The 72089-nt window shown below is 38.2% G+C and overlaps 1 protein-coding gene across 1 annotated transcript; it reads right to left on the bottom strand.

Moving 5' to 3' along the window:
• Window positions 1-16563: 16563 nt before the first annotated feature.
• tmem161b (transmembrane protein 161B) lies at window positions 16564-49588 on the bottom strand. The gene is made up of 12 exons (XM_079816277.1): window positions 49356-49588; window positions 36344-36447; window positions 34622-34708; window positions 30106-30203; window positions 29841-29997; window positions 26117-26268; window positions 23794-23854; window positions 23508-23648; window positions 22857-22970; window positions 19587-19761; window positions 18875-18971; window positions 16564-18803 (listed from the first exon to the last, which is right to left on the bottom strand). The coding sequence occupies exons 1-12, from the start codon at window positions 49356-49358 to the stop codon at window positions 18538-18540; spliced, it is 1455 nt and encodes a 484-aa protein (XP_079672403.1). The 5' UTR covers window positions 49359-49588; the 3' UTR covers window positions 16564-18537.
• Between the last annotated feature and the right edge of the window lie 22501 nt (window positions 49589-72089).

Here is a 72089-nt window from a genome sequence, read left to right as displayed (position 1 = left end):
GACATGGTGCAACCTCAGTGACTAGTGTGGAAATTAAAATGAAAACGCAGCAGTGCATTTATTAATACAATATTTATTATTTTATTGGATTTGAAAAAAAAAGTCCTTTTGTATATTTATTGTAATTCATTTATTTTCACTGGGTTTTCTTAATATGAATTCAACATTTACAATTTACTGCACATTGCTTAATCAGGGGACTGTTAATGTGAAGCAGCGGAAACATTCCATATATAACTAAAATTGCTAAGCTCCATTCAATGATAAATTCATTTATTAATAGCTATGTTATATTTATAACCAATACAAAATACCAATATTGTGAATATAATATGTTTATATTATTTATCTGTTGCAATAATATTGTTTATATTATGCAACACATAAATAATAATAGCAAAAATCCAGATCTTTTTGGTGTAATTTTTCTCCTCAATCTTAATTCTGACCACATTTATTTCAAAGGAATAGTGCACCTAAAAGTGAAAATTCATTTACTCACCCTCATACTGTTCCAGTGACTTCCAGTGTTTACACCATGCAATAAGTCTTGCAAGGTCACACAATAGCTTTGTGTGTCGGAGACCAAAATTTGAGTCATTATTCTCTGAAATTCTTCTTTTCCTCTGTAGCTCTCAAATCTCATTTGTATATTCAAATATTTCATTCATATTCAAATGTGGTGCAGACAGCCCCTGGTCCCCTCCACATGATCATTCATCTTTAACAGCTCCTCTTGTGTTTTACAAGAAAGAAATACAGATTTGGAACACCATCCTTTAATAACCTGAGGTAAAGAAAACCATGCAATGCAATACCATGCACACTTCTCTGAGATTTCACAGCATAATAAGTTAATCTAATATTTAGTTATAGACAACAGCTCAGTGTAATTTACCTTTTTTATACTGATGATCTGATTGACAAACCCGTAGAGAAGAATGGATGGGCAATGTCAGTTGCTACCAGAGGGGTGAGGGGTGAGGTTGGCACACCCCACAACCCTGTGGTCACCTCCAGGCATGATATCACACACTGACAGGCAGGCGTGATGCCACGGCACTTCACACAAACATAGCCACATTGACAGCCGACTGACCCAGGCTGACAGCACCAGGAAGAAGAAGTGGGGGAAGGCAGAAGTTCTCCCTTTGTCCGTCACGGTGTGAGCGTGTTGCGGAGTCAACAACGTTTTTCTTACAGTAGCCCCGAAACCTTCCGCATAAGAACACATTCACATACCCAAACATCCGTGACCTTACCGGACACGGGTCACTGTACATTAGCACTCGAGATGGCTGCAGTGGTTTTGATAGGCTAAATAGAGTATGTCTGTGTCATTACTGAAGGGTTGAGCTGAAAGACTTGTGGACCGAGGATAGGCTCTAACTTGATTTAGTTAAGTTAATATAGCTTGACTTGAATGGATGTGGCTTTGAGCCATCTGAGCATCTTTTTTAGTAATTAAGTATTATAGATGCATTGGCTCTATGTCAAAGGTTTAGTCACAAAAGCTTGGGCTGAACCAGAGCCTGGTATGCGTTTTATCTGCCTTCATTATAATAACATTCTGTAATGGGCTTTGCTATTAACAGTTAGTTAATGAGTTCAGCAGTCAATAGAGGCTTTCAATTATGCTAAGATAGTACCGGACCATGCCATACCATGCTCTGTACTGCCTATGCCTCTTTTATCAAAGAAAGTCTTTTGAAGTCATTCTATAGAAAGACTGCAAAGGTAAAAATGTGCAGGGACTCATGAGCCTACAATTGCAATGAAATGACATCACTGATCAGAGGTCTTTCATTTCAATTTGAGACAGCAAGACCATCATCTGTTTTCATCCTGCATTTATGTGGGAAGGGAAGCGGAGAAACCGCATTGTCTTTATGTTTACGAGCGAGAGAGGTATACTCTATGATTCCCCTTGAAGTTTCGAGAGATGCCAGTGAAGATGCAGGCCTCTGAAGTTGATAACCCCAGCATCATGTGACAAGGAGATGAGAATGACTGAAGCATTTAGAGCCCTATTGAGATCCCTCCTTTTTAAAGAGCAACCTCTCAGCTCTTCTGTAAGGAGTTGACCTCCATGGTGTATGATTCCCCACTATAAGGCTCAATATCCTCTTGCTTGTTATATTCATTTAAAGAAGGGTGGAGAGAAAGAGACATCAGAGCGAGGGTGAAGACAAAACAGTGTAGATAGAGTCACACAGAACATAAAAAAGAAGTTGGAGTGTCATAGCTTTGTACACCTCCAGATGTCCTCTATGTTGGTGTCTTTTTGGTCTTTTATGTCCATTCTCCATGGCTTGGTCTTCAGCAGCAGGTGGTTCCAATTCCATGTACACTACAAAGTTCTTAGTTTCTGGTAAGAATTATCAAAGGACTGATAGTTTATCCCCTTCATGCTGAGATGACGACAATACTAGCCCTGTGCTGGAACCAAGAGTAGCCAGGTAGAGCCTCATCTTGTGTAGGCACCAGATTGAGCCTCTTCAGGTTCCTCAAGCCCATTGAAGCAGGTTGTTGACTGTCTGTAGGTGATGAGAGGTTGTTGAGGGCATGGAGCCTTGCTGACAGGCATGAAAGGGCCAAGGATCACCTGTCACCCGCCTCATCACATCAAAGTCCCAAGTAGAAACTCCTTCTGTGAGGAATCTGCTCATGAATATACCGGGCAATCTGATCCCTCTTATTAATGAGATAGGGTTTTTTGGATGTTTTGTGTTGAGCACGGATGGCACATGATAAAGTACCACACCTCTTGAAGTATGGTATTTTATAGGTCTTTTTAATGGTATCATCATCTTCTTTATTCGTGGTAAGACCCCTGAGTGCCAAAGTGAAAGGGGCTTGTGGTGTCCCCCCTTTTTACCCCTTTAATCCGCTGGCTAATAAGTTCATAGCCAGTCCATATGCTCTGGTGCTGTTCAGGAGGGGGAGGTGTTGCCCCATGCTACTTACACCGAGCGGACCCATTTCTCAGGTACCTCTCCTGCTGACCGACCTTTTGTTCTATCGGATCAGTCCACTCCATGGCTAGAATAGTCTGAATTGATTAGCCCTGCACCGTATAATTGCCAGCAAATCCCACTGAATCGTTTCCCATCCATTTGAAAAGGACAATGTTCGTTCTTTTTCTCCCTAGCTTTTCTCGGCGCCCCTCCCCCATTACCCTCCTTTTCATGCCACTTGCTTCGTCTCCTGCCCCACACCCCAAGCCACCTCCTCGAGGTAAGGCGAGAAGGGGGGAGGGGCCGGAGGAGAAAGCGTTCCTATTCCGGACGAGCCCCCTACCCGAGCACTGGCAAAGGATGAAAGCGGGCGGCAGGAGGACGTGTTCTAATCCGTCACCCTGGAGTGTGAGTGGCGGGCTGATCGGAGTCCTTACCTGCCGGTGCACAGTCAGGGTTGTGAGGACAGTGGGAAGAATCCAGGGAAGGGGGAAGAGCTGGGGTATAGTGTGAAAAGAAACTACGGGGATATGCACAGGATTATTCAGAGGCCCAGGCGCCAGCGTCAACTGCTCCTGCAGCTCTACTTATTCAGTTGAGAGGCCCAAAATCTCGGGTCGGTGCAAAAGTCCATTAGTCTTACTGAGAATATTGTTATATTCGAGTAGACCTGGAGGGCCAGTCAAGTGTGCCATGTGTGGAGCAAAGGCTATTTTAACATATTTTACTTGGACATGGTCCTTTCTGCACCCCAACACACAGCTACAATTCAGGTCTCTCTCTACAATGTTTGTGACCGTTCCACACTGTAATTTAATAGTACACAATTCATTTTAATATCACACATCATAAGTTCTGCATCAGCCATTAGCCCAGAAAACGTTAGCCCAGAAATGATTGTGAACCACCTTCACAAGACTGACAACACACAGGATTTTACAGTTATCCTTGAGCATGGCAGGATGTCTTTTATGAGTTTTGAGATGTACAGACTTTGTTTATTAGGTCATCATTAATAAGATGCATTCTAATAAAGTCAAATGTCTAATTAACCTGCTTTATCCTCTTCATGCATCATGTACCTCACCTTGAGGATTGATCACCCTTCATGAGAATGATCTAAAGCTTTGCATAATTGTATGCCAAACTGGGGTAAATTGAAAAGGTTTGGTAAAAAAAAGATAATTGATTTCATATTTGAATACCTTATATGATACAGAAATGCCATCATTCTCTCCTTGTTCTGCATATTCTCTGTTTCATTCGACTTTAAATGACCTTGTTCTTTGGACATTGGGGCAGGTCCTTTGGGAAAAGGTCATAGGTTTTGGGTGTTAAGGGCTGTGACCCTTTCCATTTTTGACCAGGCCCGTGTTTAAGCTCAAACAAGCTCCTAGATAGAAGGCCCTCATGGGGTTTTAAGAAACACATGTTCTATTGTCTGCTCTGAGAGCTGACCACAAACAAATTGTGTATGTTCCTACAAAATGACCCTGGTGGCCATGAGTAATAAGATGGTCACTGAATCACACCACTGGGAGAGTGAGGACGCTAGAGATTGAAAAACCCTTTCACCAGTTTTACTGTGGAAAATGTTTATTTTTTACAACAATTATAACAATAATAATAATTTAAGAGTTAGGATATCGTAACCCTGGAAATATAGTGTAGCCTACAATATCAAACTGGGACTACAAAGGGGTGGGTGGGTGTTATTGTATTTGGTTTTAACATACTCAACTATAAGAAAGCTATAATGATTGGTAGTATTAGAGTATCAAGATCAATGAGCTGATAATTGTTTTTCCTCTGTGGCATTCTCTTCTGTCCAAGTTCACCCATATGGTGGTGGGTCATGTCCTTCCCGAGGGGATTCTGTGACATTGACAAGATCTCTGGTTAAAGGTCATATTGGTAGTGACCACTGAAGTGGTTGATGATGAACCAGTCAAGCCCCTCATTTTCAATGCCCCTCCCTTTCCACCCAAAATGAGCCATTTTACCAGCTTATCTATTGACTCAGGTTCTTGTGGAAGGCAGGGCAAGGAGAATGGCTGACATCCCTTAGGTCAAAGGTTAAATGACAAGGACTGTTTACAGGGAAAAAGTTCAATTCATGATCATCATAAAAGCTGGCTTAGATCCTTAAGATGGTGGTTGGCCTAAAAACAAAAAATGTGTTCAATTAACTTTGTGAAATAAATGTACAAATCACAGTTGATTTGTAATCAACCCTTCATCTAATAAGCCTGATCAATTCTGAAACAGTAAACACTGATTAATAATATACGTATATGTTTAAATACATATTTAACCTCTGTTTAGCCAGTCTCTGCTGCCCATCTCAGAGGGGGGTCTCCTGGGACACTTCCCTGCTTCGCTGGGTCACTGCTCTGCTTCATGCCAGATAGTCATCAGTCATTTTTCCCATGTTCCCTATTGTCCCTCAAAGAGAGGCTCTTCTAGTGTTTGACCCAGTGAGGGTTGGTGCTGGGTGGATGACAGACCTGGGGTGTGAGCCTGTATTGCTGCTTAAGTTCTTGAATGGCTCCCTGGGAAACTGCGTAACTAGGAGTGGTGGAGTTGCCCAGGACAGCATGTGGTTATTTTCCAGCTTGCTGCCCCTTTAAAGGCTTTCAGTGCACAGGGTCTGTAATCAGTGCATTGAGGAGGGGTGTCTCTTTGACTGTGCATGAAAAAGCATGAAGGGAGAAAAAGCATTGCCTGATGGGAAAGTAGGGTAGAGAAGTTGGAGAAGCAAGATGATATCACTGCTGTGGTGATGTCAATGCTGCATGGTTGGATAGCATTGGCCCATATGTGTTCTGGACAACCAAAAATGAAGGGACAGTGGCACACTTATTTAACTACTGGAAACATCTGGAATAATGTGACTGGTCAGATAAATAAAAGAACAAATATATCCCCTGGTTTAGCAGACAAGGCTTAAGCTAGTCCCAGACTAAAATGCATGTTTGAGCTGTTTTAAGTGAAAGCAACTTGCACTGACATATCTTAAAATTTCAGTGCCATTGTTGTCTAAAAAAGCGACTTAAATGCCCTAATTGCACTAAGCCCTAATCCTGGTTTAGTCTAAGCCCTGTCTGTGAAACTGGACCTGTATGATTAAAAGTTAGTCTATCAAAGATACATTTCCCTTCAGTATCAGTGCAATTTACAGCAAACATACTCAAAGTAAATATTAAACTTCGCACATAAATCTAAGGCAACAGAAAACAGCTTAATAATGTTAATTGGTTATTTATTTGCTTTTCTCTCAGTTAAACAGTTCATCACTCAAGATGTTGGTTGTTTGTATCATTTCAGGTAAAAGGGAATTTTTATTTGAAAAATAAGTTTAAACATAATTATGTGTATCTGCCCTGTATAAATTCATACTGCTCTGCATCTGTTTTGCTCATGAGTTCAGTTGCATCACAGCTTTCTCTGTCCAGTAATTGATTCCTTCACTGTCAGCCATTTTCTCACTCACGTCCTCCCCCCCTTCCCATTCTCCATTCCATCTTTAGCATGGGCAGCTAAAGCAGGCAGATTTATCTGCATCCCCCTGCCATGATGACAGAGTAAATATTCATCCAGACGGCCAAGGTTCTCACACCATTACTGGGGCATTCACTGCCCCGCTTGTACAATGCTTATTTTTCGAAAGAATGAATGGAGCCAAAGTACTGAAGGGCACAGAGTTGCCCAAACAAAAGTTTTAATGGTATTAGCCAAATGCAGAGTCTGTTCAATGGGATAAATAGAGAGAGAGAGAGAGAGAGAGAGAGAGAGAGAGAGAGAGAGAGAGAGAGAGAGAGAGAGAGAGAGAGAGAGAGAGAGAGAGAGAGAGAGAGAGAGAGAGAGAGAGAGAGAGAGAGAGAGAGAGAGAGAGAGAGAGAGAGAGAGAGAGAGAGAGAGAGAGATGGTTTTAGTGACAGTGATTTAAAGAGTAACACAAGAATCTAGTGCTGCAAGGTAGTTTAACATTGCTGTTTGCAATACGGCTATTGATCCATAATCGACATTACATATGGTCTTTGTGATGGCCCATCACCAATAATATTTGAAACACCCTCAAGATCAGGGCAAGATCCAGTCAGAGGCAGTAGTGATATATTTTCTAAATACATGTCATAGATCCTATTGTGAATGATTCGTCCATGTAGTATATGTTTAATTGAATGTATTATATTTTTAATCAAAATGTCATTACTGGATCTTCCAGTGGAAATTACAGACTTCTCTCTACTGATGTATACATGATTTCTCCAATCAATTAGTCCTACATTTGTTCTTTTTTGATTATCTGTTCAACTGATCATCAAAAAAAGATCCGTCGCCATGTCATCGCAACTTTAACGGTCCCTGTTAACAAGCGTACAAATAAATGATGGTGGTCTCGGGTGCACTGAAAGATCTAAAAGTTTGTGTGCTGAATCCATTTAGTTCTAAAGATATAGCTATACATTTAATTGGTGACCTGTGATATATTTATTTGTTTAGATGTCCTGAGGGGTTATCTACATGATGTTTGTGAGGTGAATCTGTGTGTAAGTGTGTGTGTGTGGGTTGTGCTATTGCTTTGTGTCACGCTGGGAGCTCCTCCTGTGAGGCACTGCAGAACACTGAGGTGGGTGCAGCTGCAATGGCTTTCATCTCCTCAGGCACTCGGTGGGGAATCACAGTATTTATGAGTGTATGTGTGTGTGAGAGAGAGAGAGAGAGAGAGAGAGAGAGAGAGAGAGAGAGAGAGAGCAATGAAGATGCAGTGTCTGTCATTTGAAGCTAATTAAGGGTGGCAAAAATATTGAATTTCTGTATCTCAGACCTCACATCTGGGATTGTAACACTGGTAATTCAATATATCGGTATCAGTTAGGAGAAAAGTGAAAACTCTTTCAGTGTATTTGTACTTTAATCAAAAGAAAGTCGGTTCAGTTGTTCACATGCCTTTTTGGAGAGCATGTCTGTAAGTTTCCATAGGAACAAAGCTATGAGAAATCATTCAATGGGACTGGATTCTGCTGACAGCGTCCACATTTGAAGGACATCTCCTCTCACTAAGAGTGTGCCGACTGAGAGTCGATCATCCACTGCAACTCCCTTCTGGGCTACGTGTGGGGGGAAAACGTGCGTGAACGCGGCCACACGTGAATCGCAGAGGTTGCCCACGGCTACAGCGCGGGAAGTTAATCCACAGTACACCTTTTGCTTGCTCAGATGCCGCTTACAGTTGGGCAGAACATTTTAGCCCCTGCAGTGTGCCGCAAGGCAAGACGTGATACCTGCAGTGAAGTGCGTTCGCTTCAGGTCTCTGGTTCTTTTCTTCTGCTTTGATTTCACTCATCCTTAAATGTGACGGGGCACTAAAGGCCTCATTGAGATTTACCTTAACATCTCTGTCAAAGTGCTCTGATCAGGTCTGGCGTGTAAAAATACAGTGCATCAGGAATACAGAATACAGGAAAGTATTCACAGCGCTTCACTCTGGCCCAGCCTGAGCCCAGACTTGAACCCGATTGAACATCTGAAAATGACTGTGCACCGATGCTCCCCATCCAACCTGATGGAGCTTGAGAGGTCCTGCAAAGAAGAATGGGAGAAACTGCCCAAAAATAGGCGTGCCAAGCTTGTAGCATCATACTCAAAAAGACTTGAGGCTGTAATTGGTGCCAAAGGTGCTTCAGCAAAGTATCGAGCAAAGGCTGTGGTGAATACTTATGTACATGTGATTTGTTATTTTTTCATAAATTTGCAAATATTTCAAATAAACTTCTTTCATGTTCTCATTATGGGGTATTGTTTGTAGAATTGAGAACAAAATTTATTAATTTAATCAATTTTGGAATAAGGATGTAACTTGGAAAAAGTGAAGCTTTCCGAAGGCACTATAGATTTAGTCTTGATCTGGGGTCTGTTATATCCAGTGTAGATCCAATTTATTTTGTTACTAAATCTTTCTCTCCATCAGGAAATATCAGATTTTGTCTGGTATTCAAAGTCAGTCAACTTGGTTGTCATCTTAACTCTTCTACCAGCCAAGAGGCAAATGCGGGGGGAGAGTGGAAGGCAGGAGACGAAGTGATGATAAGTATGAGATGATAACAAGCAGAGCTTATAGAATATATATTTGTGTCTTTGTCAAAGCTCAGTCTGAGTTTGTCTGGCCAGGAACAAATTCAACAAATGTTCTTAACGGTGTCTTATGACGACTTTAATTCAAGACAATTTGTCATCTCTAACTTAGCAATAGTTATTCTGGCAGTTAAAGAGTTCAATCTTGCACAAATTAAGGCTAAATATTATATTTTAGACAAGATTATACAACTATAATAAAACAAAGCAAAACCAATACAAGAAGAATATGTAATTAATATATACTGTATATACATTCACTACCGTTTTTAACATTTATAATGATACAAAATATTTATTTTTCAAATTAATGCTGAAAAAAAATTATTACGGTTTCCACAAAAATATTAAGCAGCCTAACTGTTTTCAACTGTTTGATTATAATAAGAAATGGTTAATGGTTTCATGTTTTATGGGGAATTTTCATAGACATAATGATATTTATACTGTACAAACTGTATATTATACCCCTAACCCTAAACCTGCCCATCACAGAACACTTTCAGCATTTTTACATTTTCGAAAAAACATTAATTTTCATCATGGGGACTAATAAATGTCCCCACAAGGACAAGAATTTTGGATATTGCCATGTTTGTGGGGACATTTTGTCCTCATAACGTTGGGTTTACCAGGACCCCACACACACGTTTTATGGGGACATTCCTTAGACATAATGGTTTTTATACTGTACAAACTATATATATTCTAACCCCCTACACTAACCCTATACAATTAACCCTATACCTGTCACAACTTTCAGAATATAAAATAAAATAATAATAATTTAGTAAGATTGTATTAGCTGTTTTCCTCATGGGGACCAAAAAATGTCCCCACACGGACAAGGATTTCGGATACTGCCATCTTTGTGGCGACATTTTGTCCTGATAACGTAGGGTTTACCAGGACCACACACACACACGTCTGGTTTAATATCTTTGTGGGGACTCTCCAGACGTAATGGTTAATATACAGTACAAACTGTATAATCTTTTCACTTACACTAACCCTACCCATAAACCTACCCATCACTCAAAACTTTCTTCTCTATAATTTATAAGCATATTTCCTCATGGGGACCTCAATTTAGGTCCCCATGGTGACAAGTCCTTATGAGTCAATGTGCAATCAGGTTGAAGTCCCCACCGGGATAGAAACACACACACACACACACACACACACACACACACACACACACACACACACACATACATACACACACACACACACACACACACACACACTGCACTTAGGAAACTCACGCCTTTAGATCCTACATGTCTGAACGAATATCTTAGAGTGGGATGAATCAAATCAACAAGTCAAAAGGAGAAGAGCAATAAGATATTTCCTGTCATTTACTGTTCCATTCTGGATCTGAGCAGAGGATTCAACAACTAAGGTTCTTTGAAAGCCATTGGTTTTCATGGCATTTGCTGTTGAGCATGCTCTAATCTGAGTTTGACTGGTTTGGAGGATAAAGGAGCTATTCTGTTTTTTAGAGTTGTCTGTAGATTTCACTGAATTCTTGCTCTGGCTCTGATAGCCCTTGTCATCTTTCTACAGTGAGAGTCCTTATTAGAGATGGCACCCCTCTCCCAGTATATTCAGAGACGTGAGGGCTGGCTTGATCATTAGTTACTGTGGTAAAAGGCCATATCAAAGTAGCTTCCAGTCATGCTTTGGTGCCTTATGGCCTGAACTTGGAAAAAATCTCAATCAACCTGCCTATTGTGAAAGCACTATTGCGGAATTTGATGAAAATCATTGGGTAAAGCATTTTTACACTATGAACATTTTTTTGAAGGTGAATGCAATGCATTCCTGGCTCACTATGGCAGCCTTTGTATTTTAATAATTTCTAGTCTTTCAAGGGGAAATAAGTCATTTGAGTTTTGAGCGAGATTTGAGGATAGATGATGACAATTTTAATGCAGCTCGACTGGACTGAACAGATTAAGATCGGAATGATTTCTGCCACAATACTTCACAGAAACACATTTTGAAATCGGTTTCCTTTTTTTTTTGGAAGTCAACATCAACTTCAAAAATCTGAAAAGGCTTTTGAAAGAATTATAGAAGCGAACGTCATCAAATAATTATAGACTTTGCTATTACCACTATTCCTAATGATAATAACAATAGATAAACTAAATAACCAACATGTAATATTGTAAAAGCACCTAGCGTGCTCTCTAATCCCTTTTAGCAGTATTTTAAACAAATTAACCATTAAAAGCGGAGCCCTTTTTCATTTGGCCAGCATACCACGAATATACAAACGTGGAGACACTTTCTACTTTTCCCTTTTCTAGAGAGCTTTTGTCCTCAAGTAAGGCATAAATGACAGTCCAATGTGTCTGTGGCACAAGGCAGTAATGATTGCATGAAATTACAGAGGCCTCAGCAGGCCTCCCCCTCCCTCTCTCTCAGGTAGCTGGCTCAGCTCTCACCCCTGCCTTCCTTTCTCTCTCTCTCTCTCTCTCTCTTCTTGCCTCTCACAAGCTATTCAAAGGGAATGTATAACTGAATATGAGATGGAGCGGGCGTCTTTCAAGGGCCAGAGCTAATGAGACGTTTTACCTTGAAATCAGAGCAAGACAGGAGGAGACCCTGTTGAGCTGAGCTTGCATAGGGGGATCACAATTGGGTCTGGATCCTTCAGCGAGAGAGAGCGAGCGAGAGAGAGAGAGAGAGAGAGAGAGAGAGAGAGAGAGAGAGAGGGTGTGATCCATTCCAGACAGGAATAATGCTCTCAAACCAGAGTGGATTATGACAGGAGGACATTTTCAAGCAACAAAGTAACCTCATAAATGACGCTGGCTTGTTCAACGCTAACGTTGACCCGCTTTCTTTTGTTGCTTTTGTCCTGGGCGACACCTGTACGTCAACGTTAAATCTGTAAGGCTTGGCTTTCAGGTGAAAGCAACAATTACTCTCACTTGGAGAGGCACAAACTGGAACGGGGTTGGATGGAGGTGATGAGAAGGAAGCAAACAGGTACTCTTGACAGTTAGCAGTGCCAGCATGGATCAGAGAGCCATGTTATATGAGGCCAGGGATGAAAGAGGACAGGAGATTTGTGTTCTGAGGGGTCCTCTTTTTAATCAGGGGCCCAAAGAGATTGTTGCAGAGCAGGCCACTAACCAGTGTCATGCTAATAAAAGAGAATAAAAGTGTGAATGGAGGGTGCAGCTAGTTATCTACACTCTAATTAACGCGGTACCGGGAGCGAGATGCTTATTTGCGTAGCATTGAGAAGAAGGGAGGTGGGAACGCTGAAGTGTGGGGGAAGGGTAAAAAGGAGCAGCCTAAGGCCGTCCATCTTTTGTGCAATTGTATATGTGCGAACAAAGCCGCACGTCCAATCTACATTGCGCGCATGCTAATAACCGCATTTGATAATGAAAGTCATTTTGTGCCATTGCATATTTTTGTTTGAAAGATGACGGCGAAGGTTATTTATTTTTCTTAAAATAGCACAGCAAGTAATGGCGGTAATTAGCAGCAGCCAAGCTGCTATGGTGATATCACATCGTTTTATTCAGGGACAAAACATGCATTTTCATGATTTCAATAATGGTACAGTTCACCAAGATCTCAATCATAGAACAAGGGAATTAAAAACACATCAGTACTCATACACCCAAAAATTACCTCTGCCCTTTTCAACAGTTTTGTTAGGAGCTCGACCCCGTGACCTTCGATGTCTGCCGTAGTCCCCGTCCCCGCTTTCCCACAGACAATCCTGCAAACGAACGCATGTCAAGAGGCTCAGCATATGGCCCAGGGCCGTGCTTATTGTCTGGAGTGGCGGGGCAGGATGGGCCACCATTATTGTCACCATTGTAAGATTGGCAATGTGTCTGGAGAAGCAGACACACGGCAGGGTGAACTGATCCCGACAACTGTTTGTGCCCTTTCTCACCAATCCACAATCACATATCAGGCATTGGCTTCACAAATGCCTGGTCATTGTTAATGCCAAGGCCCAAATTTTGGGGCAGAACTCCTAAAGTCATTATGTTAACAGAGACCCTGTCAAGTACTTTGATTCGCGTACTTTAACGCAGAACCTGATTGCACCAATTGCAACGTGTTCCTGGAGCAACATCTTTGTTGATCCTGTAACAACATACCAATCAACCAATCAGATTTGAGAGACAAGTTTATAGTTTATGCTTCTACACCTATTATTTCCCTCTGATTTTAGGGATAACTTATGGGTAGGTTCAGGGGTAGGGATATGGTTGAGATTACATTTTTGGACTGGAATGTTGTTCCGGGATCAATAAAATATGTTGACCCCGGAACGCATTTGAAACTCTGCAAAATCCGGACATGCTGCTTTGAATGGTTTGAGGTCTGCTAAATGTCTCTGTCAGCTGTATTGTATCAGAAATGACCAAACATTTCATATCGGAGTAGGTTAAATGTTTTGAACTTATTATAAGTCAATCTATTTCCTGCATAGTAGCTAAATGTTAAAAATATTTGTTTATTGGTACTGCAGAACACAGACATTATCCACAGTTCTTGTATCTGCTAGTGCCATCCTATAAACCACCTAAAACTACTCAGTGTGTTTTCCTAAACTGTAAAATGACAGAAAAATAAATGAATTACACACCACCGGCAGATGATGAGGTATCTAAAGCATTTGGTTAAAACGAGTTTCTGTCATTCCTGGAGCTTGATCTAAAATTCTCATTCATCACCTTTTTAGGACAGGAAGGTGCCGATGGCGGAACACATTCTTGTTTGATTTGTTGAAGCTGACATGCACTCTGTGAGTAATTTTGAACATAAAGACATTACAATTATGAAATCAATTTATTTTCGATATTGAAATCGTTTCCAGCGGCAGCCCCTTAACCCCCTCTACGGCAAAGCTTTGTTGAATCATATGGATGTACAGACACATTTTAAAGTCACAGAGAACTTGACTGTTAATAATAAAGAAGAAATGTACTACTTATTGTTAGTTAATGCTTTACTGTTAATTAATGAGACCTTACTGTAAATTGTTACCGCTTTATTGTATTGTTTTTTTGTAAATAATTAATAATATTAGATCATTTTTCCCCAGGCCTGTCTGTCGTTTTTCAAGCTCACTACTGCACTCTATTTACGCCTTATTTAATATTCTTATTGGAGCACACAAAAAAATCCTGCATTTAGAGAGAAAGCTTGCAAATGCCATGTTAATTAAATTGTTGCTAGGTAACAGAGGCGATCTGTTGGTAAATGGGCAGGGTTTCGCAAAGTGAGCAGAGGCCGTTTACACAATGGCGACACATCGCACTTGAAATACGTCCATTGCAAACTTACAGACTTACCCTTTATTTCCCCTGTCTTTCAGGCAAGCAAACAGAGGACACAATATGAGTTTCTCACCTCCAGTGGTGACTTATGGGGAGTCAGCTCCTATGGCCTTGTGGGATACTATAGGCGTAACATGCCTCCAGCCGCTGCCCAGCAACAATTCCCTAATGACAAATACTTCTGTATAGGATCATCACTATGGTCACACATATACCAAGACCAGCTGAGCACATATGCAGGGCAGGAAAGCTGTCACGTCTGCGATTGTGGAAATAAAAGACTGAAGCAACTTCCCGGGAAGGCAAACAAGTAAAGTTTTTCTTTTTCTGCATAGAGACATACTGTATTGATAACACGTGCAACTAAGCATATCCTGTGTTTGTAACAGTTCTTCATGCATTATTTCTCTCTCATTAACCTCCTTAATTTACAGACACTGTAACAGAAATAATGCTTACTTATCCTTAGCTAATTACCTTTTCCTTTTTAATACTAGGTTACTATTCTAGCAGAAGAAAAAGAAAGAGTCTCTTCAGCGACAGTGCTGGTATGCCGGAATCTAAATGCTGGTGTCCCTCGGGGGCTTCGGTTGACTGGCTGTTGACCTTTGCTGCTCTCGGACCACTAGCCACAGCTCAAACAAGAGGCACAAGGGACACATCAAGGGCAAATACGGGCTAAAGAGGATTATAGATCAGCAGACATATGCCCGACAAAGGCCGCTTGACTGAAACTTTGTAATAAATACAGTTAGTTTTTTGCAAGCAATGGTCATGTGTGAGATTTTTTTCATCCATTTTCTTCAAATAGATCAACAGACATAGAAAATAACATGTGTGTGCTTGCATAAAACAGAATGTTTGCTTTTTATGATCTACACGTTTTTTTCTGAATGCAATATTTAACTGACTATTATTATACATAACAACAAAATACTATTACTTTGACTTGCTGTATGTAAGGCTAAATCAACATTGCACACTCAAGATTTTAATGAAAAATTAACCTTTAAAAATACCTTAGATGTCATTTTGTCCTAGTCCAGCAGCTCTTTCTTTGTACTCCCATTTTCATTCGCTCTCAGTTTTGATGCACACGGTCCCTTCAAGACAGAATTAACCATTTTAATGAGATATAACAAATTAAAACATAAATTAATGACAAGGCATACAATAAAAACAAAGCCTTTCTAGAGATCCCATTCGTGTTAGGGCTGTCAGTACATGATGCTTTCACAAGGGGGCAGTCACTTCTGTTCAAATGCCCTCTTGTGAGCTTGTGAGAGTTCAATTCATTATATGCTGTGTGTACTTAATTGCATTTCAACTGGCACTACAAACGACGTCCAACCTTAAATATTCCATAATATATAAATAACATAGCTCACGTGGTATAGCTTGGTATAAAAACATGTAAAACAATTACACAAATGTATGCTCTGCAACTAATGAGTTCACGCATGTGCTGTATTTGCATTATGGGAAATCAAGTAGTCTTTGAATACTGCTCTCTGTGCAAAACCAAAGCGCCCATCGTTATCTTTCTCAAGCGTCATTCCTTTCAGTCTATTCATTTCTGGACAAAAAAGAACAAGGTTAGGTCACCCATTATTACAAGTTCTCATTATTTATTTTGCTGCACTCAACTGAGCTAACACAATAATGAAACTCTCATTATTTATCACAGACAGTGGATCGGTCATTAAAAAGATACCTTTCGAGAAGATTCGCTCGTTCGGGCACTGGGAACGACGACCCTCAAAAGGACCTCAGATAAAATGGTTTGTGTCAATGGAGTCTGCTTAGGAAAAGAAAAGAGCCTCTTCGGCTGTTTGTTTTGGAATTTGTCTCATTGATCCAAGAGCGGCAACTTAAATAGGAGGCCAGGATCGACAATAGCACTCAGGACATTACTCCAGCGTTACATGGACGAGCACCATTCACTGTGCAGTGTGCACATTCATTCAATTCATGATAACCCCGGATTTAAAAGATTAACAAAACTAAATTGTGGATTTCAGATTTTTTTCAAGAAGAAGAAGGAACAAAAAAAAAAAACCTATCATACGCCAACCAAATTTCTACTGAGGAAAATGATTAATCAGATTGCGTGGAAAAATAAAATCAGGAAAAAAGTACTTCAAGTCATGTCGTTTTCTTGACAATCATTTATTAAACAAAGTGAAAAGTAATAAATAAAGATAAGTACTTAAAATGCATTAAAGACCAACAGAGCCATTTAGGCTCAGATCCCAGATACTTCCCTACTGGAATACTGAGGGAGAAAAGAAAAAAAAAAGTGATTTGTCTCTTCAATTTAATCAGTTCTACCTCATACTGTTATTTGGCATTAGGGTTAGAAACGTTTAAAGACATGCTTATTGAAAACATCTTATAAAGGGGGTACGTTTTTAGTAACACATTTCTAATACATTTTGGTCACTTGTTTAGATTTTTAATGGGAGAAAATCAAAATAAGGCAAAGGACAAAACCCTATTTGTGAGGATAAGACTAAAATGGCTCTGCTTGATGAGAACCAAAGTTGTGAATGTTTTCAGTTAAAATAACTCCCTATAGCATCCATCAATCTTCACAGCTTGATAATCAACAGGGGGAAAAAAATAACAGCTCTCAAAATTTGAGTTCAACATTTTACTGCCACGTTATATTACAATTGTGCTGTTGATGATAACGGACGCACCTTTGTAATATAAATGCCCCTGGAAGTCCACAAACATACAAAATGTATATTTTGAATTTACCTGATATTTGTTGAAAGCCAAGATTATGCCATATTTGACTGTTTATTAGGGGCCAGAGGGTAGTAGATTTGTTCAAAAATAAAATTAATCATAACTACAATCAAAAATCAGGCAGGATAAGTACATTCATTGTCTGCGTACCCTCCAATAACTCAAAATGGAGGATGAGAGTAAGACTTTTACAGTAGGTTAACACTAAAAAAAGACTAACAAAAAAATAAAAATTATTTTTAAAAAAACACTTCAGATATGTCTATGTGCGGTTTTGTAACTGTAGTGCCAAAATGTCACAATATTAAAGTGGACATCTATAAACAGCATGTTTCTTTGTGATCAAGCCCCATTTGGCTCGTGCCTCTGCATGTGTGCTTTCCGATTTCCAGCAGGAAGTACTGTACACACTCATGGGGGAATACAAGCGTACTTGGCACCTTCACATGAAAGAAATCCTGTTATCCTGTTATTTGATGCATTACAGAAAATCAATAGGCTCCATACAGAAACATGGAGCATGCTTAAGGGATGTGCTTGATGTCAGTGGACCCGAAATTCAAAGTGAAACATCTGACTGGTTAAATGACGGGGAAGGGTATCAGAAGAGCGGAGGCCACTGCTTTTTGAGTTAGCTTTTATACTTGATCAAAATGCCCTTTTTAGATTTACCCACCAGCAGCAGGGGTCACTGGGAGCCTGCAGGCACTGATGTTAACACACGAACCGTCGCTCTCACACGCGCATGCACACTTAAATTATCTCTCAGTCTTCTACAGTCAAACAAGCTCTCCTCGTAAGAAGGCTGGCTTCAGTCCCTCTAAAATAAATACACCTTTAATACATAATTTTCTTTTTGATCAATCCCTTCACTATCCTCTCCAGGCTCGACTAAAACACTGTTTCCTCTTCATGTATCAGCAATGAAAACCTCAGTTTCTACTTTGGAGAAGTATAACATAAAAAAAAAAAAACACAATTAAAAACCGCTGTTCTTGTGAAATTGATCCATCATAATTTTCAACTAAACAATAAAATGTCAAAGACCATGAGTGATCCCTAGCTTTCAACCTTCTGTTGGCTCAAAGACGCCAGAAGGTTGCAGCCCCTTTAAAACCAGCACTGTTTTGAGGTCTCCTTCTGATGCCATCCTCCATTCATTGATGCTTCGAACCAGTCCGATGAATATAACAGTGACTGCATTATTACTACTGTCATTTTTGTATTTGTTAGGTTAAAACAATGTGTCCATGGAGGAAGCCCATCAGAGTAGAACCCGACTGATATGGTTGCAGGAAAAGGGGAATGTTCCAGGGTCTCGTCGTGCTGCACAGTTCAGTCGAAACAAGCCCTTCCCGATGCTATGCGGCCATCAGATACTGGTGGTAGAAGAGGCCGAAGAGAGAGGTGGAGAACAGGCAGGCGGCGATCCACCATGTGAAGAAGGACAGGAGCCCTCGAAATAGCAAGGGGGAGAAAACAGTCCTCAGCCCCCCGAGAGCGACCGATAGCTGGGCCACAGTTTGAGAGGCCTGCATCTCGCCTTGCCCCACCTCAGCGGGGCTCGAGTCCTCATTTGATAGACACGGCAAACTCTCTTCGGGGTAAATCACCCATGAGTATCCACCTGGGGGTAAAACGAGATTATGAAAAATTCAAGAAACCATTTCAATGAGAATGTGTCAAGAAGAACCTCACCTAATGTCTTTAGCAGCAAAGTAGTGTGTAACAGCATCACCAGAGGTGCAACGTACTGTAGTGCTATTACACACAAGTAGTAAAAGACTCGGGCGACCTGTGATAGGAAAAACACATTTGCAGTTAAAACATTTAGGCAAATTTCGTTCAAAACAAGCAGCTTGGCAAGAGAGGAGCTCATCAAACAGACTCGCTGAAGACTCACTGGGAGCTTAAGTACAGAGGGAGGCTGCGAGCATATGATTCTAGAGCAGATGTAAGACCAGACACCCCTGCGACTCTACAGCCATTTGCGAGTCTCACTTATGGCTTGGAACATCAAACGGGCTCTTTTCCTCAGCTCCAGCTGTGGAGTGCTGTGGGTTTTGATCCTTGCGCTCCACTAAACTCAAATAGCCTCCTCATTTTGGAGCTTTGAGGGCAACAATGCCGCGCCGTCCTTTTTCATACCGACATATTTCCACCTTTGAGGAATGTCGACACTGTAATGTAGGCCCCTAGAGTGGACGCCACAAGAGGGTCCCTGAGTGCATTTATTAACCAGTATCAGATCAAACATCACAACCTAGTGAAGATGGGATACTTGGGATGGATGGGATATCAGCCAAAATAAAAGGATGCATCACAATAACTTAATTGCCTATTATTATGCGACTATTTATTATCTCCGAAGTGTTTAATGTCAGTAAGAAGAGCAAAAAGTGATAAGTACCATCTTTTGGAGGTCCACGGTACTAATGCGCCCCGCTTCCTTCTTCATTTGCAAGACGCCCTTCTGGGCCAGGTTGAGGTAGGCCTGGAGATGAAGCCGCATCATAGCTAATCTCAGCACACACAGAAGCAGGATCACCCACAGACGCAACGTGTCGTAGGTCTTCTCAGACATTCTGGAAGCAGAAGAAGAGTCACCCCGAATCAGGGCGAGTACAAATGTGCCCGAACAGAGAAGATCTAACAAAGGTCTCACTGAAATAACATCTCCTTAAATCAATGTGATGATTAATGAGTAAAACAAATAAAGGGCAGGACTTGATAGATTTGATTGTGAAAATTGGGCATTCCACATGAGAATGGAAGCCGAATGAGAGTTTTAGTGTATTGCCCAAGGATTACTCCCCTCCTGAAATATACCATCAGCACAGACTTTTGTGGAAAATGTCTAACTGGGACCTCAAGAGATCAACTTATCACAATGGTAATGCTTTTTACCCAAATCTCAAATCTTCCCAAAACCCAACTTTCAAACCACCAATTAAATATGCATGCCAGCAATCAGTGTAATTGGAAAGAGTGTTACAATGTTTATAATTCTAAGCCAATCAAATACCTTATAGGAAATTAACAGCATGGTAAATAATAAAAAGGATTTATATACACATATATATATATATATATATATATATACGAAAATAAGTATTTGAACACCCTGCTAATTTGGAAGTTCGCCCACTTAGAAATCATGGAGGGGTCTGAAATTGTCATCGTAGGTGCATGTCCACTGTGAGAGACATAATCTAAAAAAAAAAAATCCAGAAATCACAATGTATGATTTTTTTAACTATTTATTTGTATGATACAGCTGCAAATAAGTATTTGAACACCTGAGAAAATCAATGTTAATATTTGGTACAGTAGCCTTTGTTTGCAATTACAGAGGTCAAACGTTTCCTGTAGTTTTTCACCAGGTTTGCACACACTGCAGGAGGGATTTTGGCCCACTCCTCCACACAGATCTTCTCTAGATCAGTCAGGTTTCTGGCCTGTCGCTGAGAAACACGGAGTTTGAGCTCTCTCCAAAGATTCTCTATTGGGTTTAGGTCTGGAGACTGGCTAGGCCACGCCAGGACCTTGATATGCTTCTTACAGAGCCACTCCTTGGTTATCCTGGCTGTGTGCTTCGGGTCATTGTCATGTTGGAAGACCCAGCCTCGACCCATCTTCAATGCTCTAACTGAGGGAAGGAGGTTGTTCCCCAAAATCTCGCAATACATGGCCCCGGTCATCCTCTCCTTAATACAGTGCAGTCGCCCTGTCACATGTGCAGAAAAACTCCCCCAAAGCATGATGCTACCACCCTCATGCTTCACAGTAGGGATGGTGTTCTCTGGATGGTACTCATCATTCTTCTTCCTCCAAACACGTTTAGTGGAATTATGACCAAAAAGTTATATTTTGGTCTCATCTGACCACATGACTTTCTCCCATGACTCCTCTGGATCATCCAAATGGTCATTGGCAAACTTAAGACGGGCCTGGACATGTGCTGGTTTAAGCAGGGGAACCTTCCATGCTATGCATGATTTCAAACCATGATGTCTTAGTGTATTACCAACAGTAACCTTGGAAACGGTGGTCCCAGCTCTTTTCAGGGCATTGACCAGCTCCTCCCGTGTAGTTCTGGGCTGATTTCTCACCTTTCTAAGGATCATTGAGACCCCACGAGGTGAGATATTGCATGGAGCCCCAGTCCGAGGGAGATTGACAGTCATGTTTAGCTTCTTCCATTTTCTAATGATTGCTCCAACAGTGGACCTTTTTTCACCAAGCTGCTTGGCAATTTCCCCTTAGCCCTTTCCAGCCTTGTGGAGGTGTACAATTTTGTCTCTAGTGTCTTTGGACAGCTCTTTGGTCTTGGCCATGTTAGTAGTTGGATTCTTACTGATTGTATGGGGTGGACAGGTGTCTTTATGCAGCTAACAACCTCAAACAGGTGCATCTAATTTAGGATAATAAATGGAGTGGAGGTGGACATTTTAAAGGCAGACTAACAGGTCTTTGAGGGTTAGAATTCTAGCTGATAGACAGGTGTTCAAATACTTATTTGCAGCTGTATCATACAAATAAATAGTTAAAAAAATCATACATTGTGATTTCTGGATTTATTTATTTTTTTTAAATTCTCACAGTGGACATGCACCTACGATGACAATTTCAGACCCCTCCATGATTTCTAAGTGGGAGAACTTGCAAAATAGCAGGGTGTTAAAATACTTATTTTCCTCACTGTATATAATGTGTGTGTGTGTGTGTGTGTGTGTGTGTGTTTGAGTGAGAGAAAACGGTAAAATAGGACAATTTGCGCTTGTAATTTCAAAGTGAAGGCTTCGAATAGACCCTATATTTAAAAGTGGTCCTTTTTCCCCCTTTTTGGACAACCAACCAATCACAGTCTTCAATAGACTGTGTCATACGTAGCAACGGGGTCAGCCCCGCCTCTTCACTAAGATAAAAGTTTTTGTATTTTCCTTGCTCAGAGTTGCTCTCAGATTGGTCACGAATAGCTCTTAAGCTAAGACTCCTACGTAAAAGTTTTTAAGCTAAATTAGGAGTTTTCTGAGAGGACTCTTAGAATCTTTATGAAAACGGGCCCTGAGCTTTAAACAGCTTTTTACAGCGGATGCCATTGAAAACACGGTAAGTTATATGGCTATTCGATCAGTTATTTGAGAAAACGTAACTATTTTACGAGTTAGCAATTTTGTATGAATACATACGATTTGATTTGCACTTTTTAGAAAAAAAAAAGCATGAAGGTCCACCCCTCAACCTAACCATCAGTGGCACGCAAGCAGACGAAAACGTACAAATGAGATCATACGACTTCAGCAAGATGTAAAATAGTTACTAAATGTCATGAGAGTGTGTGGGGCCATTTGTCAAAAACATTTCAGCTCTTCATTGCACCAAACTAAGCCATTTCAGAGACAGAACAACTTATTAAAAACAATACTTAAATTATAAATGACATACATTTTCTTTTTTGAATACTGTGTACTAATTAATCATGCACAATCAAACCAGGAAAGTGTATTAAGAAAATAATCACAGACTATTTAGATTGTTGATTTTAAAGTGAACATCCTCGAGTAAAAAAGGGCCTTGATGAACTTTAAAACAGGTTTTTAATCAGACAAGAACAATTCAACAAACTGGTAACGCAAAATGTAAAAGGAAGAGAGTTATTGTAAAATGAGGTACTCACAAAGGCACACTATCTTTCCCAAACGTGGGATTTGTTATGTAATCCTTTGTTATGGGCCTCACCCATAACAGTACCATAATTAAAGGGGCCAAGAAGTTGATATGCAGCAAAGTCCTGAAGGATGGACACATAAAAACAACCAATTAGACATGGCAACAAACAAGAGTATCAATATCAGTGGAGCAGTAAACATCAACTATCATGAAGTACCACTGCTTTAAATGTAGCATTTCACCAGCACAAGAAGCATGGAAGTAATCCAGGCCTTAAAGAGGTCTAACTGTAAGCTCCATAGTGTCATGAGAGCAGAAGAGGATTAGCTATGTGAGATGTGTAATGCCTAACTCCTCTTTTGTAACACAGTTACCCTAAAGCCCGCTGGCTGAAAATGGAGAACAGGTCCATCTGCAGTAATACTTGTCTGCTAACTTGCCGAGGATATAGTCAGACACTGATGTTCCACATGAATTAACATGGAAATATTGCTAGTGGCTACAATATTCCAATACAAACTATTCAAATTCATATATCCTTTCAAATGTAAGGTCAAAGAAATACCAATTATTCAAACCATCAAAGTGACTGGTTTCAACATAATAGTAATTATGAGGACGAGATGTAATAAATTGTATATTATTTTGAAACATTTACTGTGTGACTTTGCAGTTGTTTAGTGTGAGGGCATCGAGATGCATCTGGGCCAATCGCAGGCCAGGGAAGGTGAGGAAGGCGCCAATGAGAGCGCAGAGCAGTGCCAGGATCAGCTTAAAGGTCAGCTTGGATATGGGGCCCCTGCAGAGGGAGAGGAAGAGAGCAAGCCCTGTTCACCGCAGGAAAGCACAAACCATCACATACGCGGTTTAATCCCAACCCAGAGACATGGTATACTGTATACACACACTCCCTCTGTACTGACAAAGTGTGTGGGGGGACTCACTGGGACTCAAGGCCTTGGTTCTCCAGAAACTGCACGGCACTTTCGGAGAAATTTGCAAAGCCTATGAAAGGAGAAAGGAAACGATGTGTATTGAAAAAATAAATGTAAAAAAAAAAAAAAAGTAAATAGTCATAGTAGGGGTGTGCGGTATGCATCGCCTACGATAATATCCTCATTATTTTTGAATCGTGCGAGCTGAAATTAAATGTGAGAGTTTGACAATTTTAATGACGCATACATCTAATAAGGATAGAAAAAAATGGCCATTATATAGGCAAAACATAGTTTAAGAGGGGAAAAGTTGCCTCAGTGGAAAAGTTCAATTCTGTCAGTGCTGTGAACTAACCACAGCACAGAATATGAAGAATATGAAAACCTAAATCAGCCAAGGTACTAGCACAAAATATTGTCTAGTTATCATTATCCCAAAAAAAAAAAAAAAAAAAAAAAAAAAAAAAAAATCACAGAAAATATCGAGATTGTCAATAATGCACACCCCTAAGTGCAAGTGTTTATTCCGGGCCGTGATTATAGGATCTATGGTGAAAATGAAGATTATGGTGAGCAAGTAACGCATAGTTTAAATCATAATGCAAGAATGACATGAAGTGATGCGAGTGATCCAAATCAAAGGTATGAAAATAGTCTACAACGTAAAAGCATGGTGACTGTCATGCACTGTCAAAACACTTTTTACTTTGGTGAACATTTTTGTCAGAAATTTACTAGGAAGCCAAAAGCTTTTCTTTGATTGTCAACATGTGGCCACACATTCCTGCTGTTAAGCGACATCCCGAAATATGAAGAAGAAAAAAAAGAAAAAGAAATGTATATTATATTATATATAAAAAAAAATATATATACACACAGTGGCATGAAAAAGTATGTAAACCGCTTGCAGAATCTGTGAAAATGGGAATCATTTTAACTAGATAAGAGGGATCCCACAAAATGCATGTTATTTTTTATTTAGTACTGTCCTGAGTAAGATATTTTACATAACATTTTTTTACATATAGTCCACAAGACAAAAAAATAGCTAAATTTATTAAAATAACCCTGATAAAAAGTTTATGAACCATTGATTCTCAGTGCTGTGTGTCGTTCCCTAGATGATCCACGGCTGTTTTTTTGTTTTGTGAAGGTTGTTCATGAGTCCCTTGTTTGTCCTGAGCAGTTAAACTGCCCAATGTTCTTCAGAAAAATCCTCCAGGTCCTGCACATTCTTCAGTTGTCCAGCCTCTTTTTAATATTTGAACCCTCTCCAGCAATGACTGTATGATTTTATGATCCATCTTTTCACACTGAGGACAACTGAAGGACTCAAACATAACTACACAAAAAGGTTCAAACATTCACTGATGCTCCAGAAGGAAACACAATGCATTATGATCCCTCTTATTAAGTTAAAATTATTCCCATTTTCACAGGTTCTGCAAGTGGTTCACATACTTTTTTCATGCCACTATATATATATATAGTGGCAAGAAAAACTATAATTTACAGCATTATCTTTAAGAAACTTTTAGTTATAACTGAATTCATTTAAGACCAGACACAATTTTTTTTTTCATTAAACCACTGTTGAATGAAAATTAATAAAAAGCAATTTTGTAAAACTGCTGTACCGAATCCGTACCGAACCGTGACTTCAACCGTCAGTTTTGTGTACCATTACACCCCTACTGGAGAGGGTTCAAATATGCAAAAGATGCTGGAAAACTGAAGAATGTTCAGGACCTGGAGGATTTTTATGAAGAACATTAGGCAGTCTAACTGCTCGAGACAAACAAGGGACTCAAGAACAACCATCAAAAAAACAAAACAAAAAAACAGCCGTGGACACACGGTATTGAGAATTAATGGTTCATAAACTTTTGAACGGGGTTATTTTAATAATTTCTGCTTTTTTTGTCTTGTGGACTATATGTAAACATTTTTTATGTAAAATATCTAATTCAGGACAGTACTAAGTAAAAAATAACTTGCATTTTGTATGATCTCTTATTTAGTTAAAATTATTCACATTTTCGGAGATTCTGCAAGTTGTTCATATACTTTTTCTTGCCACTGTATATAATATATATATAATTTTTGTATTTAAATTTTTTTTAAGGTGCTTTCATTCTAGGACAGTGTATGATGAAAAAGCAATGGAAATGCAAGGGAAAATCAATGATATTTTTTTTAATGAAAAAATGTAATGTACAGTTTAATCACTGGCATGTTCATTTTAGAACAAAATGGTCTCACATTCAATGTTACTACATACTCTAAAATAGAAACAGATACACACAAAAACAACTTGACACTACTACTATACCTGTCTCAAGGCCAAATTCCAGGTAGTTCTCTGTGACAATAAGGATAGCCATGGCTTTCACAAAGAAGAAAAAGGCAAAGGTGATGCAGAGGGAACGCTCACCGCCCTCCTCTAGTCTGAAGTAGTGAGCCGTGAGGGAGAAAAGGATCTTCCTGAGAAAAACTGAAGCTAAGGAACATGGTCACAAAGGCACTTTTGTACACTATACCAAAAATTGCGCTCCAAAAACAGATAAAGGCTTGGATTAATTATTTGCCTGATTAAAGAAATATTCTGGGTTATAATCAATAATAGTGTGTTATAATAATTGCTGTTCATGTAAGAGTATAACGAATCACATTTTTCCTTCATTTTTCCAAACTGCTACATATGCGGTTGATAGAGCCCAAGTTGGATTTAGCAGACATTTCTTTTAAGTGCCATTACTCTCATGGATTCTACATACAAACTCTCTGTATCACCGAATATGGTCAGTTTCTAATCAGCTTTGTTCTAAAAAGCGCACCCTAAAGGCTGGAATACACGTGCCTTTTAAAATCAGAACAGATTTTAAAACACTAGGCACCATACAGTACACTTGAAGACTTTGTAAATGGGTTACAGAGAAAACCTTAGCATCATAGACTAAACAACTGAGGATCATACACTAACAGACTTTTCAAGTCATTTTCAAGCTGAAAACCAAACCTCACACAGAAAAATGAGAACAATATACATTAGGGCTGTGCGATTTTGAAGAAAAATGCGATATGCGATATCCTTGTTAAATAATGTGATATTCGATATGCGATACGATATTGCTTTAAGTGTATAAAATCTATTTCGAGTGTGTAAAAAGACACGGAAAAAAGATCAGCTTGTGCGCACGTTTCAGTGTGTGTCAGACAGCAGACAGCGCGAGACTGCAAGGAGTTGTTTTTCGCAAGTTATTGCATTTAATAACTCTTTTTAACGTCAAGCATGTCACATAAGTAACAGTCGTGTGCCCAGTCTATTCTCTGCTATATGCATCAACCTAAAACTTACACTTTTCACAATGTTGAAGTAGCCTATTAAAATCATTCAGATTTGAATGTGCCCTTGCGATATGCATATTGTGATATGTACATTTGCGATATTTCAATAATTTCCATATATATCACAGCCCTAACACACATTCTAAAATCAGCTAAAAATAGCAAAAGGTTAATATCCATCCAACTGAATGGAATCGAAAAAAAAGAGTCTGTTTACTGTCTACACTACACCATTTTCAGTGAAATCTGTCAACTCAGACTGCTCTAAATCGGCCGACTAGCATCGACTTGTCAGACTGAAAACCGGGGCAAAAATCTGTGGAAAAAGTCATGCTACAAGTCTCACATTTAGTGTCACAGCAGCAGAGAAATGCATTTAAAACATGCCCCATCAAACAGTGTCAAAGCTAATATCCCGAAGGTGAGAAACGACAAATTTGAAAACCGTCAACAGCAGACAGAAAACGTCCAGCTGCGCCTCTTTGTTACGGCAGCCTGCCTATATGTGCCCGTTTTGATTATACTGGTCTAGGGTCAATCATTCAACTTGTGGCTACGTCGTGCAAATCTGCAAGGCAAGCGGGCGGCCATCTGAGGAAATGTTTCAGTGACCATCTCTTTGACAAGGCCATTTTCCCCACCACACACTCTCCACTGAGATCAGGAAAAATGGCTCCTTCCTGTCCACATTCAGCCATTTGCACACATATAGACCTATCATCATCGTCATCATCTTCATCGCCCTACCAGGCACCTTCCTTCGTACCTCTCCTTTTCCCAGGCAAATCAGTCCGGTGGGCCGTGAAAATTGGGCCTCCAATCTTCTGTGGCAGGCTGAGCTAGGTAAAGGGCAGTGCCTAGCGGAGGGAGATTGATCTTTGTGGACTGTGTCGGGGTTAATGTGTGTGATTTGGTGAGGCACTAGATGGGGGAAAGTAGCAGGTAAAAGGCAACAGGTGCAGCTTTCATCACTCACGGCTAGACTGTCCCTGCATCGAGACTGTGAAAATTGAGCTTCTCCACAAGGGTTGACTTTTACAAAGGATGTTTTAACATTTAAGGACTACGGACATGTTATTGAATAAAGTACTTTAAAGGTTCCTTATGTAGTTCTGTTAAAATGGCAAAAGGCTCCCTATATATATGTCAAATCATGTGTTGATAAATTACATTATGGTCTTCATAGATGTCATCTGTAAGTAATTTAAACAATATTTTCAAATGATTCTATTACTAGTGGTGTTTGTTAAGCATCTCCATTACTACTCGTATTTGCGAGTGTGACGATTAGAATGACGATTAACTTCAAATCACTACAAAAACGAATATGCTATAAAAACACACGGCACATCTAAGCAACCATATAGAAATACTCTGGCAACCATCAAAAACACACTAGTATTGTTGCGTTGATATTTGCACAGGCAATACCAGTCACAAATTTGCTAAAATCACTGAACTATTAAAATATGATTATTTTTAAGGCTAAAAGGTGATAAATAAATGGGGGGGAAAGGCTCTAACTACATCTGCACTACTGTTCAAAAGTATGGGGTAAGGAAGATTTTTTAAAGCTAGGAATAATAAAGAAAAAAGCTTACTTTTGACAAAGGCTGCATTTGTTTGATCAAAAATACTGTAATATTGTGAAATATTATTACAATTTAAAATAACTTTTTCTAGTTCCATATATTTCAAATGTAATTTATTTCTGTGATGGCAAAGCTGAAATTTCAGCATCATTACTCCAGTCTTCAGTGTCACATGATCCTTCAGAATGATCCATGGTGTTTTTGTGTAAATTGTGATACATATTCTTTTCCAGCATTATTTGATGAATAAAATGTTTAAAAGAACAGCATTTAAAATTAATAGAATTTTGGTGTAACAATGCAAATGTCTTTACTGTCACTTTTGACCAATTGAATCCATCCTAGCTGAATAGAGTGCTGCAGAGATGACGGATTTTTGCAGGCCATAACCCCGGAAATGAGTTTTAGCACTTCTGGTTCCATCGTCCCAAAGTCAATGGGATTTTGGTTAAAAGCCTGAAATAAGGTCTGTGGTGAACACAAGCTAAATATATTTTCATGTTTTATTCTAAGACATAAAACACTTCTTCAACAATACCCTACTCATGATTTGTTAAGCTTTTACATGTTTCGAAAAAGGCGGTTGCTAACAAGTTGCCAAGTGTGAATACAAAAGTTGTCAGGAACATCACACCGAACAGGAAAACGCTTTCAAAGCCTTGACGAGTTTATATTCGTGCTCATGCAAACTTACACTTTCAAATGATTAAATGGATTTTTTTTAATAAATAAAAAAAAATATATACATATAAAAAAATGATATATTTAAATACTGAGTAATATTTAGTAACTACATGTACATACTATTGGGTTAGGATTTGGTTTAGGGTAAGTTGCATGAAATTATGCATGATTTACTGTTATTACTATGGTAAGTACATGTAACATATGTAATAAGGACACTGTAAAATAAAGTGTTACCAAAAAATCTTACTGACCCCAGTTTTTGGGTGGCATTGTATATCAATTATAAAATTAATTCCTGAAATAGTAAAAAAAGACCATGTTACTTGTCAACTATGGTAATAATGAAATAATTACAAGAATTGGTAGCAATAAAATATGAAAGAGGTAATGCCAAAGATGAAATGATGAGGAAAAACTCAAAAAGGATACATGACAAAGGCCAAGACCAGCAGGCTCCACACTACACTGATGTTCATCTCCCCACTGGGCTCCACCACACAGAAGTACAGTTCAGTGATGAGATACACCACTGTGGCAGCCACCGTAAAATCCACCAACCACTGGAATTCAGGAAAATAATGCAGAGCTAGATAAAAAGATAGCCAGACAAAAAGAGATGCTTTAGAATCCAGACTTTCTATGATCCTTCAAGCTCAAGGGTTCACTGGGTACATAATGACAACAGGTGAGTTACCAAGTGTGTCCACTTCTGCAATGCATTTAGTCTCCAGCTGAAGGTCGATGTCTTTGGGAATAGTCATCGGCTTGTTCTCTAAGTGTCCATTGTACTTCCTGAGAAGCAAAACGTGAACATAGCACATATAATTGTTATGCACTGAAAGTAGGCTAAACTGAAACACACACACAAATTACCAAGGACATTTCGGGTCAAAAACCAAAACGGAGTGCTAGAGTGCTATTTTTCTCCTTTCACTTGCCAGTATTATTGCATGAATTGAATTTAAAGTTGCTTTTTATTTATGCGTTTGTACAAAATTGAATATAAAATCAAAGCACATTATTCAAAATCTCGGCCAAACAAATAAGAATAATTAGCATACTTTATAAAAAAAAAGTTCAAAATGATAACGGTGTTCTTCCAAGTAGCCGCTGTTATCATTCTCTGCTGCCCAGATAAGACAGAATTTATTCAAGAGCATCTGGGCTACTTTATCCATTCATTTATGTTTCAGCACTCTTATAAGTGACTTCAGTTGTAGGATGATGGGGCTTCTCTGGCATTTAACCTCATCACACAATGCAATGCGTCACGTGACTCATGTCTCCTTCCTGATGGGTGTGAATCCTGGTTGCGGTGCGAAGTGGGATGTCATCATCAGGGTGAGAAAAACTTTTAAAGACACTTTTATTTCATTCATTTTGTAATACCCAGCTAACTTTTGTGGGATGTCAGAGTTTAAGTTGATTAAACTAATGAAAAGGTTTCATAAATCTGTCATGTTCACTACTGACCTGCTCTTCACAGTAACCCAAAAAATATATATAGCCTACAATGAATTAGTAATATTGAGTCAGCGGTGACTAGCTTGAGCTGTATTCAGATGTGACTAGTTTTCCTAGAGGACATTAGAGAAATTTGTTTTTCACAGGTGTACTTTGTGATTCTAATCCCATTCAAATCTGCCATGTCTGTGTTTTTCTCACAGTACAAATTACCCACTGCTTTTCAGCAAACTCAGTCCTCCGCAAAATCTAATCCCGTCCGAATGCGAATGTCTGTGATTGCTGATATTGTATTATACTAACGCTTCTCCTTCATGTGTTTTTTGACATACCTGAGCTATCGCTTGCACACTAATTTTCTACATACTTTCTTTTCATTTCAATATAGATGGTCTTGAGTATTAATACTACTATAATTATTACTATAACTTAGGTCAGATCTAATAGGTCAGAATTAAAACATTATTCTCAAGTCAATATGTCCCCATAATTATTTATGCGGTAAAGAAAATGTCACCCTAGTCTTGTCTGAACTTGTTCGTTCGTCTTTGGCTCAAGCTTCACGTTATCATTTCCCAATTTTTAGTATTGATGTCAAAGTCCACTTGCCTTGCGTTCGCAGATTTGAAGTGTTTCTCCCTATTACAGCGACTTTAGTTTTGCATGTTCTGCAGACAGGGTGACCATCTTCGATTACGTCTCAGGACTTTTGTAAAAGCCAAAATATGACCACACCTGAAAAATCTCCCGGCGCTGTCACTGACTTCTGTCATTTCTTCTCATTTAAAAAACAACGTTGCGCTGACTGGACAGAATCAAAATCGTGATAATCAAACACGGTTTTAATGATAATTAAATTTTAAACGATATTACTAACCGTCAGCACATTTTATCGTGAAACCGGTAATCGTTCCATCCTTACTGCTAAGACTGCCCATTTTAATATCAGTGTCAGATAAGACACTTGTCTAGATTTCTCTGCTCACTTATGTGGGTTTACTATAAACAGCCACTTCTATAAACTCATGTGCAGTTAATTTATATAGGGTTTTTACAATAAATTAAAATATCAATAAATTATTCATAGACATATAGAGCACACAGGATGCACGCAACCTTCTGTAACGCCCACATCTAGAAAAAGCACTTTCACCTTTGTAATAAACACGGAGATGTAAGTCCCGTCTGAATCAGTCAATGAAATCATATTGTTTAGAAAACTAATCCAGTTCGAAAAGGGCTTTGGAGAGCATTGAAATAGTGTCCTAGTCCCTTTGACCTTTAAGTAAAAACACTTTATTATCATTGGACACAATACAATTTAGGCAGTGGCTAAGTGCAAATAGCGATAGATGCCATTTGGTATTTACATCAAGTTTAAATAGCAACTAGATGCGCCAATTTGTGCGCGCGGTCACTGGCCAAACAGAAAAACCCGTTGATAGGCGAACGTTCGTATGCTGGTGAATTGGCTTGGTTTAAGATACAATGGACAAACTACGACCTGCTCAGGGGCGTCGCACCCGTGGGGACACTTTTCCCGGTGAGAGGGTTCAACACCCGCACTTTTTATGCAGTTTTTCCGCAGTTTTGCACAAAGGCCTAACAGCAGTCGCTCCTCCGTTTCTCTGGCCGCTCTGTGTCTGGGCTCGCTGCGGCTGCCTCCCCATTTAAAAAATTTATTTTTCTTATTAAATGCACAGTTTTTAATTTCAAAAGCATTTCTAAATTAAGTTTATATTTCCAACAAACGAAATTCTGAGCCAAAATAACAAAGTGGTGCTCAAGTAGGCTATACGGTGCTTTCCTTGCCATTAATGCTTAATAACACTCCTATCCCGGTGGCCGGGATATACATAAACCTACAAACATCCGTGGCATAATTTTTGGAATGACTTATCGAATATTGCTGAACTACTGCACAATGTTTCAAAATAATGGAAAATTCTGAACAAAGAGACATTTAACGAATCACTCGCCAAAACGAAGTCTAACATGACTGTTGCAGCTCGGCAAGTTCTCATGTGAGATGTTGTGCGCACACACTGAATTTGGCTTCTCAGTGAGCGCTAAAGTTGTTTTTCTTCTGCATTAGCCTATGTTTTAAAGATTTTTTTGTGGCTCTAACCAAAGTAAACTTTTTTTTGCTTTAAAGACATTTTTTGTTAAAATGTTCTATAGAAACTGAAAAATTATTTATTCTTTGCAATTGTATGGCTTACTATGTTTCATTAGAGCTTGTTAATCTTGAATATAACTTTGTTAATAAAATAAAAGTATTGAAAGAAATCTTCTTAATCATTTTTAATATGGCAATACTGTCAAACAGATATTCTAACTATAAACAAAAAACATATTGGCTCCAATTTTGTTTAAAATGTAAAGTTCATGTATTTGCACAGCAGGGTAATTAGTTACCAAAAATGTATGTTAAGAATCGTTTTGGGAATCGGATCGTTACTCCCAGAATCGGAATCGGATCGAATCGTTAAGTGCCTTAATATTCCCACCCCTACACTACTATTCAAAAGTTTGGGGGTTGGTAAGATTTTTTTTATGTTTTTGAAATTGTCTTAGGCTCACCATGGTAGCATTTATTTGATCAAAAAACACTGTAGTGAAATATTACAATTTAAAATGTAATTTCTGTTTTAATATATTTTAAAATGTAGGCCTAATTTATTCCTGTGATGCAAAGCTGAATTACTCCTACGTCTTTAGTGTCACATGATCCTTCAGAAATCATTCTAATATCGTTATTTCTTACTCAAAAAGCATTTCTTATTATAATCAATCTTGAAAACATTTGTGATGCTTAATATTTTTGTGGCGACCGTGATTTCAAAATTCTTTCAGGAATGGAAAGTTCAAAAGACAAACATTTATTTGAAATAAAATCTTACTGCCAATTTTGATAAATTTAACTTCTCAGGGCAACTAATTATTATAAATGAAGCTAAATTTAATAAACAATTTGAATTATTCCCATTGACGAGCAGGCAAAAGAATGGAAAGAACTGCAAAGCAGATATCAACGTGTGGGATCGGCAACTTGGTTCAAAGGACAGCAGATTTTCCGCAGACTAACTGAGGGCTCTGTCTCTATTGGAAACCAAGCACTAGAGTTTGCACATTTTACTGGGGATTAGAGGAGCCCTCCTTGCTCTTGAAAAAGAGCTAAATCCATACAACGTTCAAATCAAACATATTTCCACCCGTCTCTAATGCTGTCTGCATGACAAAGAATAGAGAAATGAATGTCGGGCTCTGCTGGGAGCGGTGGGATATTGGAAAGGGGCACAGGCCTTAGCGTGAACGAGTCTAGTATGCAAGCTTTTTGCTCCGTGGCTCCAAGCCAGCTGAACCTGAGATTCTTGGACTGTTCCTTCGGGTCTCTGTTGTTTACATAGGTCAGTATGCACAATGGTGTTCAGCACAAAAGCACTGTGGGCATGGTAGTCTCTCTGCGCTGGATTGCGGCATACCTGCCTGACAAAATGGCCCAAGAGCTCCCTGCAGAGCAAAAATGGGCTTTTGTCTGAGAACAGGAGGTAGGTATAATAGAGCTGACTATCAAAACTAAGCTGCTAGACACGGGCTAGTCTACCTTTTCAGGGAATTAGCATTGTATGCATAGTCCACAGCTTTCATCCACAGCGGAATATAGGCAACAAGGCTGCTTGATCTTCACAAGCAGTCAAACAAAAGTCAAACGTGCACAAATCTAGAGAAATGATGTGTTGTACCTGTCCTTTTTGCTCTTTCCTCCTTTCTGCTGCTTTCCAGCCAAAGTCCTCAGCTCGTCTTCTGTGGGGTGCTGGTACCAACGCAGACTAACAAGACAAAGAGAAGTATATCACCATTTCTGAAATACAAAGAGCTCTAGAAAAACATACATCCGCTACCATTCAATATATATACACACAATAGCATTTGAGGTCGTAAGATTTTTTTTGTCTCTTAATGCAAGGCTGCATTTATTTGACCAAAAATACAGTAAAACATTCATATTGTAAAATGTTATTACAATTGAAAAAAAAACGTTTTCTTAATATATTTTAAAATGTAATTAATTCCTGTGATGGCAACGCTGAGTTTTCAGCATCATTACTGGTCTTCAGCATCACATGATCATTCAGAAATCATACTGATTTGCAGCTCAAGAAACGATTCTTATGTTGAAAACAATTAAGCTGCTTATATTTTCGTCGATTTTAAAACCGTGATCAATTTCTTTCGGGACTTTTTGATTAATAGAAAGAAAAAAAAACAGCATTTATAAAATAAAAATATGTCACTTAATATTCAAATGTAACATTTTAAAAGTCACTTTTGATCAATTTAATGCATCACTGCTGTATTAATTTATTTTTAAAAACGTCTTACTGACCCAAGACTTATGGTCAGCACTGTTGTTTTGAAGAAGCTTACTAATAAAAATGTAGTAGTACATTTTTTAGTAGTATTAGTTATTTTTATTTAAAAAAAACAACAAAAAAAAACAACTAATTTAATCTGTCATCATTTACTCAGATTATTTAGTTTCAAACCATTATGACTTTCTTCCTCAGAACAGATAGGAAATATATTTTGAAGAATGCTCTGTCCATGCAATGAAAGTCAATGGGGTCTAAAACAACATGCGATTTCAACCTATTGACTTTCATTGCATGGACCACTTTCATAATTCTTTTATGGTGGCTTTGTGACCTTTTTTGAAGGTTGAAAGCTTCAGTCAGCATTCATTGGAACTGCATGGAAAAGAGCGACAAGCGCAGCCTTCTGAATTTCTCCTTTTATGCTCCACGGTAGAAACAAGGCATATGAGAGTGGAAAGATGCGAGTCTAAATGATCACAGAATTTAAATTTACATGTACACTTTTTCTCAAAATTATGAAGGTTGTTTGATGCTAATAAAATGAGCAGACCTTAGGTGGCAAACATTTACCACAACCCCTTCAACTTTGTTTAGAATCTGGCCTGGCACGAGCCCTGAGAGGGCTGTACTGCTTTCAGTTGTTTTCGCATGTTTACTTCCTAATGAAAACTTAATTATGAAAGTCTCCTGGGTAACACTTCAAGCCCTGCACTCAAGCCAGAGTTTTCCCAAACTATTTTTACAGCCAAAAACAAGCACAGATGAATTATTGAGCACATTTGGAGGAGCTGTTTACTCTAAACACATATGGCGCTAATTAAGGGGGGAAACAAGCATGGCTTGTACTTTCGTTAGCGGTTCTCTTGGGTTGCAGCGCTTTTTGATGATACCCTTTGGTCTTACTGAAACCCCATAATGATGCATTTTTGATGGGCCCTTAATATGAACAATAAAACACAGGACATGCACGCAAAGTAGAGCAGGATCTGTGGTGTGTTGTTAAGGCTGCCTTGCGGATTAAGATGCCATTTTAGGTTGACCATTGAGAGGGATGCCAGAGTGGCACAGTGGGCTGTACTTCCTCATTACCTGCCACTGCAGAGGAGCCATCGTGCAAAGGAATAGTGGGGTATGATCTTCTGAATCATGCTGGCCATTACCATGGTAACCACCAGCTGCACACTGATCACACCCTGAAGGGAAAGAGTGAAATATTAGAACACTTTCTGATCGCACCAGCAAGAACACAGAACAGCACTCAAGACTAGTTACTAGCCTCAATTGCCGTTTTGGTTGGCAAGAACATATGATTTTGAAACCAAACTAGCAAAATGTTAGGTGAAATTTGTGGTCTTGCAAAATGAGCATAAAAGGACTCAAAATACTTGAAATTTTCTTGCACATCTGGATTTAAGGAAAAGAAACGGAATGTCTTAAGGCACCCACACACACTACACGAAAACCAGGCCGATTTTGGGCCCAAATCTCCCGTTCTGACAATCCTAGGTAAATTCCCAATTATATTAACATTTCTACAGATTATTTTATCAGATTTTCCTGTGGTGTGAGCAGGGTTTGAAATTAACACCTCCCAAATGTGGGTTAAATTTTTTTTTTTTTTTTTAAATCAACTGTTTATATATATATATTAGGTAAATTGTGACGTAGTTAATCTCTGGATTATTTCAAATTTTTATTTTTGGCTAGTAGAAATTCTGAATGGCCGGTAATTTAAATTTTTTAAGCCAAATTGGCCAGTGATGATGCATTCACGGGGCATTGGCGTCAACAGCTCTTATTTACTTTGAATGGGTGACATCATGCGCTGCCGAACTGAATTGTGGGTTCAGTTGCCTCACTGCCGTTGCTCGCAGCAGAAGTTGAAAAGTTTTCAGATTGCCTACGCAAATTGCAAATATGCAAACCCTAGCGAAGACGCAAGCCAACTGCCTTCATGCAACACCAAAAAAGTAATATGATTGGCTGTAGTCACTATGAAGGTCGCGTCAAACACCAAGCTTCAAACACGCCCTCAGTCAAGCCTTTACGCCGACGCCCCGTGTGAATGCAGCGTGAGTAAAACAAGTTAATTTCAAAAACCCTGGGTGTGTTAAGAGTAGGGCTGCACGATTAATCGAAATCAAACCGCAATCGTGATTTGGCTTATGTGCGTTTATGAAAGCGCAAAGGCTGCGATTTTAATGAAATAAATAAATGCCCAGCGTGTCAGTGAAGAGCGGCTCTGAGATCAGGAGTAAACGCTGCTCCGTCTGAAAGCACTATGAGTTTGAGCAACATGTGTCAAACATCTTCACAAATTAGTAATGCGAAGCGTTCATAAACCGGTTGTCCAACCAAATACAACGTTTAGTAACATGTTTTTAACTCACTTCATATAGTCAGTCGAGCTGATGTGGCTTCTTATCACAGAATGTCAATCAGCACTGAAAACTTTATTATTATGAAAATACCCAAGAAGGCTTGAAGAACTCAAATACACCATATCTTGTCGCAGAAGTATTGTCTTCATGTTTAATCAGTCAAAGCGTTTCTATCTTCGTTTTATTCAGCCTACAGAGCTAGCTTCACATTAGGGATTTCCCACAGTGATTTCCTGGAAACAAACGATTACTTCTCTGGCGCAAATGTGCCGTTTCTCCTCGAGGGCGCCCTATGACCTCCAGTATGAATGAAACTTTTGGGTAGAAAATAAGAAAAATAAAACTTCTCTCTAAATAAATTTATATGACAATCCATATGTTTTTCTTCAATGTACGGGAGTTTTAATCCCCACAGTGGATGCATAAGAGGCTCATATTCCCTATTAAAGACATAGACTTTAAGAAATTGATATCACATATAAAAAGCACAGATTTGTATAATAATAATAATAATAATTGTTTTTTACAATAAATCCTTAGACCTTTCTAATGATTTTTAGTCATAGGCTGTCTGCATACTAACAGGTAACCCATAATTTTTTGTTTTCTGTAAAAAAATGTAATAATGAATGTTATTGTAATACTAATATTTCTTATTTTTATTTAGTCACATTAATATATAAACACAACAAGTTATATACACACTTTTCATTTTTAAAAATTAATAAATAATAATAATCGCATTTTAAATCGCAATCGCAATTTTAACCAGAATAATCGCAATTATATATTTTCCCCAAATCGTGCAGCCCTAGTTAAGAGTGATTCAATCTGCTCGGAAGAACGTTGGGTTACTTCTGGTGTCTACACAATATCTATTGTATTATTTACTTTTAATTCAGTGTTATATTGTTAAAAAATAAAATAAAAGTAACTAAGAAACTAAGTAGAAATTTCTCAAACTTTTACTGGCCAAGTTAAAGTTACTTATTTTCTTTGTTAATTTTACTTTACTTAGTGAAGTGAAATGTACTTAATTCCATATGAGAAATATACTTAAAAATCTAAGGGCAAAGTAAATTGTACTTGTTTTTTGTCAGTGCTGTTGTGTATGGAAGCTTGTTTACAAAACAGAACAAACAAATAAAAAAAAGGTATTTGTGACATTTTCTTTTAAAAATCTAAAAAAAATGTTATTCTTTTCCTCGCAATTGCGAGTTTACATTAATTTCTCAAAATTGCATGATAGTCACAATTGCTATTTATAAAGTCAGAATTGCATGATATAAAGTTGCAATTGTGAGTTTATACCTCACATTCTGACTTTATAACTCGCAATTGCGACTTTTTATGTAAACTCACAATTGTGAAATAAAAAGTTGCAATTATCTTTTAAAATGTTTTATTCTGGGGCGGAAACAAGCTTCCATAGATGTGTGGGTGGGGAACCCTGAGGACAAACGCACACCCACATGCACATGCACTCTGTAGCTTGTCAGGTGGAAATTTTACCCAGTCAGAAAGCGAACTGACGGAAGCATAACACGACATCATCCAAAGTAACTTTTTACCTTTTTCCCGTGATTTTTTTTGTAAAAAGCAGTGTACACACTATTACCGTCATTTCTTCTTGTCCATCATCCGACATGTTTGTTTACTCTGAAGACACGTTTGATCGCGAGATTTGGTGAGATTTCGCGTGTTCACAGTCGGGACTCTGGTTGTTTGTGAATGGAATCTGTTAGTCTGTGGTTTGCTCCACATCGTAACTCTCCATATACATTTTAGGAACAAAACCGTTAAATCTGTTTTTTTTTTTTTATCATCATGTTTGTGGTCCCTCACATTTTGAAAATCTGATAGTGGGCCAGCCTTTAAGGGGGGGGGGAAACAGACTAAAAAGTCCACAAAGCTACGGAAAAGTAATGAATTTGTTGCCTCAAAGGTAATAACCTTTGCAAATGATGCAGACTTCCCCAGTCAAGCACCTACTCTGTAATTTCCTTTAACACCCCAGCATCAAACTATCCCAGCTACAGCGTGGGAGGACTGCTGGCATCAATGGGCAATCTCACCATCCACGCGTATAAGGCACAGTGTCCTGCCCCTGTGTTGAGGATGGTGATGTGCATTCAAATGATCGCTGATCCGCACAAATTGCTATGTGCCTAGCTAGCCATTTCTAAACACACAAAAGAAATTTACATGGAAACATGGCTGGACTGTCACTCAGGAATGAAGGAATCATGAATCATATTGTAGAGCAATTCAATCACATGGCAGAAAATCTAGGGAATTTTCTGAAATATTGTGTGATGTGATATCGTAATTTTGAAAGGTTGACTTGTTGAATTCTGTTCCATGACTTTGGAACCTAATTGTCAAGAGTTGTGGTATGCAATGGTCACATATTCTTGAAAATCTAGCAGTTTATTTCCTTATTATTTCACAATTAAGCACCTCTGGAAAAGTCTAACAAAACTTGACAGCATAATAAAATAAGCAACACTAACAGCACTAGTACATTAAACCAGTAGTTCTCAACATTTTTAACTCTAGGCCTCCCTTTGTCCAAGACAACATTAAAAGGCCTTCCTATCTAAGCTGATATGTACCTCTGGTATTTATGTAAAAAAACATTTTTTACAGGTTTTATACTATGAATACAGTATTTTCAAGTGACTACAACTTAACTTTTTTTTTATTTATTAAAAAATAAATAAACAAATAAATAAATAACATTGGCAAGTCACATTTAATACATTCGGAAATAATGTAAAATACCAGTAAGTAAAACAATACATCTACAAACATGTATTTTTAGTTACCCTGACAGGCCTCACTCCATTTCCTTGCTTCTATGGGAAAAAAATGATTGTACCTTTTTTTTTTTTTTTTTTTAAACATAATTTGTTTATATTTGCTCACTGTATCCAAGACAGTCTAAACGGTACAAAAAATCATTCAGTTCTTTTAAGTTAATAACCTTTGCTCTATTTGTCTTGACTTTCTTAGTCAACTATACTGTGTTCTTTTAAAAACCACAGCAATTATTCCAGTTAGAGGATCAACCGCTGTGATATTTAAGCACTGCTGCCATTTAATTCACAGTAAAACACAGTGAAAAATTAGTTTCTCTCAGCATACATTTCATTATGAAAAGCTCTCTCTGTGTGCAGCACAAATGCAAAGCTTTCTAAAATGTTATATTTCATTTATTTTATCCTGCTTTTCACCACTTTGACAATACATGCACAGAGGTAGAGCCGCACAATGGCACAATAGCTATAATGTGTTGGTCTGAAACACATGAAAGCTGCCACATGCTTCTTTTCACTGCTGGTCACAAACACCTCTGAGAGAACACAAGCTGATGCCAGAATTCAATGTTTCCTTCACTTTACCTGAACCAGACAGCCATGGGAACTATACAGCCAATAAGAATGCATGGGAGGCTGCTATTAAGTTGAATCAATGGATGTTAGTCATACGTGGGCTGGAATCAAGTGTACTTTTTAAAATGTCGTTTTATAAATACACACTGACAAAGTGCTCAGTTTTATTTGTGAATCAAGAGAAACTACGATCATTCAACGTAAGTCACGACGACATAAAAGTAAAGTACCAATAAATCACGTAACAGGTACGCCGTGTGTTAGCTGGGAAGGATTAGCATGCATTCTGTGCCAATCAGGAGCAGTCATATGATTCATTAACAGCTCAAGTTGGTATTGTTTATTTGCCATGGTAATTGTTGTTTCCATAACCCCAAAATGCTTATAAAATCATTTTAATTAGTGTGGTGAGTACTTTATTGTGTTACAAAAACTGCTATTTAATAGCTTTAACTTAAAGGCCTATTTATTCATCATCAGTATTAGTCATATTCATACAATTTATGTGTTTAAGTAGGCTAAAGTGGGACAGTACTTGTGTGTGGTCATACATTTTTGTGGAATAAATTTGCTTGTTTTTATTTTAAACTAGTCTAGACTAGTCTACAGTGGAGGCATTTATTTAATTTGAGTTAACTCAGGTTTGCTAACTGCTCTAAAGAAAATGTGAAGCCAATGTATAAAGTTAATAAAGATAAAGTTAATAAGTTAAATTATTGTTGAAGTTATTATTAGGTTAAAAGTGAATCTAGAGTTATTATTGATTGCCATGAACCATGGCTCCACAGCAAACAGAACCGAACCGTGGCATTGGTGTATCGTTACACCCCTATTATGGAGAAATAAATATAATTGTATTCCTTCAGAAAACATGCATTCATGCATGCTCATTTCTTGGTATTTGAGCAAAACTAGAAGCACCATTAACACTATGCACAGCACCGCTCACTTGTATAGAAAAACTTTAACGCTGGGTGAGAGGAATGCAGATTTTTAAATATGATGATATTTTCTAAAAGGTACAGCTGCAAAACTTAATGTCCATCAACCAACAGAAAGGTGTCACACTTTAGGATACCAACCCAACACCCTGGACCATTCTCCTTAAAAGCATGACATAAAAAATGGGATGCTTCCCTTGCTGGGGAAGTTTGATCCTTCAGTCTAAGTCACCATGAGAGGTTGGGGCAGAAGAGGTAATTGAAGCAGCATGGGACACTTATCTGCCACACTGGCAGTGACCTGGACAGCACAGGGGCCAAATGAGCTCTGAAGGGGGTCATGGAAGATAACCAGCAGGTCTAGAAGCTCAGTCACCATGAGATAATGGTCAGGAGGAGAGTTGCTCTGGTAAAGTATGGATTTTTGAGCTCTTCAAAAACAGCCTGTGGCGACACGTCAAAATTTGAGATTAAAATTGCAGTTACTGTAATTTCCTTCCATTACCCAAGTTCTCACTGTATAATTTAACCAGTCACAAAGACTAATGCCAGTGTGGAAAGAAACTGACATCAACCTAAAACTGATATAATAGCATTATTATTAGAGGATACACTATATTGCCAAAAGTTTTGGGATGCCCACATGCACATCAACTTTAAATGACATCCCATTCTTAATCCGTAGGGTTTAATATAGAGTTGGCCGACCCTTTGCAGCTATGTCAGCTTCAACTCTTCTGGGAAGGCTTTCCACAAGGTTTAGGAGTGTGTCTATGGGAATTTTTGACCATTCTTCTAGAAGCGCACTTGTCAGTCCTTCCAGAAAAATGCGGCTTTTTTTTGTGATTGTTGCGGGCAAAAATCCTTGATTATGCGGCACGTTTTCTTAAAAAATGCGATGAAAAATGCGGGATATTTATGCAATTTTATGCGATAAAATTGCGGGAACTTGCAAAAACTGCGGTTTGATGAGAAAGAGAAAAAAAGCACTACATCACAGAAAGTGCTGGAATATTTAAGTTCTCATCTTGTTTTATTGAAGACCTTAATAATGGCTCAAATTTACAAAACATTTAGTCAATCAAGTTCTGTAGCTTTACAAAAGGAATATGCTACAACTTCTGAAAAAATTAATAAATAACTTCCTGTTTTACAGATGTCGCTATACAAAACAGACATTTGAGTGCTTCCAATGCACAAAGTGCAATCTCTTAAAGGGTTAGTTCACCTAAAAATGAAAATTCTGTCATTAATGACTTCCCTTTATGTTGTTGGACACAAATTAAGATATTTTAGTTGAATTCCGATGGCTCAGAAAGGCCTCCATTGGCACAATGTACACTCTCAAGACCCATAAAAGGTAGCCTACTAAAGACGTCGTTACAAAGTCCATCTCACTACAGTGGTTCTACAATAACTTTATGAAGCGACGATAATAGTTATTGTGTGCAAAAAAAACTAAATAACGACTTATATAGTGATGACTTATTTCAAAACACAGCATCATGATGCTATGAATCATCGAGTCGATTCATGATTCGGATCGCGTGTCAAACTGCTGAAATACGTGACTTTGGCGATCCAACCCGCTGAATCGACTCATTGATTCATAACGCTTCAAACCGCTGAATCAACTCATTGATTCATAACGCTTCAAACCGCTGAATCGACTCATTGATTCATAACGCTTCAAAGCTGTGTTTTGAAATCAGTCAGCACACAGGGAAACTGCTTTGCTCTTTTGCTGTTATTTTTGTTGGCCAATGGGAGTTTGTGCTTCATCATGGTTTCACCGGTATCTATGGTTTCTCCACGGGGTTTGAAGCTTTTCGATGACGTTCGCGTCGGGTAATCACGTCACTACAAAACGTTTCCCATGGCAATAGGCGGAAATGGCGGCTCTTCTGTGAAGTAAACGAAAATTTTTCAACTTTCTGCTAATATATATGACTTTTTTTGCAACGAAAATGCGGGGATTATGAAATCATGATAGCCCCGCATATTTTGCACGCGGAAATAGGCAATTTATGCGGCTAAAGTGCGGCGTATTTGAAAAAATGCGGCCCCCGCATGAATATGCGGACTTTGGCTGATTATGCGTTAAATCACGCGATCGCATAATCGCGTTTTTCTGGAGGGACTGATTTGTGAGGTCAGCCACTGATGCTGGACGAGAAGGCCTGGCTCGCAGTCTCTGTTCTAATTCATCGAAAAAGTTGTTCTATCGGGTTGAGGTCAAGACTCTCTGCAGGCCAGTCAAGTTTCTCCACACCAAACTCGCCTATCTCTATGTCTTTATAGACCTTGCTTAATTGTGCACTGGTGCGTAGACATGTTGGAACAAGAAGGGGCCATCCCCAAACTATTCCCACAAAGTTGAGCATGAAATTGTCCAAAATGTCTAGGTATGCTGAGGCATTATGAGTTCCTTTCACTGGAACTAAGGGGCCAAGTCCAACCCCTGTGGACTTATTGCACAGGTGGCAACCTATCACAGCACCACGCTTTAATTCACTGAGCTCCTGAGAGTGACCCATTCTTTCACAAATGTTTGTAGGAGCAGTCTGCATTCCTAGGTGCTTGATTTTATACACCTGTGACGACGGAAGTGATCGGAACACCTGAATTCAATGATTTGGAGGGGTGTCCCAATACTTTTGGCAATATAGTGTATATTAATTACATCACCTTAAAACCTCATATAAAAGCAATCTATAATGTACTGTAACAAGAACTATAAGTTCTGCTGAGAGTTAATATCTGTTAAAAGGTCCTGTTCTTCGTGATCCCATTTTTCAAACTTTAGTTAGTGTGTAATGTTGCTGTTAGAGCATAAATAATACATGTAAAATTATAAAGCTCAAAGTTCAATGCCAAGCGAGATATTTTATTTGACAGAAGTTCCCTTTCAAAGCCTACAGCGAACGGCCGGTTTGGACTACTGCTTTTTAACTGCTTTTTATCATTACAATCACCACAAAGCTGCCGCCTTTTACATAGGGACTAATTAAACATTTTTGCTAAGTAATTTGAAAATCTAAAAAATAGATATAGTGAATATAATATAGTATTAGTATGTAAATAATAAGTAAGTATAGTCCTTGCAATTTTACAACACAATATTTTAAGTGTGTCCCATCAGGTAATCAACAGTTCTACACACACTTGCGGTCTTCACGCTAATTTGAACACTTGAACCAAATGCATGAAATATGGGTAACACTAGGGCTGCTCGATTATGGAAAAAATCATAATCATGATTATTTTGGTCAATATTGAAATCACGATTATGAAACACGATTATTTCACATAGCAGGTTTCTGCTCGTCGTCTGATTCCTCGAAGCCAAACTGTTCCCAGACAACCAGTGTTGGGCACGTTACTTTAAAAAAGTAATTCGTTATAGTTACTAGTTACTTCTTACAAATAGTAACTGAGTTACATCATCATAAAAGTAACTAATTAACAGGGAAAGTTTTTTTTTTCTTCAAAACTTGGATGCCCTCAATATTAAATATGTTAAATGAATGAATTGAACACTAAATAGAATAAATGATTATTATAAAACATTGTACATTAATGTACACTATTGTAATGTTGCTGTGGGACAATGTGAGAGACACCCATCAAATTCAATGCATTATTGTAATTTGTAAATATTATCAGTAGGCCTACTATAGTGTAAATATTGTGTATAATATTGTGAATATTACTCAGTACTTAAAGGTCCCATGGCATGGCATTTTTCTATTATTTTATAATGTTTCCTGAGGTGTACTTATATTGTTAGTATGATTTTTACATCATAAATTGTCATAATTTTAGAAATAAAAGGCCTTTTTTCTATACTGATGTTTGCCCTGTGGCTGAATGCCCTGTTTCAAGAGGCGTGTCTGCTGTGAGACTTCAGTAAAAACGGCGACTGTTGTGATTGGCTGACATCTTTGCATTTGAATGAGTATCAGATCTTGTAGCGGAGGGGGCGTGGTTTAACGAGGTCGACCAGGCACGAGAAGGCACGAGCCTGCTGCCAGAGAGATGGATGGACCTGAGTTCACTTCTCATCAGTTCTGTCAGTACGTCTCAGTTCAGTGAACTGTTTTAGTTACAGCATATACTTCAGGTTATTCGTTTATTTCTAGTCGGAGGGGCTGTCACTCATGTTAGAAAGTTAGTAACTCTAGTAAGTTATGGATCAGCGCTGACTGGAGACGCGAACCGTTTAGAACGATTCAGTCCGATTTGGTGAACTGGTTCGGTTCACTAAAAAGAACTGGTTCAAAAGAATGATTCGTTCGCGAACCGGACATCACTAATGTACCAGAGATGGAGCTCAGCGATTGCTAACAAAGTTATTTATAGTAACTACTGAGTTGTGAGAGCGCTGTCAGTGCGAGTTTATTTTGTTTGTATCAGAGAGTTCTGAATAAACACGAGTCCCAGTCACGCCGAGTCCGTCTTCCTCCTTATTCTACCAACTTTGTAACATCAGTGTTTCCCCTACAATGTATTTGCCGCTGGATTTTCAGCGCCACTGCAAAATCTTCACATGATCAGTAATATCACATTCACTTACGCACTGTAAAAGAGAGAGAGAGATTGACGATGGCCAGAGAACTAAACAAAAATGTAGTCTGTTTACACTTACACAATATCACAGGGCTGTGATATTAATCTTATTTTATTTTCGCTTCCAAGTATTATAAAAAGAAGATATGAGGTAAAACTATTATAAACTATGCTCGCGCATCGTCTAGCATAACTTCCTTCCCTTTATAGCGCGCGCTGTCATTTCTCCCCAACAAACATGCATTTAACGTCAGATTCAGCACAATCTGTGATTGTTGTCAAATGCACTCTCCACTTTGGCTAAAATGCAGAACGTGTTTGATTAAATTAAAAGCACAATAATCCGCGCAATATACGCTGTTTCCAAGTTCAAGGCGGGTGTGTGTGTGTGTGTGTGTGTGTGTGTGTGTACGCACGCTGCGAAACGGACCGACTTGCACATATGCTTCGTTTGCGCGACTAAACCATCAAATACACAACAAAATAGCCTATATCTCAAAATGACAGGCATTATTCACTTAAACACAGTTTAGCTTAAATGGGCGAAAATAGTTGGGAGAAACTAATGGGAGAATGATATTAGATCTGCATCTTAAAGGGGCAGCATCTAATAAACCTGGTAACGATTGAGCCAATAATGTGAATCAAACAACAAAAGGCAAAGAGAAAATTACTTGCAGCTCTTGTATGATATGTGATGCTCTTTTTTTTTTTTTTTTTACCTTTTTATTAATCTAATATATATATATATATATATATATATATAATTTGATTAATAAAAAGGTTAAAAAAAAAGCCCATCATGTAATAATATTTCACAATATGTTTTTTTCCCCTGTATTTTTGATTAAATAAATGCAGGCTTGATAAGCATGAGATTTTTTGCAAAAATATAAAATAGTATCCAAACACTTTTTTTTATTTTTATATTTTTTTTACATATTGCCCCTTTCTTACATTTGAGCCATTGCCCCTTAGGAACTTTTTGCATGTCCCTGCAGGTTATTGAAGTAAAATAGGCTATAAGCTAGTCACCTTTTAAACTAATAAAAAGCTTAATTTGGATTTTAATGTTCAAAATGTCTATTTCTATCCACAAATCCACCCCGACGAGCGGCTTGGTAACAACCACCGGCACGTAACAGCACCGCTGCTGGAAAAAATTCTAGGGGAAACACTGAACATGCAATGTACCATTACGGCTGTCCATATGAACGAGTTACGAGTAAGTGTTGATTATAGCAGTATTTTTAGATATTTTCCTATCATATGAAAAGCGTCAGTGAGTACACAGCGCAAACAAAGACACAACAGCAGTAATCGAATGTAATCCAGTTTATTGTGGGGATAGCTGGCTAGCCCGGATACGCTCACACTTACCCCCCGTCTGCTTAATCTCGCGCCGCGTTTGGTGCCTCCGCTGTGGGCCAGATGCAGTACTGGGGGTCGGTTATGTTGAAGGCCACCCGGCCAGTGCAGTCCGAGCTTCGGCGTGTGTGAGGTTTATCTCTAAAGAGATGTGAGTCTGCCGATGTTGAGCAGAAACTCATGACTGTATGCACATTTTAGAACAGATAGACGCGATGGGGACGTACAAAAACACTGACTCACAAGATAGAAAGCACGAAAACACCGTTCTGTCGGGAGAGAGAGAGAAGCCGCAGTGTGTGCACGAATAATAGAGTTCTGTGTGAACTTGAATAATTAGCTACACATCAGAAATCACAGATCAGACGGAACTGAAAAAAGACTTCTGTTTTCATTTGTACATCCAGACACTGAGAAACTGCCAGCATTCACTCGTTCACAAGCCATGATCTCTCGAGGACAAATATGGCGCTCGCATGGGCGTGCCAAATTCTCTGGGCGGAGGAAAGGGAGGTAACCGTTCCTGTTATGAAGTCATAACAGGAAAATTCAAGATCAGCTCGTCTGGGCTCTCATTTTCTCAAAGGAAGAGAAAGACACCCAGAAAATTTCTAGCCACTTGGGGACAATATTCAGGCTAGGGCAACTCATATTAATGTTGAAATACCTCATAAAAAGAAAATTTCATGCCATGGGACCTTTAAATATATAATTTTTACTGTAACAATGACACCTTAAAATAAAGTGTAACCGAAAAATGTCATGCAAGGAGACAAGTGATCATGTGCAAAGACTGCAAGTGTGTGTATTGGGAATTTGGGACAGGTCCATAATTCATGTCTTTAAATGAGCAATGACAGGTAAGATTAAGGAACACTGTTTTGTCTCTGTTTCCCCTTTTCCATACAATGAAAGGTAACTGTGACTAAAGCGTAACATCTCTTCCTGTACATTAATAAATTTTACACCGGTTTGAAAACTTCTTGAGGCTAACTAAATGACAGAAATGTTAATTTTGGGGTGAACTTTCCCTTTAAGACACAAGCCGTTTTTTGTATGGTTCTGAGGGGGAGATCTCCTCTGGTGCCCTTCCATGATGTCATCCAGTGGAGGGCATTTTGAGGTCAAAAGCACCTGCACCAGGTGAGCCACATCCCCCCCACTAGCAAAACCGTCATGTCCACCGTGTCCAGCATTTACAACTACCATTAAAATGACACCAAATTACACAATTCATCATTTCTGTATAGAAACCACGCATACATTTACACCCATATGATACAATGGTCTCCATCCTAACACATAGGTGAAGAAATGTCTGCAGACATGCTTCTAGATCTGGATCATCCGAATGAACAAATCAATAAAAGATCCTCTCGTTTTATAACTAGTGTGCATTAATGGAATCATGACAGCAATAATGCATTCAGATTATGTGCTCACTTACCATATTGATGTTGCTGTGCAGTGATAGATCTCACAGCCGGCTGACACTCTGAGCACCCCTGAGCGGAGATCCAGCGGCACGGAGCACATAAGCCTGTCTTACGGTGCTGGTATTTGAGAGTACTGTGTTGACAGGTAAAATGAATACCTAAACAAACATCCCACTGATGATCGAGCCGCGGCTGCACTGTGTTTTCAACTGCAGTAGAGGTCACGCTCAGACTCTCGGTTACTGGGCTGTCACAGACAGCCTGTACGGTTTAATGACTGCAAGAGCGTCCTAATAATGAAAGTCTGTATCACAGTAATGTTCTGGGATAATTAATGACATTTATTTTCATATATATACACAATTTATGAAGTATATTGGTAATGAGAACATTGCATTAATCTCATTTTTGAAACAGGCACTGTATTGGGCGACTTAAGGATCTTGCAGGACCCCTTCACCGGAAGTAGTGAAAGGAGCACATGTGACGTTTTCCTACCGGTGTTGTTAACCCTGCACAGGAATATCGGTGCAAATCTTTTACAGTCTATGGTGCAAATTCATTAATAAAAAAAAATTAAAACAACACACAGCTTTATGGTGTTAATAAGCGAAACCAGGGTGTGCAATGACAGTAATTAGAGATTCGTTGAATGAAAGGATTTTCACACTAGAAAAAATATATATTTCTATGAGTTATGTATTATAAATTATTATTTATATATATATTTTTTAGCTTAGATTTCCCCCCTCTTTTTTCCTTGTTTGTTTATTATTGCACTATATAATGTTATTCTCTGAATATGTAAAAAAGCATAGGAACGAGTCTCTTGAAAGAGCATTGTATGCAACTGAGCTATTTATTTTATAAATGTAACGTGTTAAAACATCATTCGTGTAGTTTTCGAAAAGATGTTGAGATTTGCATTCTCTCTTCAAACAAAAAGGCTATTAAAACTTGGTGTGTGTGTGTGTGTGTGTGTGTGTGTGTGTGTGTGTGTGTGTGTGTGTGTGTGTGTGTGTGTGTGTGTGTGTGTGTGTGTGTGTGTGTGTGTGTGTGTGTGTGTGTCAACATTTATTCAGACACCTTTAACTTCTCACATTATCACAGTTTATTCGCTATAGTTTAGAAAAGTAATAAAATATGAGAAGAACTCTGAGTTTTAACTGTGTCAGAACGAATTCATCTTGATAATGTCAGATAAGTTTGATAGAAATTGTAATGGATTACAATCAACCAATCAGCTGTCAGCTGTTGGGTTTCAATAATATCCTCCTTTTATTTTGTATTGTTTTCTATACAATGATAATTAGCAATAAAAAGTTCAATTCTGATTATCATAATAAAAAAAAAATTGTTGATCCTAAGCTGTTTAAATGATTGAATTTAGTTTTGGATTATTGAAGTTCACAGCTGTAATCTGTAGACAAAAGGTGGTGACTTTGAAGAATCTAATCAATGGAAAAGTTGTTTAACATTTGATGTGGGCTATGTAGTAATAAAAATAAAGAACGATAGGTGTGTCCACACATTTGAGTAGTAGTGTAAATAAATGGCAGTGGGTCATGTATGAATTCACTCTCCCTCCCCTATGTCATTATCATTGTGTACAGTAAACAAGATCTTCTCATCCTCTATTTACGAAAGACCGTTTTGTCTAACGGATGTCTATAACTGTCAAATACAAATGGATTTAATGCCTTGTGGAGTGGTCTTATGTTTGCCTTTATTGTTTTATTATATATAGCGATTTTGATTGGATTTGTGTTGCTTTGTCTTCCCAGATTATCTGTATAGCTTTTTAAACATGACTATATTTTTTCTGCTGAGTGCATTTATTTAATAGGCTATGTTCTTTCTTTAGTTGTTCTGTAGGCTAAATTATGTTGTGTAAACAGCAAACACATTCCACTGGTGGAGCTGGGTGTAAACAGTGGTTTAGTGGTGAGCATTAACAGACCACCAGGCCATCCAGGCCGAAAGCACACTTTAACCTGAACGTTTTCAGAATTGCAATGTTGAGGGGCAGTGCACCTTCTTTTTTGGCTTATGGTTTAATTTATTTTGCTATAGTGACTAAATGTTTCCAAGAAAAAACAACAGAGTTGCAAGAATTTATAACCTAGACCTGGAAAAATATCTAAATATTGAACAATTTATCAGTAAATTCACATTTATATTCTATCTATATAAGGTCCATTCACAACATATGTGCACCGAAGCAAGCAAACATTTAATTTCAGGTAGATCTCCATTTTTCTACTCATAATCTTTAATTATTTAACATTAATTGTTAATTAGTTTTGTTAAATTAAAAACTGAATGTGTAATCCTTCATCTACAAAGTACTAATTATTGTGTATTTAAAGTACAAATTTGTATTCTCATGTTTGATCAAAGTCGATGAATCCACCTTTTGGTGAAAGAGCCGCCTCCTTCTTTCCAGTGCCATAGAGAAAAATGGTGTCAAAATTGTACCTTTATTGGGGTACAACAGATTGTCGCTGGGGCAGTACCCTTAACAGGATATATTTTTACCTTTTTTTACGCCTAAAAGGTGCATATTAGTTACAAATATGTACCTTAAGGTACTACTATGAACCTTTTTGTGGTAAAGAAGGTACAAATATATCCTTTTAAGGGTACTGCCCGAGCAAAAAGCTGTTGTACCCCTAAAGGTACAATTTTGACACCCTTTTTCTCTGTGCATTAAATAGTTAAAAGTCTGATGACTTGACTAAAAATCCTTATGTTCATTTAAATACACAAGTGGCATTAATAAACGAATCCTTCTCTTTTATTATTTGTGCAGTGGGGTGGTGAATTGCCTTCATTACTATCCCTGCTGCATGTTTTATTTTTGGAAGAAACACCATATCTGGGTCATGGGAGATCACAGTCGACTTTCACAGGCATTTCTTCTTTTTATCCAAGCTTTCTCTTTGGTATCTGTTCCCTTATTTCCAACTCCCTTGCTCTGCAATAGAAATCCACACTATGACAATACTAAAGCCCAGCCTTTGTATATCCAGTCAAACACCCTTGTTTCTAAATGCCACTCGCTATTTTTCATGGTGATTTTTTTTACATTTTTTTTACAAAAACTAGAGACAGCAAGATTGCATCCCGTTTCTATCTTCTATTAATTAAACATGATTTGAAATGTGTGCCAGAGCCCCAGCTGCTCTGCCCTTGAGAAACAGACAAGACACACACGCACACACACACAATTCTGCAGTATTTGAATTTAACAGTTTACTTTATCAGTATAATCTGTCATTTAAATTATAATACAAATGCAAACGCATCTGAATGATTTCCATGTTTGTTTTTATTTTTTCCCCTGTAAATAAGACACATAGCTTTCTGTTCAACATTAGAATTCTTTATTATTTTTATATTTCATTATTATTATTTTAAATATAAAGCTGCAGGGAATAGACCTTCTCTTATCTACTGTATACATCATTCATATTTCCTCTCTATTGTTTAAAGAAATGCAAGAGTGGCATTTATATGCCATTGTGATATCCAGTCCACTTAGAAGCATCATACCCGTTCTATCAAATGTCATGCGGTTTTTCTAGAGACATAATGTTATTTAAAGGAATTACACTGGAGGTGCTTTTGTTGCATGTATACACTTCTCTCAATGTAAATGTCACCTCCGTGCATTGTTGACATTAGACCCCGGTCGAAAGCCCCAAACATCCCTGGCACAAGACAAGATGGAAAACTGTGCACACGAATATGTGCTCATTATGCATTTTTTAGTGAAATCACAGGCAAAGAGTGAATATTGTGGCGTGTTCTCATGAACGTCTCTCATCAAGGGCTTGCAAACTGCAATGCTGCATGCAAGTCATAGTATTTCTAGAGCCAACACACAGTTAGATTCATGACTATAGAATAGGCTTTCTTTACCTATAGTGTCCTCTGAGTGAGGCCTTTTGAACAGACTTCAAGCAGCTCTGAAAGAGGGCTGGCCCGTCTCTGAGAGGGCCGCTTTGTGGGTCCATTGGGTCAGACAGATCTCCTGCTGTGAACTCCCACACCTTACAATCCATCTCTCCCTGATGGTCCCCCCCTCTGTTGTCTCACAGAAGTGCCTATCTAATGGCTAGAGCCCCTTAAGGCAAAAAATGGAGCTAGATTGTATTTTTTTAAGGAGTATTCTTCAAATAAACCACGTAGAATGACAAACAAAGCAAACAGTACAATTTCAAATGGCCAAGTCTAAGGCATCCTGTCCAAATGGCCCACTGTGGTTATATGCGGATGGCATTAGTTTGAATAGATTCTGCCACAGCTCTGCAATCCAAAAATGTGATAATTAAAAGAGCGGGGAGGGCGGGCTCTCCGGGAAAGAGAGAGAGGGAGAGAGGGAGAGAGGGAGAGAGAGAATTCTCTTCATCAAGTAATTAGCCAGGCTTTCATACGGAGCCGCACGGTATCCTTATTATTTTCCGATGGGTTGATGATGGACTTACAGGGAATCACGGACACACGCACCTGAAGTGGCACATCTGAAAAACAGTAAGATCACGGGATGAAAGCTGTCTGGACGCACCATATTCATGCGCCGTTATTTGCATGTCCGACCGGGTCCGCCCTTCTGTCAAGGTTGCATTGTGTATCTTCAATAGAGCAGTCAGATTCATCATTTTATTTTATGCCACCATTTATGGTACTAGAGGATCATATGTACTGACATGTATAATGAATGTTTTTATGCACATTCTATTCGTGTTATTTTTATTATTGCAGGTCTTTAAAAGCCAATATAAGTGTCAGTCTGTCTGTTTACAGGCCGCTTTTCTGGCTGAAGGCTTTTCGTGCACTATTTGCAATTAAAAAATGTAAAGGTGTCTTCTACGTGTTTCACATGCATTTCCAGTTTTGATCATTTAGTGTAGTGTTGCATGACATTATTTGACAAAAGATGTTGATTACTCACGTATTGTAAACCAATAGCCCAATACAAAGCCTATATGGAGTTGCTGAAGTCTATAAAGTCTCTAACTAACAACACATGTTTTGGTGATAAAGAGCTTGACCTTTAGGTTAAGGGTGTTTGGCCAGCATTTGACCTTGACCTCTAGGCATATTATCTGCTGACCTCTTCTTGTTGAAGTCATATTGATTACCCCATCCCCAGAGACCCGAGCTCACTGACCGCTCATTTCACCCCCCCTTTATTCTCATTTACTTAACTCAACATTTTTGAAAATGTTTGTACATTTCAAGTGCTTTGCGCAGTGCGTCCTTTTATCCAGCTGTGCTGCAATATCTGTCCGTCAATGAAAATAAATGAAAATGTTAATAATGAAAAACTCAGCCTTTGTTATTTATTGCACACCATTAAATATTTTTTTGCTATGCCTCTCTTTTTGTACATCATCATGTTTTGTACAGCATTTTTTAATCTTCAAAAAATATGTGGGCCTGTTTTTTTGTATGTACAAATTGCATATATATATATATATATATATATATATATATATATATATATATATATATATATATATATATATATATATATATATATATATATATATATATATATATATATATATATATATATATATATATATATATATATATATATATATATATATATATATATATATATATATATATATATATATATATATATATATATATATATATATATATATATATATATATAGGCCTATACACACACTATATATAATATACCCTAAAACCAGTCATAAGTTGCATATTTGTGGCAATAGCCAACAATACATTGTATGGGTCAAAATGATCGATTTTTCTTTTATGGCAAAAATCATTAGAATATTAAGTAAAGATCACGTTCCATGAAGATATTTTGTAAATTTCCAAACGTAAATATATCAAACAGTTATTATTAGTAGTAATATGCATTGCTAAGCTCTTCGTTTGAACAACTTTAAAGGCGATTTTCTCAATATTTAGATTTTTTTGCACCCTCAGATTCCAGATTTTCAATCTAAATTTGTATATCGGCCAAATATTGTCCTATCCTAACAAACCATACATCAATGGAAAACTTATTTATTCAGCTTTCAGATGATGTATAAATCTCAATTTCAGAAAATTGACCCTTATGGCTGGTTTTGTGGTCCAGGGTCACATATACACACATCTCGGCTATAATTGTTATTATATTATGACTATTATTATTATTATTATTATCATATTAAGGTATTTAATTTGCAATAAAAGCAAACCTGAGTTGAACAGTTTTGTTACTCTGTGTTGAACAGTTTAACAGCATGTTTAATATAACAATAATAATAATAAATAGCATTTAGTTTCTTTTAAAATAACTTAAAAATATAAAGACATGAAAAAAAAACCTTTATTTAAACTTTCCCTCTACAATTTACTGTGAATGATTTGGTGTAATGCAAACTCACTCATGTTAAAACTAAAATTAAAATTAAATGTAAATAAACTGTTACCGTTGTGCAAGATCATTCTGTGAATTTAATGAATTCTGTGAGTCTTGTGGAACACATAAAATGGAAGTGAATTAAAATGGAAAATGAATGCATCACACTACATAACTTCACTCATGAAAGAATGACCATAATTCACGTCTTGCTGTACTGATAGTGTCACAGCATTGTCTCCTCATCCTCACACACACTGTCACCAGCCCCTCGAACGCTTCTCAGAAAGACAAAAAAGGTCTCGGCGCACTGACCACGCAATGCTGTGACACACCCAGGAGCAACAACCCGCCGCCGGTGAAGTTCTCAAGGAAAAGTTTCTGTCTGGCCGTGGAGTGGGGGCTGGACAGGAGCGTTAGCATAACAAAGACCCTGGAGCATGTGAACTTGAGGAACCTTTCGACCCCGCAGCTCGATGTCTGAATGGTGCTAGGGCCTCCTCATAGAGCTCCTCCACCACTCTACTATTCGTGGCTAAATTGTTAATCAGGGTAATTTAATAAACTTTTCAATATGCCCCCATCTCTCATCAGGAGAGGCATTCACAGCACACACACACACACACACACACACACACACACACACACACACACACACACACACACACACACACACACACACACACACACACACACACACACACACACACACACACACACACACACACACACACAAAGCTTGCTCTCTCTTTTTATTTAGTCGGTTCAGACAGGCAGCTGTTGCTCATGATTCTCAGTCCAAATGTAACGCTGGAAGTGTGTGTGTGTTTGTGTGTAGTGCCTCTGTACATCACTGACAATAATAACATCACAATCAATCACTCATGGCCATTAACGGCACTGGGAAATTAATCAGGAATATCAAAATGCAATGTATTTTATTTTGATGCCATTTATTTACTCTGAGAAGAAAAAACATTTGAATGATGCATTGTTGTTAATGTATTTTTTTATCTCTCTCTCTCTCTCTCTCTCTCTCTCTCTCTCTCTCTCTCTCTCTCTCTCTCTCTCTCTAAGGAAAATGTATGACAGTTGCTCTTGTAAAGCAACCCAACGCAGGTCTGACATCTATTTTAACCATCGGCAATGATTCTCACTCTCTATCATGCTAGCTGTACAAACGTCCTCTAAACCTCTCCTTGTTTTGATAACATCTCAATTCTTGTCATTTCTTTTACACATTTTGAGGCCCTAACCAATATGTTAGCTTAAATGCAAGTGATGTCATGTTTAGGCGTGTTTGTCATGGCAGAGTGATATCAGCGCAATGTGTGTGTGTGTGTGTGTGTGTGTGTGTGACTCAAAGCGGAGGCTGCAGTGTATGAGTAACACTGAAGGTCCAGCTCTGTCGTCGACCCCAGTAGTGTATGACTCAATCCTCCAAATGAATCCCGGTGAAATGAGAGTGTATGTGTGTGTGGACATGAATGTGAGATTGTCCTTTGGACAGCACTTTCAGATAAGGGCTTTGTGGAGAGGCTGTGTGCAAGTGGAGACCTCTAGGGTTCAGTAGCTCAGCTTTTATGCTAAAGATGCAAAGACACATCCAACCGTAAAGGTGGTAACACGTATGTATTTAGTAGATATAGTCTATGTGAGTTTAATTAAATACATGCATAAATAAATAAATAAATAAATAAATAAATAAATAAATTCATAATTAATAAATACATGCTAAATTCATAAATAAAGAAAGAAATGCATAATAAATGCTTAATAAATGCATAATAAATAAATACATTTGAGTTATTTATTTTTATATTATACAATTATAATGTATATACACTACTGGTCCAAATGCGAAAATTGCAGCATATTTTTATAATATTAAAGCAGAAGCTGGTCAATAATTGCACAAAGCCTCATAAATAAAAATTTATTACATGAAAAAACGTATATGCCACCATCTCTCATTGGGAGAGGCATTCACATATGGCGCAAAAAAAAAAAATTCTACCTCATTATATGTGTGTAAGCTTGAATGCATTATGGTTATTAATATATTATGTATTTGTTAAAACATTTTCTGTCCAATATATTGTTAAATGAAATATAATAATTTAAAAGCCTTTGCATTGCACATGTTAAATGCACACACACACACACACACACACACACACACACACACACACACACACACACACACACACACACACACACACACACACACACACACACACACACACACACACACACACACACACACACACACACACACACACACACACACACACACACACACACACACACACACACACACACACACACACACACACACACACACACACACACACACACACACACACACACACACACACACACACACACACACACACACACACACACACACACACACACACACACACACAAAACACCTTACATGGGCTTTCATCTCTTTATACTGGTCCAAAATAGGAAAAATATAGAACATTTTGGTGATATTTGGCAGAAGCTGGTCGATATTTGCACAGTGCTTCAGGCGAAGCAGACATGCATGGAGAGGATGGAGGGGTATGCTATTTATACACAGACATGTCACACACTCTCAGACAGATTTTCTCATGCTCTTAGGGTGATTTGCATCAGAGTTAGCCATGGTAAGGCCTCTCACCCACATATGAATACAGCTATAGTGGAACGGAGCGGGCGGCGACACTCCCTCAGGGGTGAAACAATGAGGATGTGTGTGATCTGCAGGTGTCTGTCTTTAAATCCACAATCACATGAAACATCATCTGGTGTTGTACCTATACTGAATGTTATATCATAATCAAGGAAGCCATTGCTCCTTTATTAAATGCAGTTATTTTGCAGGAGATAAAGTGTAATATTCATATTGTAGCTCCGTAGCCGAACTGCTTTAAAATAATGTGTCATTATAATAAAATTTAGCTTTTGTTTTTGTTTTAATAAATTTTTATATATTTTTTTTTATTATTTATTTTATTTTATATCATAATAATTCATACATGGCAAAAACTGTGCAGTCTTTTTTTTTTTTTTTTGCTGATAGGGACACATGTCTGAAGTTCAAGTTGAAGGCTTCAGTGAGTTTAGCCAGCGACATTTGGTGTCTGACAAGCCAAGTAGTGAAAGGCTATGAAAACAAATGAAGGATGGGTCTCTAAGGACCTCCACCGTGGTCTGAGCACATGGGTGAGGGGACTTCGTCTAGACCAAACCTCTTTTGTGAGTCCCCTGTGATCCCTGTCCTGTCTGAATAGAGGAACTTGACCCTGGGACATGGGTTACTAGTGACAGAGACACAGAATCAGCAGTTTGTATTTATTTGTAAATAACCCAAGACCCAGAAATCACAATCTAAATCATGGCTGTGCATTAACTTTTTTTTTTTTGCAGCACAGGTGCTACAGAGGTTGAAAGTTTTGTAGCAAAGGTCATGCAATTGTAGAACAAAAATAAAACATCTGTTACCATCTCTGAAAACAACCAAGTGATGCAGTTCATCACTTAAACAGGCCTGTGACTGACAAAGGACATTAAAGGGGTCCTATTTTGCTTTTTCACTTTTTCAAACTTGCTGTTTGAGCATAAAAAAAGATCTGCAAGGATGCAAAGCTCAAACCCCATTCCAAAGAGAGATATTTCATTTAACAGAATCCACTTTTCAAGAACTATAACAAACGGCTCGTTTGGACTACAGTACGTTTTTTTCCGGATCTTGTGAAGTCACAATGTTACCCATCCCGGCCCCAGAATACACACAAAAAAAATGGGACAAGGCTTGGTTGACCTGCACTAGAGAAGATACCGGGCCCTATCGCAATGCGACACCAGGCAAATGTTTTTTGCTAGTTTCAGCCCGACGCAGTTATATCATTTTCACGTCCAGCCCCACGTTATTTAAATAGCAAATGCACTCGCGCTCATCTATTCGCCTATGGGTGATCTCTGTCTGATCACCGTTATGATTAGATGTTCTATGCATTTATCTGTCTGTTACCTGAGATTAAACTACGTTTTGAACCTTATTCATCTGCCTTTGTCTGTCTGCCTGCAAGCACACTATGACACCTCTTGCTTAACTATGTTCATTTTGTTTATATAGTGCAATATCACTAATCATCCAGACAACATCCATATGTTTTGGTTAAGCACTTGATAATACAGCTTAATTTTCCTGTAAATCATTAGAAAGGTCAAAAGTTATAATATTAAATTATGAAACAAAATCTGTGACATCAGTTTCTTAAAGGGTTAGTTCACCTAAAAATGAAAATTAGCTCATGATTTACTCACCCTCAAGTCATCCTAGGTGTATATGACATTCTTCTTTCCCACAAATAAAATTGGAGTTTTATGTTAAAAAGTCCTGGCTAATCCAAGCTTTATAATGGCAGTAATTGTTGCTCTGTTTTTGAAGTCCAAAAAATGCTTTCTGTCCATCAATCAAATAATGTGCTCCACACAGCTCTGGGGTTTAATAAAGGCTTTTTGAAGCGAATCGATGCGTTTGTGTAAGAAAATATCCATATTTAAAACTTCATAAACTTAAGTTTCGGCTTCCATGGAAAAAGTGTTGAAAGTGCCTCTCACAGTTCAAAATGCTTATGCTACAGTAACGATTGTCAGATTGGCACTTTCAACACTTTTTTCACGGAAGGCGATCGGCCGAAACTTTACTTTATAAAGTTTTAAATAAGGATATTTTTCTTACACAAACGCATCGATTCGCTTCAGGACTTTTTTAATATAAAGGCAATTTTATTTGTCTGAAAGAAGTCATATACTCTTAGCATGACTTGAGGGTGAGTGAATCATGGGCTAATTTTCATTTTTGGGTGAACTATCCCTTTAATTTTTGTAAGGAAATCTTATGCATCCACTGAGAGAAGTCTTTTACACTTCTCTACATTGGAGAAAAATTTATGGATTTGAAATTTTGCCCTATTTTTACCCACATTTGGGTGTTGTGAGCATTAGTGGGTACACACGTGATGTTTGTTTCATTCATACTCGTAGCTGGAGGGCGCCCTGCTGCAGAAAATCCAAAAGCGAGACTCCTAGAAGTCATAAAGCTTATGACATTCCAGGAAATCTCTTATATGGACAAAGACATCCAAAAATTACTGTAGCCCGAAAAAAGGCAGATAGAGACATTGACTGATGAAGCATGAAGACAATGAACACATTGCGACAATAGGCCTATATGGTTTATCTTTGTTCTTCAAGGCATCTCAGATATTTTGATAAGAGTAAAGTATAGTTATAATGCAATGCTAATCGACATAGCCTTTATCACTGTATAGAATAAAACAATAGCCTATCATTTTTGCCTGGATATGAAGCCACGTCAGATCACAAAAAGTTATTTAGTTCTCAGCTGTCATAAAGTGAGTTTGGAGTAAAAACGTCATTAAACGTTCTCTTTTGTTGGACAACGGTTTGAAACTTCTCATTCAAAGTTTGTAAAGATGTTTGGCGCATGTTCGTTTTTCAATTGTATGTCAAACTCACAGCGTATGTAGAAATGGAGCAACATTTACTGCGAAGCAATTGATCCGCTATGATCACAGTGCCACGCTTCACCATGAATCACACTGCACATACTGTTTATTTAATTAAAATGTTGCGATTTCATAATCACATTAAGCCAAATCGCTGTTTCGGCTTAATCATGCAGCCATGGATTAACCTTAACAATATCTCACTTCACACAAATAAGCGGCTCTGTCTCACACATGCAAAACTGTATCGCTCACTATACTGTAGTACATTTATTCAACGCTCAGACAACGCACGTGCAACATATATCTATACGCACTGTACAGCCCTGCTTTTAAAGTATATATGATTGTAGAGATGAATTAAGATTGGTCTCAGATTTATGGTAGTAGAGTTCCTGGAGTATGTGAGATGTCATTTGTTCTTTGCATATTAATGTTTGCATCTCATGAATAGAATCAAATAGCTGTTAAATTCAGCGAGACAGCAATAGTCTGCAGGCTGGCTGATCCACGGTCATAAGCCCACTGGATAATGGACAGGGACACTCTTGGATAAGTTTGGAGTGGGATCAGAGAGGCTTTTGAGACCCAAGTATTATTTAGGACTGCAATTATACATGTGAATGGTGAATTAAATTGAGATGATTTTCAATTCTCTGACGGTTTTTTAAGTACAGGACACTGGGCTTTTTTTTTTTTTTATCATAGGCTAATTAACAAATGTGTCATGGATGTATGACTGTTTTTCTTGTGTTAATTGTATTAATTTTTGTGTCATTGTCCATGACAATTAGAGTTCTTTTGTATTTTTTAAATGTTCTTAAATGAATAGTACACCCGACAATGAAAATCCTGTCATCATTTACTTACCCTGTTTTTTCCAAGCCCATGTGATTTTCTTTCTTTCATGGAACACAAATAGGTGCCATGTATATATATATATATATATATATATATATATATATATATATATATATATATATATATATATATATATATATATATATATATATATATATATATATATATATATATATATATATATATATATATATAACTTTTTTTGCACATTGCACTGGTGCTACAGAGGTTCAAATTCACAGTGAATTAGTCTTTTAAGCTTCATAAATGATGCAAAATCACCATAAAGGTATCATGAAAGACAAAGTAGTCCATATTACTGTCTATTCCAAGTCTTACAATAGTCTTTATTCACAAAAAATGTAGTCATGCATTAATGAGACAAGGAGCAATTCATGAACCAATCAATATTTTGAGTTTGATCTTGAATTGATCAATGAATTGGTTTATCCGATTCACCAAAAAAGAAAGATTTGTTCACTAATCGGAGTGAACTCACTGTAATTTTTTAGGTGAACTCTTCCTTGTAATATATTCTATATATAATATATTAAATCTTCTCGTAGGCCTTTCTTGTTTTTGGTTCCTCTTCAAATAGAAATCATCGAAGACTCCGTATTTAGTTTTGTCAAAAGAGTTTCCCCTACTTGTAAAAGTTTCTGCCTCTAATCATCATCCCTCAGTTTTTTTTAGGACCCATGAAACAGTAAAGCTTTGACTGTTGGTTGTTTAGAAGCAAAAGTTTAGAAGCAAAATGCACTCCACTTGTTTAAACCACACCGCCTCAGGGCATGCTGGGAGAAGAAAAGGCTCTAAGAGCAGTGGGATAAGCCCAGTGAGACACATACATAATGTTAGCTATATAGGCCTACAGACCAAACATATTATTAAAAAACATTCACAGTATAAGTCTGACCAGTAGGCTATTTCTTATTTTTCATTGTGAGAAGAATATATGAATATATTAAGTTAAAGTCAGAAACATGATGTCTCAAGATCCTATATTTCATAATCATCCTTTCCCATACTTGTTAAAAACGATAATCGGTTGCCTTCACTCATTGCTGCTGTAGTTTACTGTTGTCTGTTATTTTGTGTGGCTTGTCACAGTCCTCATAAAGACAGTGAAAATATGACAGCAGTGAACTCAGCAAACCAGAAATAAATCACAAGATGCGCAAGGCTTCAGCTAGCCTGCTGTTATTGACCAATATAAACATTTTACACTCACCAAGTGTGTGTGTGTGTGTATGTTTTTTTTTTTTCTCGCAATAAACAACCATGTTACCATCAATGCAAACAAGCAGAGTGGGGAAGGAGTAAACTGTCATTGTGTCTTGAGCTCAGGGATTTTCTGCATCTCTGGAAACATTGACTTTCTGAAGTTTGCATTACAGAATCATTATTACGGTGTGGTCACATTAGCGAAGTTCCAGCCAACGTGTGTCCGAAATTAGATAGTCCCTTGAGTAGATACTTATTTTTGAATAAGTAATTACTACTTCACAACCGTTAAAAAGTATAGGCTACGTTTAATATATGTGTGCAGAATGTAATCTGGACATTTGTACTACATGTTGTCTTTATCATGTGACCTATCAGAGTCAGTTGTGTTGCTTCACTGCCATTCACTGTGTCCTCATGGGATAGTAAAGTGTCCATAGTATACACAGTTCATAATCTCGCCGGAACTTGGTAATCCAGATACTTTTTGCCTACTTTTTTATCAGTACTGTGAATTCGGACAACCTGTATCTCTTTTGTTTGTGATTTCAGATGCAAAATTTCAGGGAAGATATGTTGTTGCAAGATGGAGGGGAAGGATATGCTGTTTAATGTTGCATATTTGTTATGATATTATTTGAATTGATTACCACACTACTAATAACACTGGTTTAAAGTGCAGATAGTTTTACCATTTACTGCACTTTGCTGCTCTTCTAGTTATTTACCTATAGAGGCCAATGAATGGCCGATTCAAACGAAAATCTGTGACCACGCCTTAACTCAGATTTGTATCCTATCTAGGCTTATTTTAAATGGTAATTTCACTTAGGAAATATAACTTTTTCAGGAATTACAATACCTGATTCGGAAAGTTTCTGATTCGGCAAGTTTCTGTATAAACTCAGCCATTGTTAAGACGTAACTTCAGGGTAACTTCAGTGATTTAGCATTAAGCTTTGTATCAGTAGAAACCCCGTAGTATATTTGAATTATGGTACATTCCCCCCTCATATCCCCCTGAGACGAGATAATTATGCAATTATGCATATCGTCATTTTGCGTCATCTGAGGATTTTTTGGCCAGAGGCTAAAAACTATAGCCAGTAGAGGGAGCTGTTCCGCGTGTTTTCAACCCACCCACAGGGGAGAGATCTCACTCTCAGAATGTAAATGCGCTCGGCTCGGCCTCGGGCATTCATAATGGAGCGATGCAGAGCAAAGTGAGTGTTTCAACTTTTCAATGAATTCCTATGAAAGTTTAGCTTTACATATGCGATCAGAAAACGCGACAGACTGGATACACGCTGAGAATGACAGCCGCTCTTACCTCAGCTCTGCTCAGCTCTTACTTCCGTCTCGTGCTGAATAAAATCTGACTCCTGCTGCGTTTGTCCTGTGACTTTTGTTCGGCTCACTCACACTTTATTGAAAAGACACGTTCAGTTTTTAATTGTAGTGTTTTTTCTCTAACTGAACAAAATTATTGTATTATTTATGAAGATCAAAGGAGTTGCCGGGCAGCGAAGCAAGTGCATTCTGGGAGTTGTTGTCTTTCATCCACATGAGACAAAAAATACATTTTCTGTCTTTTCTCAGTCTAGAAGGCACCAAACTCAAAAATAATTTTACATTTCTACTACATAAATGACAGTTTAAATACACATCCATCTTCCCAGCGCTGAAGTGCCCCTTTAAGCACTATTTTATAACATGCTAAAGTGCGCTCACACTGAAAATTCTAAATAAAAAAGTAGCCTACACTTTAAATACCTGGATGATGCACTTAGGCCCCATTTACACTAGTGCGATCGTTACACTAAAACGATCCTTGTCTACACTGCCGATTCCATTGTGTTTGAGAAACGATCTCTGTCTACACTGCACGATCGAAAACGCATGTCACATGACCATTCATGCACACTGTGCATGTGCGTACAAGTATAAACAGTTACCTCTTGCGCATGTAGACAAAATAGTTTTTGCAACTGTCCGTTTTGGTCCATTTACACTGAAAAGCAACCCCGGAGTTTACAAACTAAAACGGGGTCTGCAGCGTTTTCAAGACTATCCATTTTGTGGAGTAGTGTAGATGACAGGCGTAACTGTAGCAAAAGTTATGTGTTTTAAAACAAAAACGCACTAGTGTAAATGGGGCTTTAATTAACTAAGTATGGAATGTTGCACTCGTATAAGAGGGGGAGGGACATCAGACTCCGATGTTGAATGACAAAATAACCTTATTAAATTTGTACACTAAACTCTAAAAAAAAATGGTGCCATATGGCACTAAATTGGTTCTTGGCTCGTAATAGGGGAACCTCTTTAAGTGCTGTATCGCACCAATCTTGGTGCTTCAGTGGTTCTTCGGCTGAGGTGCTATATAGCATCGCTACCATAGCACCAAAAGTGGTTCCCCTATGATTACGACCAAGAACCACTTTTAGTGCCATATAGCACCATTTTTTTTAGAGTGTACAAGGTTGAGTACATAGTGCATAAGTACTTAGTTTATAAGTGCATAGTGTATAGTGTGTCATTTGGGATGCAGCTAGTATCTTAAAATCTAATATGACCCACTAGCAGTTACTCAAGGGACGGTTAAGGCCCCGATATACTCACGGCGACATTCTTTTTTCTCTTCGCTTTGGGGTAAAATGTTCGAAATACATGACCAGCGATATACTGTTAGTTTACATCCTGATGACGCCCATACTGAGAGCAGCATTTAGATGAATATGTAAATATGTGCTGCACACTTTCCTCTCAATAACAAAATGACACAACAAAAAAAAAAAGGGGGGGGGGGCAGCCAGCAAGCAATTTTTAAAGAAAGCATACGAAAAGCCACTGATCATTGCAACGTGGACATGTTTGTTCGAGCTCTAGTAAAGTCTTGTCACGTTTATTTATATGTATAGAACTTTATGCAAAAGATTGCTTAAAATCAAGCAGCTTTACCGTATTAAACATGAGAAACAGTGTCAGTGTCTCATTTCATCAGAAGTACAACTTCATTTTCTACTATAAAGCAGCTCTCCAGTGTGTTCAAGTTTTCACTCGCGGACGTCTGACCTCGGCGGTTAAACAGAAGAAATTAATCCAAGGAGATTTCCACGTGAAAGAAGGCGGAGCCTCAGTGCACACCTAGTTTTTACGTAATTGCCACAGACCAATGGTAGTTTTACAACTAGAGCGAATTTTTACGGAAATTTTCAAACTCCAAAACGAACTCCAAACAAACTTCATTTTGGATTGATTTTGTTCAGTTCGTTCTTCGGTTCCGCTTTAAGTATAGCGGAGCCTTTAGCCTTCTTTTCGGTATCAAATTAGGCCAATGTACATTTTTATGTAACTGACTTAAAAAATAAAAAAAAGTCTTAAAGAAAAAAATGTGATGATACATTTGTAAGACTAGTCTTAGCGGTTTATGCAACTGGCCCCTGATCTTAAATTGCAATATAGGCCTATGCACTGGTGCTGTACCACAAAGAAAAGGCCACAAAATTGGACCTCGTTCATGAAACAAGAGTGGGTGAATTTCTGTGTGAAAGGTCTGTGAAAACATTATCATGTAAATCATGCTGAATTGATGCCAACGTTTCACAGGAGGTTTACGCCGAAAACCGTTGTGTTCATGCTTGCGGGGTGCCAGGCTAAAAAAACCCCCAAGAACTAAATCCTGCTACAGTTTTAGTGTGGCCAAAAACTTGTCGTTCTCAGTTTGAAGTAAGAGAGAAAAACCTCACAGGCCACTGCAACCCATCTGTGAAAATCAGTGCGGCATGTGTTCTGTCACAGGGGCCTCTTGCACAGGTAGATCTGTGCTTTGGAGGACATCACCTAGCATGCTTGGGAATTCTGACTGGCAGACAGACACTCTGGGAATATGTCACAGTTCTCTCTTTAAAAGTTCTCTTTGTGCTGTTCAGCCTGGCTCCGCGCGAGTACATATGCCGCTGCGCGAGGTGTGTGCACGGCTGCGCGTGTGCGTTTGCGTATATGCTCGACTTTTCAGATGTATCCCTCTATTTGTCTGTAGAGGAATCCAAAAGAAGCTCCTTTTACAATGCAACTGGCTCTCATCTCCTTTAGCATGAAAGTGTGGAAAGTTTGGAAAGGAAGTGTTTGGTATCTCACCATCCGTGGGGAGTGCGTGGTGTATCGCGCCTTGGAGGCTTTTCCCCTCCTTCCCGTTTCTCCCTTCTTTCCAATAAGAATAAGATAACACAAAGACCTGCTATCGGGAGATAAAGGTGAAATACTGCACAGTACTTTCCTCTTTCTTAAAGCAAGAAGAGAGAGAGAGAGAGAAAGAGCAAGTCCTGGAGAAGGTAATGGAGTTTTTAAAGTTAGATACCTCTCACTGGTCTCACCAAGGTCACTTTCTTTGGCCTTAAAAGCACTCTCACTTTATTTTATTTTCTCTAAATTTCAAATGTCAACAAAAAGTATATTGAGTTTCATTGTTTGCGTCTGATTTCGGATCATTCGTAAGAGATTCGAGAGCAAAGCTAGCGGGGGGCTTTTGTGGTTCTATGTGCTTACAGGCAATTCAATTGTGCCAGAGAGTTGAGGCGGCCGGTGCCATTGTTCTGGGAAGATCTACTCTAAAACTGTGTTTCATAACTGAAGATGGAACATCAGTCATCATAGATTTACAATGGACATCAGTCAGTCAATATGCCTAATCAGATTCTGCCTCTGCCCGTCATTTGTAATTCTTCATTATTTTCAATCTCTGCGTTATAGATTACGAGTCTGGGACCATCAATCTGAAGGTTTGGACTGAAACAACTGAGATGGTGAATTCACGTGTTCATCAGATGAACTAAATGTGGGTCTATGGAAGTAGAACAACTGCAGGAGGGCTTGTGTTTGGTTTCAGTCAGATGCTCAGTTAAAAATATTCAGAAAAATGCTTTATCTGTGCTTCCATTTGGGCTTGATGTGAAAGACACACACACACACGTCTGGTTTGCTATCTTTGTGGGGACTCTCCGAAGACGTAATGGTTTTTATACTGTACAAACTGTATATTCTATCCGCTTACACTAACCCTACTCATCCTCATCGGGACCTCAATTTAGGTCCCCACAGTGACATGAGTCCCCATGAGTCAGTGTGCAAGATTGACCACCAGGATAGAAAAACATGAACACATTCACACACACACAATGCTTCAGTTTGCATTTGTTTAATGAATATGTATGCCTTTATTGTATTAGCATGACAAATTGAGTGAAAGTTTGAATTGAAAAATATATTTTTTCGCTTTAATGACAGCAGAACTCGAGTTGAACTCTACAACATTGTGTAAAACCAGATGATCATGTTCTCCAGCCTGATTTGAGATGATCATCTTGAGCTTCAATGGTTCAAGAACATTTGAGAACAATGTTACACATTTGATCAGTGACTATAAATAGTGCATGATCTTAAATATTTCTACATTTTACATATTAATGTTTATTTGTATTAAATGTAACAAATAATAAAATAAACAATGATACTAATAGCATATGTTTATTTCCGGTGTACAATTTTTGAACTTCAGAATTTCAGTATGAGCTTTGAAATCACTGCATACACACACTCTTAAAATAAAGGTTCTTTATTGGCTTTCTTTATATTGGTTCCTAATATATGTATATTTTTTTAAATATTGTTCACACTAGGAAAAAAATATGTCTTTTAAGAACTGCTCACTGAAAGGTTCTTTGGGGAACAAGAAATGGTTCTTCTATGGCATGGTAATTCACACTCTCAATGCATTCTATTATGTTTTTTCCAGAATATTTCCTTCCCTCACTGTTACTTTAGTTTGTGGTCTTAAGAGCAAAACACCATTTCTGCTCCAGATACAGGCAACACCTGGCCATAACGGAGTCACGTGACACTGAGGTCAGAGCGACACACAATGCCTGGCTTTGTGTTCAGGTGTTCTGGTAGACTCCCATGTGATCAACTCTTTGTGACACATGCAGAAAGAGCAGAATATATGAACTTTCATTTCCAGACCAAAGTAGCTTTATTCGTGCATCTTGACCACTTCCTGACGCAATTCAGAGAAAACAGCAAACCGGCTTTTTCTGGGACATTAAACAGGAAATTAGTCTTGTTCATTTTACCTTTTTCTATCAAGAACAGAAAGTGGAGTGTTGAGAGCTACTTTGCATTATGCGTGTGAAATACTTACGTGTATAAATCAAATCTAAGCAATAGCATTGAGACTAGACATTATTGTTCTTTCATATTGTGTGCGTGAAATTTCCGAACAATGACAAGCCAGAGAAAACTTAGATTTGAGAATGGAAAGAAAGGATAATTGTACATTATAATCGTAGAAATATTGTAGAGGTGACATGTTCAGACTGAAGCAATAATTCCCTGTGCGGCAGTCCTTTAGTGTGCTACTGACTCAACCATGTCAACCCTCTCAATGGATCTGAGACTGATCATTTTAATACGCAGGATATTAAATATTTCATCACCCACAGTTCAGCAAATAAATCACAAGACCTGTTCCCTTTTTTTTGTGTGAAAAATGCACAATTTATTGAATGAATAAAATCTACAAACATGTTGAAAAGTTGGAGCCTATAGCAATTTCATCATAAAAATAATGCACTCCACACAAGGTTCAAAGGTTTTTCAAGCTACTTGGTATGTTGCTTATAATGTGCTGTCAGACTGTACTGCAACATTAGGTCACAGTGGTCATCTTTCCATGTTGGCAAAGCTGAATGAAATGGGCAGTTCATTCGGTGTGTGACCTCGTGTCTTCAGGTGCTGGACACTAATGAGGGTGGCATGTGCTGGAGAGCTCTCGTAACCTGCAGCAGAGAGAAGAACACTTTAGAACGGATCCTCATTTATAGCAGACCTACATTACACACAGAAATATGACATTTAACATTAAACACAAAGTTAAAATTGCATTCAATTCCCTAAAAATGACACACTGAATCACAGTGTTCTTAATCAGCTGTCTTAGAGCCTTTAGAAGAAAAAAAATTGTCACCAGAACTAATGTTGCTACACTCTAAAAAAAAGGTGCTATATTTATAGCACTAAAAGTGGTTCTTTGGCTCGTAATCATAGGGGAACCACTTTAAGTGCTGTATAGCACCAAATCTTGGTGCTTCAGTGGTTCTTCAGCGGTTCTTTGGGATCACACATATATAGCACCGCTACCATATACAGAACCTGTTAAGATATGGTGCTATATAGCACCAAAAGTGGTTCCCCTACACTCTAAAAAAAAAGGCTTGTAATCATAGGGGAACCTTTTTTAGTGCTATATAGCACCATTTTTGGTGCTTCAGTGGTTCTTCAGCGGTTCTTCAGAGGTGCTATATAGCACCTTAGTCAAAGAACCGGTGAAGAACCTCTGAAGAACCGCTGAAGAACCTCTAAAGAACCGCTGAAGAACCACTGAAGCACCAAAATTGGTGCTATATAGCACTAAAAAAGGTTCCCCTATGATTACGAGCCAAGAACCACTTTTGGTGCAATATAGAACCTTTTTTTTTTAGAGTGTATGATTATGAGCCAATAACCACTTTTTTTTCTGAGTGTATCATCTTGTTGTATTCTTATACATAATGTTATAGTACAATGCTAAAACCATAAAAAAACATTAATAATGTTTTTAGCACTATTAGAACAAATGTTCAACAAGGAGCTAAATTCATTGTTAATAATGTTCAGAATAAACTAAAATCATTAACCAAACAAATTATTTCAGATAATAGTTACCCTTCACAATTACTTAAATAATAATGCTTAATCTTTACAGTATATATACAATTTGTTCTACAACAAGGCAAAAGCAAATATAGATGCTGTTACATTTTATGAAACTTTTTATAATTAACTCTTTCACCACCAGCCAGTGCAAGCATTTTTGGCTATTTTCACAAACTTTTCATGGCCCTCAGAATGTTTTGTTGTATGAATATCTGAACATGCATAGGCCTAAATCATATATTACAAGAAAGATCAGAGCCTCTGCTTTTAAACACACAAAACATTTATTCTAGCCTTATGCATTCTTTTTTTTATCAACACTTGAATGTGGGTAAGTTTCATAAAAAAGCTAGCCTAGATGCCAGCCAAACTTAGCCCCGCCCACAACATTTGACATCGAGAAGTTCGGTCTGGACTTGATCTGTTGTGGAGCAAAGTTAGAACAGAAGCTGTTCAGACCAATGAAATTGTCAGGGCGGGCTTTAGACGATGATGGACAGATGATCAATGTAACCATCCACGTTAGAGCGCTTGGGTTGAATATGTTCTAATCCTAAACAGAGAACTTGTTCGTATATGCATTCCCCTTCACTCTTTATCTCAAAAATGATGATCGTGTTGGTAAGTATTCTGTGTATCCTTAAATTCTTTTTTACAACACCGGCAAAGATCGCAAAGATTCTACTTCTTCCAGCGTGCGTGCAGACATGGTTGCCAAGTTTCCACAACAAAACCCGCCCAATTGCTACTCAAAACTAGCCCAAAACAAGCCCAATAGCTTCCCGGGGGGATTCTCTGGAAAAAAATGGCGTTTGCAGGTAAAATGTGTGTTTTTTTCGGCAGGGTTGCATGCTAAAATTCGCATTCCTGGGTCTAAATATCCCATAATTGGGGTCGCTCCAACCCGCGGACATGGAAAAACAGACCGCGGGAAAATCGCGGACTTGGCAACACTGTGTGCAGTTGAGTTCTGTTGACATTTG

The sequence above is a fragment of the Gobio gobio genome (assembly GCF_949357685.1).
Source record: "Gobio gobio genome assembly, chromosome: 4".
Classification (NCBI taxonomy): domain Eukaryota; kingdom Metazoa; phylum Chordata; class Actinopteri; order Cypriniformes; family Gobionidae; genus Gobio; species Gobio gobio.
Note: the sequence above shows the minus strand (reverse complement) of the source record. Positions and strands in the feature narration are given on the sequence as shown.

Excerpts from the sequence above, each read along its gene's own strand:
- tmem161b (XM_079816277.1), bottom strand. Across the intron at positions 23,855-26,116 it reads GGAATTTGGCCTTGAGACAG|GCTTTGCAAATTTCTCCGAA; the intron begins GTATAGTAGTAG and ends CTCCTTTCATAG. Across the intron at positions 18,804-18,874 it reads TTTGCTGCTAAAGACATTAG|GTGGATACTCATGGGTGATT; the intron begins GTGAGGTTCTTC and ends TTTTACCCCCAG.